Source organism: Heterodontus francisci, unplaced genomic scaffold, assembly GCF_036365525.1.
Source record: "Heterodontus francisci isolate sHetFra1 unplaced genomic scaffold, sHetFra1.hap1 HAP1_SCAFFOLD_578, whole genome shotgun sequence".
Lineage (NCBI taxonomy): Eukaryota > Metazoa > Chordata > Chondrichthyes > Heterodontiformes > Heterodontidae > Heterodontus > Heterodontus francisci.
Window position 1 is genome coordinate 113,946 of NW_027140548.1, and position 71,477 is coordinate 185,422.

At 46.7% G+C, this 71,477-nt stretch overlaps 1 protein-coding gene across 1 annotated transcript; it reads right to left on the reverse strand.

Moving 5' to 3' along the window:
• Positions 1 to 3,185: 3,185 nt before the first annotated feature.
• Positions 3,186 to 54,712, reverse strand: LOC137360110 (probable G-protein coupled receptor 139). Its single transcript, XM_068025682.1, has 2 exons — positions 54,532 to 54,712; positions 3,186 to 4,084 (listed from the first exon to the last, which is right to left on the reverse strand). The coding sequence occupies exons 1-2, from the start codon at positions 54,710 to 54,712 to the stop codon at positions 3,186 to 3,188; spliced, it is 1,080 nt and encodes a 359-aa protein (XP_067881783.1).
• Between the last annotated feature and the right edge of the window lie 16,765 nt (positions 54,713 to 71,477).

Sequence of the window (71,477 nt, forward strand, 5' to 3'; positions counted from 1 at the left end):
CAACTATTTTGAAGCAAATAGAGTTATGGTCACTGGTCCCAAAGTGTTCCACCACTGACACATCAACCACCTACCCAGCCTCATTTCCTAAGAGGAGGTCGAGTGTAGCCCCTTCTCTAGTAGGGCCATCCACATACTTCTTCAGAAAACTATCCTGGACACACTTAACACATTCTTCCCCATCTGTTCCCTTAGCACTAAGGCAGTCCCAGTCATGATTAGGGAAGTTAAATCACCTACTATTACTACACCTATCGGTGATTTCCCTACATATGCTCCTCCAATTCCATTCGAGTATTGGGGGTCCTATAGTATGATCCCATCAAAGTGATCACCCCTTTCCTATTTCTAAGTTCTACCAAAATGGCGTCGCTGGACGTCCCCCCACCCCCCCCCCCCACACACCTCGCCCCGGGATATCCTGTCTAAGTACTGCCGTGATGTCCTCCCTAATCAATAGTGCAACTCCCCTTCCTCTCTTACCTCCACCTCTGTCACACCAGAAGCATCAGTACCCCGGATCATTGAGCTGCCAGTCCTTCTCATCCCTCAACCACGTTTCCGTAATAGCTATAATACCACACTCCCATGTACCGATCCATGCTTTGAGTTCATCTGCCTTACGTGTAAGGCTTCTTGCATTAAAGTAAATGCAGTTTAGCCGACCAGACCTTCCACGCTCCCTGTCCTGCCCATGCCCGGCCTGCCTACTGGACTTGATTGCTTTAACCTCTACATTTGCCTCTGCTATCCCATCGAAGAGACTACTCCTGTGAGTGGGTGTCTGTACCACTTCAACTGGGATTAACAAAGGCCTGTTTTGATATGGCTCTTTTCTGGTGTTTGAGTGGGACTCAGTATCACTGCTGCTGGGGGTTACACTGTCCTGGTTTGAGTTGGCTGCTTCCTGGATTGTGAGTGGAACTTAGTACTATTCCAGCTGGGATTTACACTGGCCTGGTTGGAATTGACCCTTTCCTGGGGTGTGAATGGCTTTCAGTTGCACTCCATCTGGGATTAAAATAGACCCTGTTTTCTTTGGCTCTTGCCTGGTCCGTGAGTGGGACTCAGTATCAATCCAGCTGGGGTTAACAAGGGCCTGGTTAGAATGGGCTCTTTCCTGCGATGTCAGTGGAACGCAGTACCACAGCGACTGGTATTAACATGGGTCTAGTGTGAATTGGGCCTTTTCTAGATTGTGAGTGGGACTCAGTTCCACTCCAAGTGGGCGTAACACAGGTCTGGTTTGAATTGGCCCTTTGTTGGTGTGTGAGTTGGACACAGTACCACTCCAACTGGGATTAACACACTCCTGGTTTGAATTGGCTCTTTGTTGGTGTGTGAGTTGGAGTCGGTACCACTCCAGCTGGTATTAATTGTGACCTGGATTGAATTGGCTCTTTCCTGGTGTGTGAGTGGGATATAGTACCAGTCCAAGTAGGTTTATAACAGGCCTGGTATTTTTTGGCTCTCTCCAGGAGGGTAAGTGGGACTCAGTATCACTCCAACTGGGATTAACACAGGCTTAGTTTGAATTGACCCTTTGTTGGTTTGTGAGTGGGAGTCAGTACCGCTCTAATTGGGATTAATAAAGGCCTGGTTTGACTAGCTCTAGCCTCTTATTAGTGTGGGACTCAGTACCACTGCCCTTGAGATTAACAGAAGCCTGGTTCGCAAAGTCCCTTACTTTCACTCTGAGTGGGACTCAGTGCCACTCCAGATGGGGTTAACAGAGTGCCTGGTTTGAATTGGCACTTTCCTCGTGTGTGAGTGGGGCTCAGTATCATTCAAGCTGGGGTTACCACAGGCCTCGTTCCAATTGGCCCCATCCTGATGTGTGAGTGAGGCTCAGTTCCATTGCAGCTTGTTTTATAAAAGGCTTGGTTTGAATTGGCCATTACCTGGTGTGTGATTGAGTCTCAGTACCACTCCAAATGCGATTATCACAGGCCTGCTTCGAACTGTCCCCTGCACAGCCGGAATTTTAAGTGACATATATTGTGTCCATTTTAAGTGACATGCACTGCATCCATTTTAAGTGCTATGCACTGCGAACATTTTAAATGACAGTCTGTGTGACTGTTTGATGTCACCTGCACTGCGGCCATTTTAAGTTACATGTGCTGCTGCCATTTTAACTGATATGCACTGTGGTCTGTTTGGAATGAGACCAGGCGACGGCAATCATTTTCAATGTTTTCGGTCAACGGCAGTGAATGTAACAGGTCATAAATGAGAATAAAGACTGATAGAGAAGAATAAATTATAAACAATCATAAAGGATTATAAAGATTTACAAAGTGTTAGGAAAAACTATAAACAGTTTATAAAGGTTATAAAGTTCTGTAAATGCCTATAATGAATATAAACGGTTATAAATAATTATCAGGATTATTTTTATTATAATGTGATTATAAAGATTCAGAAAGATTCTGACTGAAGTATCCCATCACCGTGGAATGAGGCCCTGCCAACGCTCCCCGTTACCCTAGAAACACGCACCGCCCCCACTCTTCCATCACCCTGGAAACAGGCCCCTCCCGCACACCTGTCACCCTAGATGAGGCCCCGCCCCCACTCATCCTTCGCAATGGAAACAGCACCCCCCACATCTGTCATCTGGAAGCAGGCCCCGCCCCGACCCCACCGTCAACCTGGAAACACACCACGCCTCCACTCCTCATCCGCGGGGCAAAAGGCCCCGCCCTAGCCCCCATCACCAGGGAAACAGACCGCGGCCCCACTCCCCATCACCAGGAAAACAGGTCCCGCCCCCACTCCGCCGTCACCGGGGAAACAGAACATGCCCGCACTCCCAGTGGCCGGGTAACAGGCCCCGACCCCGTTCACCTCCAGCCTGGAAACAGAACACGCCCCCATTGTTCTGTCCAATGGAAAACTGCCCCGCCCCTCTCCCCGTCACCCTGGAAACAGGCCCCGCCCCCGTTCTGCCTCCATCGCGACAGGCCCCGACCCCGTTCCCCTTCACCGGGAACACAGGCCTCGCCCCAACTCCTCATCACCGGGTAAACAGGCCACGCCCCATCTCTGCTGTCACTGGGTGAAGCGACCCGCCCCACTCCTCTGACCAATGGGAACAGGCCCCGCCCCCATTCACTGTCATCGTGAACCAAGCCCCGCCCCCACCCCATCACCCTGCATACAGCCCCCGCCCCCTCCTGTGATCATTGAATGTATTTCACAATTGTAGTGAAGGGATATTTCAGCACATTCTTCAACTGCTCTCTGAACTGGGTCTGGGTCACGCCGTAAATTGCAGTGTTTGTGCAGCAACTCAGGAGCTGCAGCATGAAGCCCAATTCCCGCAGAAAATCAGGTAGATAAACAGACACAGATTCGGACATATACATTCGCCTCCACATCGACCACACCATTATCATCGCCCAAAACAGGATGAAATTACCCGAGATAACTAAGAGTAAAATGATGGATTTCCTTCGGCTCTCCATTTCTGGGTCTCTGTGCCTCTGTCCACTTCTGTGAGCCCGGAGTCTCCTGCGTCCTCTGTTGCTCATTAAAATGTGTCTGACGGTGAGAGCGTTGAGCAGCAGAATCAGCACAAATGGGATGGCCGGGGTTAGAATGTTGTGGAGGAACTCGATTGTTGTCCAGACTCGAGAGAAATAAACGTCGCTTGTTACACAACAAAACCAGGGGGTGTTGTACAGCGAATACCAACCCGTTAACATAAAAAACCAGAAGATGTTCTTTAAACAGCTCAGCACAGTCACTGTTCCCACAACCACAGCCGACGTTTTCTCACTGCAGTAGTTATTTTTCAGATTCTGACAACAAATGGCCACAAATCGATCAAAGGTGAAAGTGACGGTGAACCAGACAGAACAGTCTGTGGCTGCGTAAAGCAGGACGGCGTGGATATTACACAAGGGGATGCCATACAGGAACTGAAACTGTTCCTTATAAACAATGGGAATGTGTCTCAATATCAGGTCCAGGATAATGACCAGTAGATCCGCCGCTGACATGGCCACCAGGTACCGAGTGACACATTTGGAGAGACCGCACTTTTCCCGAGACAGTATCCCAATCGTCAGCACGTTAACTGTGAGGAAGGGATATCTTTTATTTGTTTTTGTTTTTTATTTTTTTATTCAGAGATACAGCAATGGAACAGGCCCTTCGGCCCATCGAGTCTGTGCCGACCATCAACCACCCATTTATACTAATCCTTCTAATCCTCATCCCATATTCCTGCCATATCCCCACCTGTCTCTATATTCCCCTACCACCTACCTATAATAGGGACAATTTATAATGGCCAATTTACCTATCAACCTGCAAGTCTTTGGTGGTGGGATGTAACTGGAGCACCCGGCGAAAACCCACGCAGACACAGGGAGAACTTGCAAACTCTGCACCACTGCGCCACTGTGCCGCCCTATATAAACAGGGGAATTATACATCAGGCTGTAGCAAAGTTACCAGATTGATTGAGGACTTATTGAGATTTATAAATGAGTTCCTGTATCCAGTGATGTATTAAAATGATTGGGCCTGAAAGAACAAATGGGAAGGTCTGTGATACCATGGAAGACAGGAGAGATTAAATAACAAAAGGATGATACTGAAATTGTTAAATTGAATGTTGATCATAATCCGCCCCCTCCCTACTTTCCCTGTCTGGTTAAAAACTGTTCCCTTTCTAATCTCTCCCAGTTCTGATGAAGGGTCACCGACCTGTGTGAGAGATAAAGTGTGCGTGTGTGTGTATGAGAGTGTGTGTGTATGTGTGTGTGAGAGAGAGAAGGCGCATGTGTGTGAGAGAGAGAGAAAGATAGCGTGTGTCTGTGTGTGAGAGAGAGAAAGAGCGTGTGTGTGTTCATTTCAATTTTCGATTGTGCACCCGGTACTGGGATATAAAATGGAATTATATTATTAAGTTAAAGCTTTATTTTTATTTTAAACGCTGGTTTTGCAACTGCTAAAAGGCAATGAACAATTTTCTGAGAGATAATCTTCAACCTTGAAGGTCTGACGATGTCTGGCAGAAATCCAATTTGAAGTTTAAAACATTGCTTTAATTGGATAATCTGTGATTGCTTTATTTTGCAGTCTAAACTTAAGACATGTTTTTTTGACTGTTTTTAAGTAGCAAATTTCACAATATTTACTCTTGTCTTAAGGGAGAGAAGGATAAGCAAAGGAGATATGGGAAAGATTAAAGTTTGTGTAAGGAGCTGGTGTTAAGTCTTTTGTTGTAAGAATATTAAATAACTATTTATTTAGTTTTTGGTTTTATTACAATCATTTGAAAAGGTGCCTGAAGAAAGAACAAGAAAATGGTGTAATTTACCTATCATAAAAAAAATGCACGTGCTGCTCTGTTCTGTGTGTAGTTAATAACTATTATAAGTTAATAAGTCTGAATTAAATTAATACTGTTAAGGTTAACTAACCTGTTAAGCTGAGGAAAACTTTTAAATGTTTATTGACGTGAGCGGAATTTGGAATCATCTTGGTCGTATACAATCCTTGGACTAGAAATCTCTTACAATAGATGCTAAAAGTTTGGAAAGAATTGGAGTTTAATCTAAAATTGTGTCTTTCCTGATGGAGATGGTTTCCTTTGAAATTGATAATGTTACTAAAGATTGTGTTGTTTTTAAATTCTAAGGATACTAAAAAACGCTTAAAATGAAGTTTAGTGCTTTTTGATAAGGAAAGAGAGGGTTACGTAAAGCGACACAGCTGAGAATGCTTTGCTCCACCCCCTTGAAGACAAGCAAATAAATTAACCTTGCTGCAGCTATCTTTATCAATGAGACAAAGTGCTTGAGAAGGAGAGATAGTTGCAAGCACTTCTGTCTTTAATGCAAAAAAAAAAATGCAACATCACCAAATCTGGGCGTAAGAAACTGGAATCGATAAACAAATGTAAATTGATATGAGTGGTTATTTAAAGCATTCAAAGGGAAAATTACTGTTATTTGAATTTGGAATAATCTGAGATTTCGAAAATCCAGTTCAATTTGGCAAGTTATTTAAGGAATTAAAATGACATCTAAGGTAAAAAAAAAACAATATATAGTAATGTCTGGAATCAAACGGAAATGTTTGACTTCTATTTTAAAGAATTATGAATATTGATTGTAAAAGTTATCCAGGGCTCAAATTGAAACAGAAATATAATTAATGGGAATCCGACAAGGGTTTCATGCCCCTACCACCCACAGAGTTCAGGAATGGTGAAGCGAATGAACCACACTCTAAAAACGGCTACAGCAAAGGCCATCTCTGAGACCAGAAACGGGTGGGTAGACGTCTTACCCTGTATATTATTGAGACTCAGAGCCACACCCAACCGAAAGACAGGCTTGACCCCCATCGAACTTATGACAGGGAGGGCTATGCAACTCACCAAAAACATCATAGTCGGCGGGGAGGATATGGCACCCCTACGTGACCGAATCAGGCAATACGTAAGGCAGTTAGATCAACAGCTGAAGGAGTTACGACAGGAGGTGAGGGATCAGCAGACCATACAAGACCTAGAAACACAAACCAAGGATAATGCCTACCAACCTATACCACAAATAGGGGAGAAAGGTTTGGTACGAGTTACCCCTGAACAGGCGGGCTTCGCCCCAAGATGGACCGAACCATATGATATTATCAGGACTAGTAACAGCTGTGCATGTGTTGACATGAAAGGGAAGGGCCAGTGGAAACACTGGTCCCAACTGAAAATATATAATCAAAGGAATGATGGCTGAGCACGAGATCGTGCCTATTATATAAACCAAATGCTATGCCATGCGATACCAGGAGTGGAATGTTCGGGGAACTGGGAGTGGTGATGATGTCAACCGGAGCCTGGATGGTATTCAAATGGATCACCACGCAGGTACGAGCCCAGCGTGCTCAGATGCAAATCCGACGGCAGCACAGACACGGACTTGACGAGATAAAGATGGTACGATTATAAAATGACACAGCTATTGACCCTTAAACAATAGAACGTTTTCGGCCCACACAGATGAGGAAATGAGTAGACCAGGAACTAACACCTGGTGACGACCAGGTCATTCTGTTTAAATCCCCAAATGAAGCATCCAAAGCATTGAAACAACAGTGGATACTTCGACTCTGGGGACTCATGATACTGGGAACTGTGAGACGAATACAAGCACAAGTGAAAGCTGATGAACCACTGGAGGAACGTAACTACATGAACTATAAGGCTTTGTATAATTTCACTGATGGAATATGTATCCCAGCAACCATGGACTGGAGTAGAGATAAATCTTATTTTAATGCTTGGTTACGAGTTCATTTGGGAAAAGATAAAGTATGCATACAGTGCTCTACTGATGCAACAAAGGTCAGCTACATCCGACGAAGAGAAATAAGAAAGCCTGATAGGTGTGCATTCGGAATAATCTGCACACCACCTGTCGGACCTCAGCCCACGGCTACCAAGAGAAAAGGGGTGGGGTTAAGTGGGTATCATGAGGAGGTGGGAGCAGCTGCGTTATCTTTGTATGTATGCTTTCCTCCGCCTCCGACACCACGCCCCAGAATAACCACCACACAATCCGAAGAATTGCCATGCTCCATAATCACTAAAGGACCAAAGAACGGAATTGTACCTTTTAACAAAGGAAAATATTGTATGACAATGTTAAACATGAGATAGCGCCTGTCCTGATCAATATCTCGGGAATACAAATGCCAGAGTATTGTACAGTGGAGGCGAAAAATATGTCCAGTGTATTAAGTAAGGTTGAAATGCAGCATGCTGCCGATGCCATGGGTGCGACTAGATTTCGAGGCCAGGATCAGCTTTATAGAACAAAAGGGGAATAGTTAATGATGTTGCTACCGGATTTAATACTGGTACTTCCGTCATAAACTCACTGGACATACAAGGTCTAAATGAAAAGGTGGAACAACTTAAAGGAGTAATGAAGGAACTCTTAGAGAGAGCAGACAAAAATCAGTCGAATCAGGCCAATCTGGGAGAGGAGGGCATGGGAATACAATTAGATGGAATTAGAAAGAATGAAGAAAAAAGAACAGCACAGCTCAGGAACAGGCCATTCATCCCTCCAAGACTGCGACGATCTTGATGCCTCTCTAAACTAAAATCTTCTGCACTTCCGGGACTGTATCCCTCTATTCCCATCCTATTCATGTACTTGTCAAGATGTCTCTTACACGTCGCTATCGTACCTGCGTCCACCACCTCCTCCAGCAGCAGGTTCCAGGCACTCACCACCCTCTGTGTAAAGAACTTGCCTCGCACATCACATCTAAACATTGCCACTCTCAACTTAAACCTCTGTCCCCTAGCAACTGACTCTTCCACCCTGGGAAAAATCTTCTGACTATCCACTCTGTCCATGCCACTCATAACTTTGTAAACCTCGATCATGTCGCCCCTGCACCTCTGTCATTCCAATGAAAACAATCCGAGTTTATCTATCCTCCCCTCATAGGTCATGCCCTCCAGACCAGGCAACTTCCTGGTTAACCTCTTCCGTACCTTCTCAGAAGCCTCCACGTCCTTCTGGTATTGTGGTGACCAGAGTTGCACGCAATATTCTAAGTGTGGCCTAACTAAAATTCTGTACAGCATGACTCACAATTTGTAAACTCTATGCCCCTACCGATGAAGGCAATCATTCCATATGCCTTCTTGACTACCTTATCCACATGTGTTGACACTTTCAGTGACCTGTGGACCTGTACGCCCAGATCTCTCTGCCTGTCAATACTCCGAAGGGCTCTGCCATTTACTGTACACTTCCCACCTGCATCTGATCTTCCAAAATGCATTACCTCACATTTGTCCGGATTAAACTCCATCTGCCATTTCTCCAACCAAGTCTCCAACCGATGTATATCCTGCTGTATCGTCCGACAATCCTCATCACTATCCGCAACTCCACCAACCTTTGTGTCGTCCGCAAACTTACTAATCAGACCAGCTACATTTTCCTCCAAATCATTTATATATATACCACAAACAGCAAAGCTCCCAGCATTGATCCATGTGGAATACCACTAGTCAAATTCCTCCATTCAGAAAAGCACCCTTCCACTGCTACCCTCTGTCTTCTCGGACCGAGCCAGTTCTGTATCCATCTTGCCAGCTCACCTCTGATGCTCTGTTACTTTACCTTTTGTACCAGTCTGCCATGAGGGACCTTGTCAAAGGCTTCAGTGAAGTCCTTGTAGACAACATCCACTGCCCTTCCTTCATCAATCATCTTCGTCACTTCCTCAAAAGACTCAATCAAGTTAGTGAGACACGACCTCCCCTTCACAAAACCATGCTGCCTTTCGCTAATAGGTTCAATTGTTTTCAATTGTGAGTAAATCCTCTCCCGAAGAATCCTCTCTAATAATTTCACTGCCACTGACGTAAGGCTCACCGGCCTATAATTTCCTGGAGTATCCTTGCTATGCTTCTTAAACAAAGGAACAACATTGGCTGTTCTCCAGTCCTCTGGAACCTCGCCTGTCGCCAATGTGGATGCAAAGATTTCTGTCAAGGCCCCAGCAATTTCTTCCCTTGCCTCCCTCTGTATTCTGGGGTAGATCCCATCAGGCCCTGGGGACTTATCTACCTGAATGCTTTGCAAGACACCCAACACCTCCTCTTTTTTGATAACTCCATGACCCAGACCATCTACACTCCCTTCCCCAGAGTCATAATCCACCAAGTCCTTCTCTTTGCTGAATGCAGGTGCAAATTACGATATTAGAAGCCCATGCTGAAACCATCAATCACCTCATAGATAGAGAAAAGGAAGATGCCTAAAAGCTAAGGCACAGACAACTCTGTCACGCTTATGGCTTATGGATGTTGGGACAGATATGCCTCCACCTCGATCAGATCCAATGGGGGGGAGGTGCCCAATTGGAATGACAGCCCCCATCTGGCTGGGCTAGCCGGGAGAAAAGAGACACTGGACATTTGTACTCTGAAGGGACTCACCAGATTATACCTCGTGATCCCAGATTGCAAAATAGGCGAAACTACTGCAGTGGGAATAGTCCTGATGATCCCTCTCGTCACACGGCACTCAGGGCCATTTCCCCACTACCAATTGGAAAACATTGCAGTCGTGCAGGGTAAGCCCCTCCCCCACCCCCGCTGCCTCCGCTACTACTTAACTGAACCCTACGCCATACTCAAAAACAATACACTATATGGAATCTCCGTTATGGGATGCAAGCAAAAGGGGGGATATTACAATATGTCCTCACCCAGTGGGACAGGGAGAATTGGATGCATGTGGCTTCACTGGAACCGATGGTTGTGTCAGAGAAATCATACCCGCCCCCATATATTTTGCCAGAACAGGCGACGGAGGCAAAGGAAAATTTTGCGTCTTCTCCACAGAATGTTCCTCCAGTTACAATGATCTACAATGTCCTATCCCACATCCACACTTTTGCTTTACACCTTTACGACCCTCACTATAGGACAAGCTCGAACCATTCAGGTTCAGCGCAGAGGTACCGAAATCTTTCACATCACCGATCATGACCACCTACAGGATTATTAGGAGCCAGAACACGCCCCCATCCCGCACTTTGCAGAACTATTAAGGGAATTAAGCCTCAGAGTGGGTCAATCCGTTAAGCTTTACCACCAACTGCAGACAAAAAAATCAAAAATCTGGAGACAAATACTGATGCAGAATTGCAGAATCAGAGTTGGTGGAAGAAGATTTTGGATTTTTGGATGAATGTGAACATCCACTCCTGGATTCGGATGGTATCACACATGCTGGTCGGGATACAGTTGATCCTGGCCATAACATGGGGCATACTGGCCTGCCGATCATGCAGGAAATATGTATGACGACAGCGGATAAAAACCAGTGTGAAAGCAATAGACATGATTTGGCTGTCCGGGGTCAGAATCATTTGAATCATATCAATTTGTTCCAGAACGACCGGAATTCCTGAAATCACGTGACTGGCTTGGACGTCTGAGGCAGGGAATACCGGGCAGTTTAAATAAAAGGCAATGAATAGTGTCGGTTAGGGGGACTCGGCCTAGTCTCCTACCAAAAGGGGGGATTGTTGAAGTGTACTCACAGGGAAGAGGCACCTGCAATAAATATTATACGAATAACTAATAACATATAATTCCAGTTCGCAATGAAATGTTTGCAAGGCACCATGGGACTCAGCTAACTTGACCACATTCCTTACAAGGGATGATTCACACAGATTCAGCAGAGTCTAATCAAGTGGCCTCCAGCAGATGCCCTTATGGAATGCTGACAAGGACACCAGCCTGTAATAAGGTTAAGATAAGATGTTATGTATACATACGGCCCAAGAACGGTGAATAAGGGGATCTGGAAGACATCATGGACGCATGAGTAACCCCCCAGCTGTCCATGAACTGACCACGCAGCTCCCCAGTGCCTAGTAACCAACTTCATTGTTTCCACTAATCAATGTATACAATCTATAACCACTACGATTGGACCCTGTCCAGCCCGGATGGGCTGAGTAACTGTTTGAAACTGTATACAAGTTGGTGATTTTCCTTTGTTCGGTGGAGAGGAATCTGGATTGCTCAGAGACCTGCTCCCCGTCGGCATAACCCGTGGGAAACTGTTTGACCTTTGGAACAGATCCGAGTGGGAGATTCACTCCCACTAACATGTGTGTGAGAGATAGTGTGCTTGAGAGTGTTTGTGTGTGAGTGAGTGTGTGTGTGTGTGTGTGTGCGTGTGAGAGAGAGAGAGCGAGAGAGAGTGTGTGTGAGAGAGAGCGTGTGTGTGTGTCAGAGATTATGTGTGTGTGTGAGAAAGAGATCGTGAGTGTTTGTGTGTGTTTGCGAGAATGAGAGTGTGTGTGTGAGAGAGAGAGAGCGTGCCTGTGTGCGAGAGAGAGAGAGCGTGTGTGCTTGTCTGTGAGGTTGACAGCGTGTGGGTGGGTGTGTCTTTGTGAGAGAGACTGCGCTTGTGTGTGTGTGTGTGCGCGAGAGAGAGAGTGAGAGAGACAGCATGTCTTGGTGTGTGTGTGAGAGAGAGCGTGTGGATGTGAGAGAGAGAGTGTGTGCATGTGTGTGAGGGTGAGCGAGAGAGAGATTGCGTGTGTGCGTGTATGTGAGATAGAGAACGTGGGTGGGCCTGAAAGAGAGAGAGATAGTGCGTGTGTGAGCGAGACAGCGTGTGTGTGTGAATGTTTGTGTGTGTCTTTGAGAGAGAGTGTGTGTGCGTGTTTGAGAGACAGTGCGTCCGTGTGTGCGTGACAGAGAGAACGTGTGTGTGTTTGTGTGTGTGTGTTTGAGAGAAACCGTGCATGTGTGAGAGGGAAATTGTGTGTGTGGTGTGTGTGTGAGAGAGAGAGAGAGCGGGTCTGTGTGCGTGTGAGAGAGAGAGAGTGTGCGGATGAGAGAGTGTGTGTGTGTGAGAGAGAGTCTGTGTATGAGAGAAACTGCATGTGTGTGAGGGAGTGTGTGTGTGTGTGTGTGTGTGTGTGTGAGAGAGAGTGTGTGTGTATGAATGTGTGTGAGAGGCAGAAAGCGTGTGTGTGTGAGACAGGGAGAGAGACAGAGGGTCTGTGCGCATGTGTGATGGAGAGAGAGTGTGTGTGTGAGAGTGAAACTGTGCATGTGCGTGAGCGAGAGTGTGTGTGTTTGTGTGCGTGCGAGTGAAAGAGAGAGATAGTGTGTGTGTGTGAGAGAGAGCGTGTGTTTGAGTGTGTTTGTGTCTGTGTGTGAGAGAGAGTGTGTGAGTATGTGGGAGAGAGTTAGCGGTTGTGTGAGAGAGGGAGAGAGAGTTTGTGTGTGTGCGTGTCTGGGAGAAAGCGTGTTTGTGAGTGAGAGAGTGTCTGTGTGTTTTGGAGAGATAGCGTTTGTGTGTCCGAGTGAGAGTGTTTGTGTGTGTGAGAGCGGGAGAGCCTGTGTGGGTGTATGTATGTGAGAGAGAGAGCGTGTGTGTGCATGAGAGAGCGAGCGTGTGTGTGTTTGAGATAGAGAGAGTGAGTGTATGTGTGTGTCTGAAGGAGAGCGTGTGTGATGTGTGAGAGAGTGTGTGTATGCGTAAGAGAGTGCCTATGTATTTCTGCAAGAGAGCATGTGTGTGAGAGAGAATGTGTGTGTGTATATGTGAGAGTGAGAGTGTGTGTGCATGTTTGTGCGAGAGAGCATGTGTGTGAGTGCGCATGTGAGAGACAGAGAGTGCGGGTGTGTGGGAGAGAGAGCGTGTGTGTTTTTGCGTGTGTGTGTGTGCGTGTGTGTGTGGGAGAGGGTGTCTGTGCGTGTGTGTGTCCGAGAGAGAGGGTTTGTGTGTGAGTATGTGTGTGAGACAGAGAGAGAGTATGTGTGTGCGTTGTATTTGTGTGCATGTGTGTGTGAGCGCGAGTGTGTATGTCTGAGAGAAAGCATGTGTGTGTTTGTGTGTTAGAGAAAGAGGTTGAATGTCTGTGAGAGAGAGTCTGTAGGTGTGTGAGAGAGTGAGAGCGTGTGTGTGTGTATGTGAGCGCGAGTGTGTGTGTCTGAGAGAAAGAATGTGTTTGTTTGTGTGTTAGAGAGAGAGGTTGAGTGTCTGTGAGAGAGAGTCTGTAGGTGTGTGAGGGAGTGAGAGCGTGTGTGTGTGTATGTGAGCGCGAGTGTGTGTGTCTGAGAGAAAGAATGTGTGTGTTTGTGTGTTAGAGAGAGAGGTTGAGTGTCTGTGAGAGAGAGTCTGTAGGTGTGTGAGAGAGTGAGAGCGTGTGTGTGTGTATGTGAGCGCGAGTGTGTGTGTCTGAGAGAAAGAATGTGTTTGTTTGTGTGTGAGAGAGATAGTTTGGGGGTCTGTGAAAGAGAGTTTGTGTGTGTGAGAGTGAGAACGTGTGTACATGTGTGCCAGAGAGCGTATGTGTGTGTGTGTGTGTATGTGTGAGTGAGTCAGAGAGAGTGAGAAAACACGTGTGTGTGTGCGTGTGTGAGAGAGAGTGTGCTTGTGTGTGTGTTTGAGAGGGAGAGTGTGTGCGTGTTTGAGAGACAGCACATTCGTGTGTGTGTGTGAGAGAGAGAGGGTCTGTGTGCGTGTGAGAGAGAGAGAGTGCGTGTATGACGGTGAGTGTGTGTGTGTGAGAGAAACTGTGCATGTGTGTGAGGGAGAGAGTGTGTGAGTGTGTGTGTGTGTGTCTGTGTTTCTGTGTGTGTGCGGGTGACAGAGAGAGAAAGTGTGTCTGTGAGAGATTGTGCGTGTTCGTGTGTGTTTGTCTGTGCGTGAGACAGAGAGTGTGTGTGCGTGTCAGAGAGAGTGTGGGTGTCTGTGTATAAGGGAGAGAGTGTGTGTATGTTGGAGAGAGAGAGCGTTTGTGTGAGAGAGAGAGAGAGAGTTTGTGTGTTTGTGTCTGGGAGAAAGTGCGTGTGCGTGTGTGTTTGTGAGACAGAGTGCCTGTGTGTTTTGGAGAGAGAGCGTTTGTGTGTGTGAGTGAGAGTGCATGTGTGTGTGAGAGCGAGAGAGCCTGTGTGGTTGTATGTGTATGAGAGGGAGAGTGTCTGTGTGTATGAGAAAGCGAGCGAGTGAGTGTTTGAGAGATAGAGAGAGTGTCTGTGTGTGTCTGACGGAGTGCGTGTCTGATGCGTGAGAGAGAGTCTGTATGCGAAAGAGAGGGTTTGTGTGCATGTGTGAGAGAGAGAGAATGTGTGTGTGTGTGTGTGTGTGTGAATGGATGTGAGTGAGAGAGTGTGTGTGTGGGAGAGAGTGTTTGTCTGTGTCTGAGAGAGAGCGTGTGTGTGTGTGTGTGAGAGAGAGAGAGAGACAGAGAGAGTGTTTCTGTGTGACAGAGAGAGCATGTGTGTGAGAGAGAGTGTGTGTGTGAGAGAGAGTGGAAGAGAGAGTGTATGTGCTTGTTGATATGAGAGTGATAGCGTGTGTGCGTGAGAGCGCATGTGTGTGTGCGCGTGCGAGTTAGTGAGATTGAGTGTGTGTTTGTGTATTTGTGCGTGAGGGAGCGACCGTGTGGCTGGGTGTGTCTTTGCGAGATAGACAGTGTGTGTGTGTGTGTGTGTGTGTGAGAGAGAGGGAGAGAGAGCGTCTTTGTGTCTGTCTGTGTGTTTGAGCGAGAGAGTGTGCCTGTGTGTGCCTGAGAGAGAGCGTGTTTGAGAGAGATTCTGTGTGTGTGGGAGAGATAGAGAGCGAGTGTGTGTGTGAGAGCGAGAGAGAGATAGCGTGTGTGCGCGTGTGTGAGAGAGACAGCGTGGGTGTGCGTGTGAGAGAGAGAGATAGTGCGTGTGTGAGAGAGACTGTGTGTGTGTGTGTCTTTGAGGTAGAGAGTGTGTGCGTGTTTGAGAGACAGCGCATCCGTGTGTGTGTGACAGAGAGAACGTGTGTGTGTTTGTGTGTGTGTGTGTTTGAGACAGAGTGTGTGTGTGAGAGAAACCGTGCATGTGTGGGAGGGAGATTGTGTGTGTGTGTGTGTGTGTGTGTGTGCGCGTGTGTGTGTGTGAGAGAGAGAGCGAGAAAGCGGGTCTGTGTGCCTATGGGAGAGTGTGTGTGTGAGAGAAAGTGTGCCTATGGGAGAGTGTGTGTGTGAGAGAAACTGTGCATGTGTGTGAGGGAGTGTTTGCGTGTGTGAGAGAGAGAGAGTGTGTATGAATGTGTGTGAGAGGCAGAGAGTGTGTGTGTGTGGGAGAGAGAGCGAGAGAGACAGAGGGTCTGTGCGCATGTGTGATGGAGAGAGTGAGTTTGTGTGAGAGTGAAACTGTGCATGTGCGTGAGCGAAAGTGTGTGTGTTTGTGTGCGTGCGAGTGAAAGAGAGAGAGTGTGTGTGTGTGAGAGAGAGAGCACGTGTTTGAGTGTCTTTGTGTCTGTGTGTGAGAGAGAGTGTGTGAGTATGTGGGAGAGAGAGAGAGCGTTCGTGTGAGAGAGGGAGAGAGAGTTTGTGTGTATGTGTGTCTGGGAGAAAGCGTGTTTGTGAGTGGGAGAGTGTCTGTGTGTTTTGGAGAGACCGCGTTTGTGTGTCTGAGTGAGAGTGTTTGTGTGTGTGAGAGCGAGAGAGCCTGTGTGGGTGTATGTATGTGAGAGAGAGAGCGTGTTTTTTTTTTAGTCATTCACGGGATGTGGGCGTCGCTGGATGGGCGAGCATTTATTGGCCATCCCTAATTGCCCTTGAGAAGGTGATGGTGAGCTGCCATCTTGAACCGCTGCAGTACATGTGGGGTAGGTACACCCACAGTGCTGTTAGGAAGGGAGTTCCAGGATTTTGACCCAGCGACAGTGAAGGAACGGCGATATAGTTCCAAGTCAGGATAATGTGTTACTTGGAGGGGAACTTGCAGGTGGCAATGTTACCATGCATTTGCTGCCCTTGTCCTTCTAGTTGGTAGAGGTCACGGGTTTGGAAGGTGCTGTCGACGGAGCCTTTGTGCATTGCTGCAGTGCATCTTGTAGATGGTACACACTGCTGCCACTGTGCGTCGGTGGTGGAGGGAGTGAATGCTTGTAAATGGGGTACCAATCAAGCGGGACGCTTTGTCCCGGATGGTGTCGAGCTTCAAAAGTGTTGTTGGAGCTGCACCCATCCGGGCAAGTGGAGAGTATTCCATCACACTCCTGACTTGTGCCTTGGAGATGATGGACTGGCTGTCGGGAGTCAGGAGGTGAGTTACTCGCCTCAGGATTCCTAGCCTCTGACCTGCTCTTGTAGCCACGGTATTTATATGACTACTCCAGTTCAGTTTTCGGTCAATGGTAACCCCTAGGATGTTGATAGTGGGGGATTCAGCGATGGTCATGCCGTTGAATGTCAAGGGGAGATGGTTAGATTCTCTCTTGTTGGATATGGTCATTGCCTGGCACTTGTGTGGCGCGAATGTTACTTGCCACTTATCAGCCCAAGCCTGGATATTTTCCAGGTCTTGCTGCATTTCTACACAGACTGCTTCAGTATCTGAGGAGTTGCAAATGGTGCTGATCATTGTGCAATCATCAGCGCACATCCCCACTTCTGACCTTATGATTGAAGGAAGGTCATTGATGAAGCAGCTGAAGATGATTGGGCCGAGGACACTACCCTGAGGTGCTCCTGCAGTGATGTCCTGGAGCTCAGATAATTGACCTCCAACAACCACAACCATCTTCCTTTGCGCTAGGTATGATTCCAGCCAATGAAGGGTTTTCCCCCTGATTCCCATTGACCTCAGTTTTGCTAGGGCTCTATGATGCCATACTCGGTCAAATGCTGCCTTGATGGCAAGGGCAGTCAGTCTCACCTCACCTCCTGAGTTCAGCTCTTTTATCCATGTTTGAACCAAGGCTTTAATGAGTTCAGGAGCTGAGTGGCCCTGGCGGAACCCAAACTGAGCGTCACTGAGCAGGTTGTTGCGAAGCAAGTGCTGCATGATGGCACTGTTGATGACACCTTCCATCACTTTACTGATGATTGAGAGGAGGCTAATGGTGCGGTAGTTGGCCGGGTTGGATTTGTCCTGCTTTTTGTGTACAGGACATGCCTGGGCAATTTTCCACATTGCAGTGTAGATGCCTGTGTTGTAGCTGTACTGGAACAGTTGGCTAGGGGCGCGGCAAGTTCTGGAGCACAGGTCTTCAGTACTATTGCCGGAATATTGTCAGGGCCCATAGCCTTTGCAGTATCCAGTGCCTTCAGTCGTTTCTTGATATCACGTGCAGTGAATCGAATTGGCTGCAGTCTGGCATCTGTGATGCTGGGGACTTCAGGAGGAGGCCGAGATGGATCATCAACTTGGCACTTCTGACGGAAGATTGTTGCAAATGCTTCAGCCTTATCTTTTACACTGATGTGCTGGGCTCCCCCATCATTGAGGATGGGGATATTTGTGGAGCCACCTCCTCAAGTTAGTTGTTTAATTGTCCACCACCATTCATGGCTGGATGTGGCAGGACTGCAGAGCCGAGATCTGATCCATTGGTCATGGGATCGCTTAGCTCCGTCTATCGCATGCTGCTTACGCAGTTTGGCATGCAAGTGGTTCTGGGTTGTAGCTTCACCAGGTTCACACCTCATTTTGAGGTATGCCTGGTGCTGCTCCTGGCATGCCCTCCTGCACTCGTCATTGAACCAGGGTTGGTGTCCTGGTTTGATGGTAATGGTAGAGTGGGGGATATGCCGGGCCATGAGGTTACAGATTGTGGTTGAGTAAAATTCTGCTGCTGCTGATGGCCCACAGCGCCTCATGGATGCCCAGTTTTGCATTGCTAGATCTGTTCGAATTCTATCCAATTCAGCAGGGTGATTGTGCCACAGAACACGACGGACGGTATCCTCAATGTGAAGGTGGGACTTCGTCTCCACAAGGACTGTGCGGTGGTCACTCCTACCAATACTGTCATGGACAGATGCATCCGCAGCAGGCAGATTGGTGAGGACGGGGTCGAGTATGTTCTTCCCTCGTGTTAGATCCCCCACCACCTGCCGCAGACCCAATCTAGCAGCCATGTCCTTCAGGACTCGGCCAGCTCGGTCAGTAGTGGTGCTACCGAGCCACTCATGGTGATGGACATTGAAGTCCCCCACCCAGAGTACATTGTGTGCCCTTTCCACCCTCAGTGCTTCCTCCAAGTGCTGTTCAACATGGAGGAGTACTGAGTCATTAGCTGAGGGAGGGCGGTAGGTGGTAATCAGTAGGAGGTTACCTTGCCCATATTTAACCTGATGCCATGAGACTCCATGAGGTCCGGAGTCGATGTTGAGGACTCCCAGGGCAACTCCCTCCCTACTGTATGCCACTGTGCCACCACCTCTGCTGGGTCTGTCTTGCCGGAGGGGCAGGACATACCCGGGGATGGTGATGGCAGTGTCTGGGACATTGTCTGTTAGGAATGATTCCGCGAGTATGACTATGTCAGGCTGTTGCTTGACTCGTCTGTGGGATAGCTCTCCCAACTTTGGCACAAGCCCCCAGATGTTCGTAAGGACGACTTTGCAGGGTCGACAGGGCTGGGTTTGCCGTTGTCGTTTCCGGAGCCTAGGTCGATGCCGGGTGGTCCGTCCGGTTTCATTCCTTTGTGTGTGCATGAGAGAGCGAGCATGTGTGTGTTTGAGAGAGAGAGAGTGAGTGTATGTGTGTGTCTGAGAGAGAGAGAGCGTGTGTGATGTGTGAGAGAGTGTGTGTATGTGTAAGAGAATGTTTGTGTGTTTCAGAGAGAGAGCATGTGTGTTTGAGAGAATGTGTGTGTGTGTGAGAGAGAGTGGGAGAGTGAGTGTATGTGTTTGTTGATATGAGAGAGAGAGCGTGTGTGTATGTATGTGTGAGAGTGAAAGCGTGTGTGCATGTTTATGAGAGAGAGCATGTGTGTGAGTGCGCATGTGAGAGAGAGAGAGTGCGGGCGTGTGGGAGAGAGAGCGTGTGTGTGTTTGTGTGAGCGCGAGTGAGTGTATCTGAGAGAAAGAATGTGTTTGTTTATGTGTGGGAGAGAGAGGTTGGGTGTCTGTGAAAGAGAGTTTGCGTGTGTGAGAGTGATAACGTGTGTACATGTGTGCCAGAGAGCGCGTGTGTGTGTGTGTGTGTGTGTGTGAGTGTGTGTGTGTGTGTGAGTCAGAGAGAGCGAGAAAGCGCGCGTGTGTGTGTGTGAGAGAGAGAGAGTGCGTGTGTGAGAGAGAGTGTGCGCGTGTGTGTGTTTGAGAGAGAGAGTGTGTGCGTGTTTGAGAGACAGTGAGTTCGTGTGTGTGTGTGAGAGAGCGCATGTGTATCTGTGTGTGCGTGTGTGCGAGCGAGAGAGAGGGTCTGTGTGCATGTGTGAGAGAGAGAGTGTGTGTGTGTGAGAGAGAGAGAGTGCGTGTGTGAGAGAGAGTGTGCGTGTGTGTGAGGGAGAGAGTGTGTGAGTGCGTGTGTGTCTGCGTGTGTGCGGGTGAGAGAGAGAGAAAGTGTGTCTGTGAGAGAGAGCGCGTGTTCGAGTGTGTTTGTGTGTGCATGTGAGAGAGAGAGTGTGTGTGCGTGTCAGAGAGAAAGTGGGTGTCTGTGTGTGAGGGAGATAGTGTGCGTATGTCAGAGAGAGAGAGATCGTTTGTGAGAGAGAGAGAGAGGGAATTTGTGTTTGTGTGTGTGTGTGTGTGCATGTGTGTGCCTTGGAGAAAGCGTTTGTGCGTGTGCATGTCTGTTTGTGTGTAAGAGAGTGTCTGTGTCTTTTGGAGAGAGAGCGTTTGTGTATGTGAGTGAGAGTGCATGTGTGTGTGAGAGAGAGAGTCTGTGTGGGTGTATTTTTGTGAGAGAGAGAGCTTGTCTGTGTACAAGAGCATGAGCGTGTGAGTGTTTGAGAGATTGAGAGAGTGTATGTGTGTGTCTGAGAGAGAGCGGGTGTGATGTGTGTGAGAGAGAGACCGTGTGTGTGTGAGAGAGAGTGTGTGTGTGTGTGTATGTTTGTGAGAGAGAGCGTATGTGTGTGCGTATGCGTGTGTCAGAGAGAGCGGGTGTGATGTGTTTGAGAGAGAGAGCGTGTGTGTGTGTGAGAGACAGTGTGCGCTTTTGAGAGAGAGAGCATGTGTGTGTATGTGCGTGTGTGTGAGTGTGTGTGTGTGTGTGTCAGAGAGAAAGTGGGTGTCTGTGTGTGTGGTAGAGAGTGTATGTATGTTGGAGAGAGACACAGTGTGTGCGTGTGAGCGGGAGCGTATGTGCGCGTGTGCCTGAGAGAGAGCATGTGTGAGTGTGTGTGCGTGTGTGAGATTGTGCGCAAGTGTGTGACAGAGCGTGTGCGTGTTTCTGTGTGCGTGTGAGAGAGAGCGCGCCTGTCTGTGTGAGAGAGAGTGTGTGTGTGCATGTGAGAGAGACAGAGAGTTTGTGTGTTTGTGTGTGTGTGTGTTTGGGGCAGGGAGAGAGAGAAAGAGTTAGTGTGTGTCAAAAAGAGAGCGTGTGTGTGTGTGTGAGAGAGACAGCGTATTTGAGTGTGTTTGTGTGTGTGTGAGAGAGAGAGCGAGAGTGTACGTGTGTCAGAGAGAGAGTGGGTGGCTGTGTGTGAGAGAGAGTGTGCGTGAGTGTGAGACAAAGGGAGCTTTTGTATGTGTGAAAGGGAGTGTTCGTTTGTGTGAGAGTGAGATTGTGTATGTGTGTGAGATCGTGTGTGTGTGTGTGTGTGTGAGAGAGAGAGTGTGTGTGTGGGTGTGCGAGTGAGAGAGTGTGCGTGTGTGTGAGACCGTATGTGTGTGTGTATGTGAGAGAGAGCATGTGTGTGTGTGTGTTAGTGTGTATGAGAGAGAGAGCGTGTGTGCGTGTGTGTCAGAGAGTGTGTGTGTGAGTGCGTATGTGTGTGCATGTGTGTGTGAGCGTGCGTGTGTGTGTATGAGAGAAAGAATGTGTTTGTTTGTGTGTGAGAGAGAAAGAGTTTGTGCATCATGTGAAGGAGAGTCTGTGTGTGTGAGAGAGTGAGAGTGTGTGTGCGTGTGTGTCAGAGAGCGCGTGCGTGTGTGTGTCTTTGTGTGTGTGTGTGAGTGTGTGTGTGTGTGTGAGTGTGACAGAGCGAGAAAGCGTGTGAGTGTGAGAGAGAGAGAGAGAGAGTGTGTGTGTGTGAGTGTGTGTGTGTTTGAGAGAGGGAGTGTGTGCGTGTTTGAGAGACAGCGCATTCGTGAGCGTGTGAGAGGGAGAGCATGTGTGTGTTTGTGTGTGTGCGTGTGTGTGAGAGAGAGAGGGTTTGTGTGCGTGTGTGAGAGAGGCACAGTGTGTGTATGAGGGAAAGTGTGTGTGTGAGTGCGTATGTGTGTGCATGAGTGTGTGAGCGTGCGTGTGTGTGTCTGAGAGAAATAATGTGTTTGTTTGTGTGTGAGAGAGAGAGAGGGTTTGTGTGCATGTGTGAGAGATGGACAGTGTGTGTATGAGAGAGAGTGTGTGTGTGAGAGAAACTGTGCACGGGTGTGAGGGAGAGAGTGTGTGTGTGTGTGTCTGTGTGTGTCTGAGTGTGTGTGGATGAGAAAGAGAGAAAGACTGTGTGAGAGAGAGAGGGCGTGTTTGAGTGTGTTTGTGTGTGCGTCTGAGAGGGAGAGTGTGTGTGCGTGTCAGAAAGAGAGTGGGTGTCTGTATGTGAGGGAGAGAGTGTGTGTATGTCGGAGAGAGAGAGCGTTTGTGTGAGAGAGGAAGGGCGTTTGTGTGTGTGTGTGTGTCTTTGGGAAAGCGTGTGTGTGTGTGTGTTTGTGAGTGAGATAGTGTCTGTCATGTTTTGGAGAGAGAGCGTTTGTTTGTGTGAGTGAGAGTGCATGTGGGTGTGAGAGCGAGCGAGCCTGCGTGGGTGTATGTGTGTGAGAGAGAGAGCGAGTGTGTGTATGAGAGCGCGAGATTGTGTGTGGTGTTTGAGAGATTGAGAGAGTGTATGTGTGTGTCTGAGAGAGAGCGGGTGTGATGTGTGAGAGAGAGATAGCGTGTGTTTGTGAGAGAGTGTGTTTGTGTGCATGTTTGTGAGAGAGAGCGTGTGTGTGAGAGAGAGAGAGAGCGTGTCATTGTGTGTGTGTGTGTGTGAGAGAGACAGTGTGTGTGTGTGTGTGTTTGAGAGAGAGCATGTGTGTGTGTGTGTGCGTGTGAGAGAGTATGTGTGTGCGTGCCTGAGAGAGAGCACGTGTGAGTGTGTATGTGTGTGCTGTGTGGGCGAGAGAGAGAGGGTGTGTGTCAGAGAGAGTGTGTGTGCGTGTGTGAGATTGTGCACGTGTGTGACAGAGCGTGTGTGTGTTTCTGTGTGTGTGTGAGAGAGAGAGCGTGAGTGTATCTGTGAGAGAGAGTGTGCGCGTGCATGTGAGAGAGAGAGAGTTTGTGTGTTTGTGTGAGTCTGTGTTTGGGACAGAGAGAGAGAAAGAGTTAGTGTGTGTGTCAGAGCGAGAGCGTGTCTGTGAGAGAGAGAGTGTGTGTGTGAGAGAGAGAGCGTGTGTGCGTGTCAGAGAGAAAGTGGATGTCTGCTTGTGAGGGGGAGACTGTGTGCATGTCGGAGAGAGAGAGGATTTGTGTGAGAGAGAGAGTGTTTGTGTGTCTGTGTGTGTGTCTTGGGGAAAGCGTGTGTGCGTGTGTGTTTGTGTGTAAAAGAGTGTCTGCGTGTTTTGGAGAGAGTGCGTTTGTGTGTGTGAGAGAGAGTGCATGTGTGTGTGTGAGAGAGAGAGCCCGTGTGGGTGTATTTTTGTGAGAGAGAGCGGGAGCGTGTGTGTATGAGAGCGCGAGCGTGTGTGTGTCTGAGAGAGCGCGGGTGTGATGTGTGTGAGAGAGAGCGTGTGTGCGTGAGACAGAGTGTGTGTGTGTACGTGTGTGTCAGAGAGCGTGTGTGTGCATGTGAGAGAGAGAGAGAGTTTGTGTGTTTGTGTGCGTCTGTGTTTGCGACAGAGAGAGAGAGAGAAAGAGTTAGAGTGTGTGTCAGAGCGAGAGCGTGTGTGTGTGAGAGAGAGTGTGTGTGAGAGAGAGAGCGTGTTAGAGTGTGTTTGTGTGTTTGAGTGTGTGACAGAGAGAGTGTGCGTGTGTCAGAGAGATAGAGAGGGAGCCTTTGTGTGAGGGAGAGTGTGCGTGAGTGTGAGAGAAAGAGAGCTTTTGTATGTGTGAAAGAGAGAGTTCGTGTGTGTGAGAGAGAGAGCGTGTGTATTTGTGTTTGTGTGAGAAAGAAACAGTGTGCGTGTGTGTCTGAGAGTTTGCGTGTGAGTGTGAGATGGAAATAGTGTGTTTGTGTGTGCAAGAGAGAGAGCGTGTGTGCGTGTGTGTGTGTGGGAGAGTGTGTTTGTGTCTGGCAGAGAGCATGTGTGTGTGTGCGTGAGAGAGAGAAAGAGAGAGCGTTTGTGCGTGGGAGAGAGAGAGTTTGTGTGCGTCTGAGAGAATGTGCGTGTGTCTGTGTGTCTGAGTGATAGGGTGTGCATGTGTGCGGGAGCATATGTGTGTGTTTATGTGAGAGAGAGCGTGTGTGTGTGTGTTAGAGAACATGCGTGAGTGCGTGTGTGCGTGTGTGGGAGAGAGGGAGTGCGTTTGTGTGTGTGAGAGAGAGAGAGGGAGTGTGGGTGTGACAGAGAGAAATAGTGCATCTGTGTGTGAGAGAGAGATTGTGTGTGTGTGTGTGAGAGAGTGATTGTCTGTGCATGTGTGTGTGAGGGAGAGTGTGCGTGTGTGTGTGTGTGTGTGAGAGAGAGAGATTGTGTGTGTGAGAGAGAGTGTGCGTGTGAGGGAGTGTGTTAGTGTGTATGAGAGAGAGAGAGATTGTGTGTGTGAGAGAAAGAACGTGTGTGTGTGTGTGTGTGTGTGTGTGTGTGTGTGAGAGAGAGAGAGAGTGGAGATAGAGCGTGTGTGTGTGTGTGTGTGTATTTGTGAGTGGGATAGCGTGTGTGCATGTCTGAGAGAGAGCACGCGTGTGTGTGAGAGAGAGGCAGAGAGCGTGTGTGTTTGTTTGTGAGGGAAAGAGAGTGTGGGTGGTTGTTTCTTTGTGAGGAAGACTGTTTGTGTGAGAGACAGAAAGAGAGAGAGCGCGTCATTGTGTCTGTGTGTGCGTTTGAGAGAGAGTGTGTGCGTGTGTGTCTGTCTGAGAGAGAGTGCGTGTGTCTGTGAGTGCGTGAAAAAGAATTTGTGCATGGCGTGTGAAATAGCGTGTGTGTGTGTATGTATGTGTGTGAGAGAGAGTATTTGAGCGTGTTTGTGTATGTGTGTGTGAGCGCGTGTGTATGTGTCAGAGACAGAGGGGGTGTCTTTGTGTGAGAGAGAGAGTGTGTGTAAGTGTGAGAGAGAGAGCGTTTGTGTGTGTGAGAGAGAGAGTTTGTGTATGTGAGCAAGAGAGCGTGTGTGGTTGTGTGTCTGAGAGAAAGCGCATGTGTGTGTGTGCATGAGTGAGAGTGTGTGCTTGTGTGTTGGAGAGCATGTGCGTGTGTGTGACAGCGTGTGTGCGTGTTTATGTGAGAGAGAGCGTGTGTGTTTATATGTTTGCGGGAGAGATAGCGTGAGTGCGTGTGTGTGAGAGACAGAGCGTGTGTGTGTGAGAGAGAGAGAGTCTCTGCGCGATGGAGATGGAGCTTATGTATGTGTATGAGAGAGAGATTGTGTGTGTGTGAGTGATAGCCTGTGTGCATGTGTGTGAGAGGGACAGTGCGTGTGTGTGTGTGTGCGTGTGTGAGAGAGAGATTGTGTGTGTGAGAGAGACAATGTCTGTGTGTGTGTGTGTGTGTGTGTGTATGAGTGGAGAGAGAGCGTGTGTGTGTCTGTGTATGTGTGAGTGTGATAGCATGTATGCATGTGTGTGTGAGAGAGAGAGCGTGTGTGTGTGTGTGTGTGAGAGAGAGAGAGAGCATGTGTGGTTGTGTGTGTGGGAGAGAGTGCGTGGGTGGTTGTTTCTTTGTGAGACAGACTGTGTGTGTGAGAGACAGAAAGAGAGAGAGCGCGTCTTAGTGGCTGTGTGAGTGTTTGAGAGAGAGAGTGTGCGCATGTGTGTGTCTGAGAGAGAGGGCGCGTGTCTGTGAGTGTGAGAGAGAGAGAGAGAGTCAGCGTGTGTCTGTAGTGTGTGCGTGAGAGAGAGAGTGTGTGCGTGTCTGTGAGAGAGCGTGTATGTGTATGTGTGTGTGTGCGAGAGAAAGAGAGTGTGCATGTGTGTGCGAGAGAGCGTGTGTGTGTGTATGTGTGTGTGTGAATTCGTGTGTGTGTGTCAGAAACAGAGGTGGTGTCTTTGTGTTAGAGAGACAGAGTGCATGTAAGTGAGAGAGCGAGCGAGCGTTTGTGTGTGTGAAAGAGAGAGTTTGTGTGTGCGTGCGCGAGTCAGCGTGTGTGCTTGTGTGTGTGAGAGAGAGAGCGTGTGTGTGTGTGTGTGTGTGTCTGAGAGCAAGCGCGTGTGTGTTTGTATGAGTGAGTCTGTGCATGTGCGTGAGAGAGTGCGTGTGTGTGAGAGCGTGAGTGCATGTGTATGTGACAGAGAGCGTGTGTGTTTATATGTGCGTGCGCGAGACAGCGTGTGTGCTTGTGTGTGTGAGAGAGAGAGCGTGTGTGTGTGTGTGTGTGTCTGAGAGCAAGCGCGTGTGTGTTTGTATGAGTGAGTCTGTGCATGTGCGTGAGAGAGTGCGTGTTTGTGAGAGCGTGAGTGCATGTGTATGTGACAGAGAGCCTGTGTGTTTGTATGTGTGTGGGAGAGATAGCGTGAGTGCGTGTGTGTGAGAGAGAGAGCGTGTGTGTGTGTGAGAGAGTGAGTCTCTGCGCGACTGAGATAGAGCGTATGTATGTGTTTGAGAGAGAGTGTGTGTGTAAGAGAGAGTTTGTGTGCGTGTGTGAGAGAGATTGTGTATCTTTGACAAAGAGCATGTGTGTGTCTGAGAAAGCGTATGTGTGTGTGTGTGTGTGTGTGAGAGAGAGAGAGAGAGAGAGAGAAAGAGGGAGGGAGAGAGTGAGAGTGAGTCTGTGTGAGAGACAGTGCGTGTTTGTGTGAGAGAGTATGTGTTAGAGAGAGAAAAATGGAGCATTTGTGGGTGTGAGAGGGAGCGTGTTTGAGTGTCTTTGTGTGTGAGTGTATGGGAGTCTTTCAAACGTCAGATGATTACAATCCAGGACCAGCATGTTCCTGTGACGAAGAAAGACAAGTTTGGCAACTTTCGGGAAGCTTGGATAACACGGGATATTGTGAGCCTAGTCAAAAAGAAAAAAGATGCATTTGCAAGGGCTGGAAGGCGAGGAACAGATGAAGCACTTGAGGAATATAAAGACAGTAGGAAGGAACTTAAGCAAGGAGTTAGGAGGGCTAAAAGGGGTCATGAAAAGTCATTGGCAAACAGGATTAAGGAAAATCCCAAGGCTTTTTATACATATATAAAGAGCAAGAGGGTAATCAGAGAAAGGGTTGGCCCACTCAAGGACAGAGATGGGAATCTATACGTGGAACCAGAGGAAATGGGTGAGGTGCTAAATGAGTACTTTGCATCAGTATTCACCAAGGAGAAGGACTTGGTGGATGATGAGCCTAGGGAAGGGAGTGCAGATAGTCTCAGTCATCTCATGATCAAAAAGGAGGAGGTGTTGGGTGTCTTTCAAAGCATTAAGGTAGATAAGACCCCACGGCCTGATGGGATTTACCCTAGAATACTGAGGGAGGCAAGGGAAGAAATTGCTGGGGCCTTCACAGAAATCTTTGCATCCTCATTGGCTGCAGGTGAGGTCCCAGAGGACTGGCGAATAGCCAATGCTGTTCCTTTGCTTAAGAAGGGTGGGAAGGATAATCCAGGAAATTATAGGCCGGTGAGCCTTACGTCAGTGGTAGGGAAATTATTAGAGCAGATTCTTCGGGACAAGATTTACTCCCATTTGGAAACAAACGAACTGATTAGCGAGAGACAGCATGGTTTTGTGAAGGGGAGGTCGTGTCTTAGTAATTTGATTGAGTATTTTGAGGAAGTGACAAAGATGATTGATGAGGGAAGGGCGGTAGATGTTGTCTATATGGACTTTAGTAAAGCCTTTGACAAGGTTCCGCATGGCAGACTGGTGCAAAAAGTGAAGTCACACGGGGTCAGAGGAGAGCTGGCAAGATGGATACAGAACTGGCTCAGTCACAGAAGACAGAGGGTAACAGTGGATGGGTGTTTTTCTGAATGGAGAGATGTGACGAGTGGTGTTCCGCAGGGATCAGTGCTGAGACCTTTGCTGTTTGTAGTATATATAAATGATTTGGAGGAAAATGTAGCAGGTCTGATTAGTAAGTTTGCGGACGACACAAAGGTTGGTGGAGTTGCGGATAGTGATGAGGATTGTGAAAGGATACAGCAGGATATACATCGGTTGGAGACTTGGTTGGAGAAATGGCAGATGGAGTTTAATCCGGACAAATGTGAGGTAATGCATTTTGGAAGATCAGATGCAGGTGGGAAGTGTACAGTAAATGGCAGAGCCCTTCGGAGTATTGACAGGCAGAGAGATCTGGGCGTACAGGACCACAGGTCACTGAAAGTGTCAACACATGTGGATAAGGTAGTCAAGAAGGCATATGGCATGATTGCCTTCATCGGTAGGGGCATAGAGTTTACAAATTGTGAGACATGCTGTACAGAATTTTAGTTAGGCCACACTTAGAATATTGCGTGCAACTCTGGTCACCACAATACCAGAAGGACGTGGAGGCTTCTGAGAAGGTACGGAAGAGGTTAACCAGGAAGTTGCCTGGTCTGGAGGGCATTACCTATGAGGGGAGGATAGATAAACTCGGATTGTTTTCATTGGAATGACAGAGGTGCAGGGGCGACATGATCGAGGTTTACAAAGTTATGAGTGGCATGGACAGAGTGGATAGTCAGAAGTTTTTTCCCAGGGTGGAAGAGTCAGTTGCTAGGGGACAGAGGTTTAAGGTGCGAGGGGCAATGTTTAGATGGGATGTGCGAGGCAAGTTCTTTACACAGAGGTTGGTGAGTGCCTGGAACTTGCTGCCAGGGGAGGTGGCGGAAGCAGATACGATAGCGACGTTTAAGAGACATCTTGACAAATGGGAAGGGAATAGAGGGATATGGGCCCCGGAAGTGCAGAAGGTGTTAGTTTCGGCAGGCATCAAGATAGGCGCAGGCTTGGAGGGCCGAATGGCCTGCTCGTTTGCTCTACTGTACTTGTTCTTTTTGTTCTCTGTGTCTGAGAGAGAGTTTGCGTGGCTGTGAATGTATGTGAGAGAGAGACAGAGTGCGTGTGTGTGTGTGAGAGAGCGTGTTTTAGCGTGTTTGTGTGTGAGTGTCTGTGTGTGAGAGAGATTGAGTGTGTGAGAGAGAGAGTGTCTGTGTTTGTGTGTGAGAGTGTGTGTTTGAGTGTGAGAGAAAGAGAGCGTTATTGTGTGTGAAAGATGTTTGTGTGTGTGTGTGATAAAGAGAGAGCATGTGTGTGTGAGAGAGGGTTTCTGAGCGTGTGTGGGTCCGACCGTGAGGGTTTTGTGTGAGTGTGTGTGTGTCTGTGTGTCTGTGTGTGTGTGCGTGTGTGCGTGAGAGAGAGAGTGTGAGAGCGCGCGTGTGTTTGTGTGTATGTGTATGAGTTGAAGATAGTGTGTATGCATGTGCTGGAGAGAGAGCGTGTCTCTGTGTATCTGTGAGAGTGATAGCGTCTGTGCCTGTGTGTGAGCGAGAGATTGCGTATCAGAGAGAGGATGTGTGTTTGTTTGTGAGGGAGATAGCGTGTGGGTGGTTTTGTCTTTGTGAGAGAGACTGTGTGTGTGTGTGTTTGTGTGTGTGTGGGAGAGAGAGAGAGTGAGAGAGAGAGAGAGAGAGACCATCTTTGTGTCTGTGTGTGAGTTTGAGAGAGTGTGCGTGTGTGTGCGAGAGAGAAAGCGTTTTTGTGTGTGTGACAGAAAAAGTGTTTGAGTGTGCTTGTGTGTGAAACTGCATGTGTGTGTGTTGCAGAGAGAGAGTGTGAGTCTGTGTGTGTGAGAGAGAGTGTGTGTATGTGAGAGAGAGAGAGAGAGCGTTTGTGTGTGTATGTGTGAGAGTGTGTGGGCGTGTGGGAGAGAGAGAGTGTGTGAATGAGAGAGAAGGAGCCTGTGCGTGAGAGAGAGAGCAAATGTGTGTGTGTGTTTGTCTGAGAGAGAAAGAGTGTGTTTGTGTGAATGTGAGAGAGAGCGTGTGTGTGTGTGTTAGACAGCATGCGTGAGAGCATGTGTGGGAGAGCGGGAGCGTTCGTGTATGTGTATGTGTGAGAGTGATTGCGTTTGTGCATGTGTGAGAGAGAGAACATGTGTGTGTGTGCGCGTGTGAGAGAGAGAGAGTGCATGTGTGTGAGAGAGAGAGAGCGTGTGTTTTTGTGTATTTGTGTGTGAGGGAGCGAGCGTGTGGGTGGGTGTGTCTTTGCGAGAGAGACAGTTTGTGTGTGTGTGTGTGTATGCGAGAGAGGGAGAGAGAGAGAGAGTGAGAGAGGGAGCATCTTTGTGTCTGTCTGTGTGTGTGAGAGAGAGTGTGCGCCTGAGTATGTCTGAGAGAGAGCGTTTGCGTGTGTGTGTGAGAGAGAGAGTGGGTGTGCACGTGAGAGAGACAGCATGCGTATGTGTGAAAGAGAGTATGCGTGTTGGAGAGAGTGAGAGCGAGCGAGAGAGAGAGCGTGTGCGTGTTTGAGATAGAGTCTGTATGTGTGGGAGAGATAGAGAGCGTGTGTGTGTGTGGGAGAGAGAGCGTGTGTGTGTTTGTGTGTGAGAGAGAGCGCGTGTGTGTGTGTGTGTGAGAGAGAGTGTGTGTGTGTCAGAGAGAGAGCGTGCATGCGTCAGAGAGAGAGCATGTGCATGTCCGAGAGAGTGCGCGCATGTGTGAGCGAGAGAGAGCGTGTGAGCGTGTGAAAGAGGGACAGCATGTGTGTGTGTGAGAGAGAGAGCATGTGTGTGAGATATAGAGCGTATGCGTATGTGGGAGACAGAGAGTGTGTGTGTGTTAGAGAGAATGCGTTTGTGTGTGTGTGAGAGAGAGAGAGGCCATGTTTGTTTGTGTCTGTTTGTATGTGTGTTCGTGTGTGTGCATGTGTGTGTGTGTGTGCGCGTGAGTGTGTGTGAGGGGGAGAGCGTACATGTGTGTGTATGAGAGAGAGAGCTTGTGTGTGTGTGCGTGTGAAAGAGAGAATGTGTGTTTGTGTGAGAGAGAGAGCGTGTGTGCTAGTGTGAGTGCGTGTGTATGTGTGTGTGTGTGTGAGTGTGCACGTGTGTGTGTGAGAGAGAGAGAGGGATAATGTGTGTGTGAGAGAGATAGAGAGAGTGTGTGTGTGTGTATGTGTGTGTATGTGAGAGAGAGAGAGTACGGTTGTATGTGAGAGAGTGAGTGATTGTGAGAGATAAAGCGTGTTTGTGTGTGCGACAGAGAGTTTCTGTGCGTGAGAAAGAGGGAGAGCGTGTGTGTGACAGAGTGTGTGTGTCTGAGAGAGAGAGAAAAACGTGTATTAGAGAGCGAGAGAACACGTGTGTGTGAGACAGAGAGAGAGAGAGAGCCTGTGAGTGCCTGTGTGAGAGAGAGCGTCTTTGTTTGAGGGTGTGCTTGTGTGTGTGTTTGTGTGTGTGTGTGCGTGTGTGTGTGAGTGAGTGACTGAGTGAGTGCGTGCAAGTGTTTGTGAGAGACAGAGAGAGAGTGTGTGTGTATGAGTGTGTGAGAGAGAGTTTCTGTGCGAGAGAGAGGGAGAGTGTGTGTGAGATAGACAGAATGCATGTGGTGTGAGAGAGAGAGAGAGAGTGTGTGTGTGTGTTACAGAGCGAGAGAACGCGTGTGTGTGTGAGAGAGAGAGAAATAGAGAGAGCGTGTGAGTGTGTGTGAGAGAGAGAGCGTTTGTGTCTGTGTATGAGTGTGTGTGCATGTGTGTGTTTCTGTGAGATGAGAGAGAGCGTGGGTGAGAGATTGTGTGTGTGCGCTTGTGAGAGAGAGAGTGTGTGAGAGAGAGAGAGAATGTGCATGTGTGAACGAGGAAGTGTGTGTGTGTCTGTGACAGAGTGTGTGTGAGAGAGAGAGAGAGAGAGAGAAAACGTGTGTGTGTGTGAGAGACAGAGCGCGTGTGTGGGAGAGAGTGACTATATGTGTGAGAGAGCGAGAGAACGCGTGTGTGTCAGAGAGAAAGCGTGTCTGTTTGAGTGTGTGCGCACGTGTGTTTGTGTGTATGTGTGTTTTTGTGTGTGAGTGCATGCGTGTGTTGGTGCGTGAGAGAGTGTGTTTGGGAGTTTGTGTGTGCGTGTGTGTGCGTGTGAAAGAGAGTGTGTGTGTGCGAGAGAGAGAGTGGGCGAGTCTGTGCCTGAAGATAGAGTGTATGTGTCTGAAAGTACAAGTGTGTGTGTGTGAGAGGTGGAGAGGCTGTTTGTGTGTGAGAGAGAGAGAGAGCATGTGTGTGTGTGAGTGAGAGGGTTTGTGCGTGAGAGAGAGTGTGTGTGCGCACGCGAGAGGCTGTCTGTGTGTGAGAGAGAGCGTGTGTGTGTGTCTAAGTGGGTGTGTGCGTGTGTGTGACAGGGAGAGTGTGTGTGTGAGTGTATATGTGCGTGCGAGAGAGAGAGAGAGGGAGAGTGTGTGTGTATGTGTGTGAGAGAGAGAGTTTCTGTGCGTGGGCAAGAGGGACAGAGTGCGTGTGAGAGAGACAGTGCACATGTGGTGAGAGAGAGAGAGTTGTGTGGGTGCGTGTGTTACAGAGTGAGAGAATGCGCGTGTGTGAGAGAGAGAGAGAGCGTGTGTGTCTGTGTCTGAGTGTGAGTGCGTGTGAGTGTTTATGTGAGAGAGAGAGCGTGGGTGCGAAATTGTGTATGTGTGCGTGTGAGAGAGGGAGTGGGTGTGTGTGAGAGAGAGAGAGTGTGTATGTGTGAAAAAGGCAGCGTGTGTGTGTGAGAATGTCTGAGAAAGAGAGTGTGTGCGTGTGAGAGAGAGTGTGTGTGTGAGAGAGAGAGTGCGTGACTATGTGTCTGAAACATAGAGTGTGTGTGTCAGAGAGTACAAGTGTGTGTGAGACGTGGAGAGTGAATTTGTGTGGGTGAGAGAGAGATAGAGCGAGGATGGGTGTTTGTGTGCGAGTGAGAGGTGTGTGTGTGAGAGAGAGTGTGTGTGTGTGTGTGTGTGCGTGTGTCTGAGGGAGAGAATGTGTGTGCGTGCACGAGAGAGTGTCTGTGTGTGAGAGAGAGAGTGTGTGTGAGTGTCTGAGTGGGCGTGTGTGTGTGTGTGAGAGAGAGAGTGTGTGTGTGAGTATGTGCGTGTGTGAGATAAAGAGAGGGTGTGTGTTGGCCTAAAAGAGAGAATGTATGTTTCTGAGTGAGTGTGTCTGTGCATGTGAGGTTGAGAGTGTGTGTGCGTGTCTGTGTGTGTGAGTACGAGTGAGCGCGAGAGAGAAGAGAGAGAGAGAGATCATGTGTGTGTGTGAATGAGAGACTGTGTGTGTGAGAGAGCGTTTGTGTGATTCTTTGGGAGAGAGCGTATGTGTGTGTGAGAGAGTGAGTGTGTGTGCGTTTGAGAGACAGTGTGTGCGTGTGTGTGCGTGAAAGAGTGTGTGTGTGTGCGAGAGTGTTTGTGTGTGTGAGAGAGTGTGTGTGAGAGAGAGTGCGTGTGTGCGCGCGTGAGAGAGACAAAGAGAGCTAGAGTGCGTGTCAGACAGTGTGCTCTTTACGTGCGTGTGAGAGAGAATGTTAGTGTGTGTGTGAGAGAGAGTGCGTGTGTGTGTGTGTGTGTGTGTGCGTGTTTGTATGTGTGCGTGCGTGAGAGAGAGAAAATGTGAGTGTGTGTGTGCCTGAAAGAGAGAATGTATGTGTCTGAGACAGTGTGTGTGAGAGAGGCTGAGAGTGTGAGAGAGAGAGAGAGAGGGAGAGCATGTGCGTGTGTGTGTGTGAGAGAGTGTGTGTGAGAGAGAGAGTGTGTGTGAGAAAGAGAGTGTGTGTGTTTATGTGTGTGATAGTGTGTGTTTGTGCGCGCATGTGAGAGTGACAGAGAGCTGGAGAGTGTGTGAGACAGTTTGCTGTGTACGTGTGTGAGAGTGAGAGAGAGAGAGAGCGTGTGTGTGAGTGAGAGAGAGAGTGTGTGGGTGTGTGTGCGTGAGTCTGTGTGTGTGTGTGAGTGAGTGTGTGTGTGTGTGTGCAAGTGTATGTGTGTGAGAGAGAGAGAGAGCGTCTGCGTGTGAGTGAGGGTGTGTGTGTGTGAGGGAGCCATGTGTGTGTGTGTGTGTGTGCGTGCGAGCGAGTGTGGCTGTGTGTTTTCGTGTGAAAGGGAGAGTGTGTGTGAGGGAGAGAGCGTGTGTGTGTGCGACAGTGTGTGTGAGAGTGTGTGTGTGTGTCAGAGAGAGAGCGTGCTTGCGTGAGACAGGGAGCATGTGCGTGTGAGAGAGAGAGAGCGAGTGTGTGTGTGATAGAGAGAGAGAGAGTGAGTGCGTGTCTCAGAGAGAGCGTGTGTGTGACAGATAGAGCGTATGCGTGTGTGGGAGACAGAGATTGTGTGTGTGTTAGAGAGAGAGAATGTGTGTGTGTGAGAGAGAGAGAGGCCGTGTTTGTTCGTGTCTGTGTGTGTGTGTGTGTGAGTGAGTGTGTGTGCGGGGAGAGTGTGTATGTGTGTGAGAGACGGAGTGAGATCGTGTGTGTGTTTTCCTGCTAGCGGACTTTAACACCAGGGTTGGGCACTCCTGCCTTGGGCTCTATGGCATTGGAAGGATGAATGAGAATGGACAGAGACTGCTTCAGTTGTGCAACTATCATAACGTTTGCATCACAACTCGTTCTTTCATACTAAACCCTGTCAACAGGTTTCTTGGAGGCAGCCAAGATCACGTCGCTGGCACCAGCTGGACCTCATCGTCACAAGGTGAGCCTCTTTAAACAGCGTTCAAATCACACGCAGCTTCCACAGTGCGGATTGCGACACCTACCACTCCCTGGTGTGCAGCAAGGTTATACTCAAACCAAAGCAGCTGCCTCACTCCAAGCAGAATGGTCGCCCGCGCATCAACAATAGCAGAATTTCTCATCCACAGTTGTTACATAAGTTTCTGAATTCACTTGAAAAAAGCCCTTCAAACACTCTTACAGGGGATGCAGAGATCAAGTGTGCCAACTTCAGAGATGCCATCTATGACTCATCTATGACCACCTATGACAAATGTGTGAAGCGAAATGCAGACTTGTTTCAATCTCACTTTGAAGAGCTGGAACCTGTTATAGACGCTAAGCGCATTGCACTACTGAACTACAAGAAATCCCCCAGCGAGGTAACATCTATAGCACTTAAAGCAGCTCGAAGCAGGGCACAAAGAACAGCCAGGCGCTGCGCAAGTAACTGCTGGCAACACCTATGCAGTTATATTCAGCTAGCCTCCGACACCGGAATCATCAGAGGAATGTATGATGGCATTAAGAGAGCTTTTGGGCCAACCATCAAGAAGAACGCCCCCCTCAAATCTAAATCAGGGGACACAATCACTAACCAACGCAGGCAAATGAACCGCTGTGTGGAGCACTAACTAGAACTGTACTCCAGGGAAAATGTTGTCACTGAGACCGCCCTCAATGCAGCCCAGTCTCTGCCAGTCATGGATGAGCTGTAAGCAAAGCAAACAAAATCGGAACTCAGTGATGTCATTGATTCTCTAGCCAGCGCAAAAACCCCTGGGAAGGACAGCATTACCTTGAAATAATAAAGAGTTCCAAGCCTGCTATACTTTCAGCACTCTACGAACCGGTTTGCCTGTGCTGGGACGAGGGAGCAGTCGCACAGGACATGCGGGATGCCAATATCATCACCCTCTATAAAAACAAGGGTGACCACGGTGACTGCAACAATTACCATGGAATCTCACTGCTCAGCATAGTGGGGAAAGTCTTTGCTTGAGTCACTTTAAACAGGCTCCAGAAGCTGGCTGAGCATGTCAACCTATGGCACCATGTGGATTTCGAGCAGAGAGATCCACCATTGACATGCTGTTTTCCCTTCGCCAGCTACAGGAGAAATGCTGCAAACAACAGATGCCCCTCTACGTTGCTTTCATAGATCTCACCAAAGCCTTTGACCTCGTCAGCAGACGTGGTCCCTTCAGACTACTAGAAAAGATTGGATGTCCACCAAAGCTGCTAAGTATCATCACCTCATTCCATGACAATATGGAAGGCACAATTCAGCATAGTGGCGCCTCATCAGGCCCCTTTTCAATCATGAGTGGCGTGAAACAGGGATGTGTTCTCGCACCTACACTGTTTGGGATTTTCTTATCCCTGCTGCTCTCACATGCGTTCAAGTCTTCAGAAGAAGGAATTTTCCTCCACACAAGATCAGGTGTCAGATTGCTCATCCTTGCCCGTCTAAGAGCGAAGACCAAAGTATCGAAAGTCCTCATCAGGGAACTCCTCTTTGCTGACAATGCTGCATTAACATCCCACACTGAAGAGTGTCTGCAGAAACTTATCGACAGGATTGCGGCAGCCTGCAACGAATTTGGCCGAACCATCATCATCAATAAAACGAACATCATGGAACAGGACGTCAGAAATGCTCCATCCATCAATATCAGCGACCACGTTCTGGAAGTCGTTCAAGAGTTCATCTACCTAGGCTCAACTATTACCAGTAACCTGTCTCTCGATGCAGAAATCAACAAGCGCAAGGGAAAGTCTTCCACTGATACGTCCAGAGTGGCCAAGAGAGTGTGGGAAAATGGCGTACTGACACAGAACACAAAAGTCCGAGTGTATCAAGCCTGTGTCCTCAGTACTTTGCTCTACGGCGGCAAGGCCTAGACAATGTATGCCAGCCAAGAGCGACGTCTCAATTCATTCCGTCTTTGCGGCCTCTGGAGAATACATGGCATCAGGTGGCAGGACCGTATCTCCAACACAGAAGTCCTTGAGGTGGCCAACATCCCCAGCATATACACACTACTGAGTCAGCGGTGCTTGAGATGGCTTGGCTATGGGAGCCGCAAGGAAGATGGCAGGATCCCCAAGGACACATTGTACAGCGAGCTCGTCACTAGTATCAGACCCATCGGCCGTCCTTGTCTCCGCTTTAAAGACGACTGCAAACGCGACATGAAATCCTGTGACATTGATCACAAGTCGTGGGAGTCAGTTGCCAGCGATCGCCAGAGCTGGCGGGCAGCCATAAAGGCGGGGCTAAAGTGTGGCGAGACGAAGAGACTTAGCAGTTGGCAGGATAAAATTCAGAAGAGCAAGGGGAGAGACAACTGTGAAACAGCCCCGACCACTAATTTTATCTTCAGCACCTGTAGAAGTGTCTGTCACTCTAGAATTGGCCTGTATAGCCACTCCAGGCGCTGCTTCACAAACCACTGACCAACTCCAGGCGCTTACCCATTGTCTCTCGAGACAAGGAGGCCAAAAAAGAAGTGTGAGAGGGACAGAGCGTGTGTGTGCGTGTGCATGTGTAAGAGTTAGTGTGCAAGTGTGAGAGTGTGTCCGTGTGTGTGTGAGAGAGAGCTTGTGTGTGAGAGAGGGCGTGTGTGTGTGAGGGAGAGAGAGTGTTTGTGTGTGCGTGTTTGTTGAGAGAGAGCGTATGTGTGCGAGAGAAACCGTGTTTGTGTGTCTGTGTGTGACTGTGAGAGTGTGTGTGTGTGTGTGAGTGTGTGTGTGTGTGTGTGAGTGTGTTTGTATGTATGTGAGAGAGACAGTGTGTGTGAGAGAGAGGCAGAGTGTGTGCCTGAGAGAGAACGTCTGTGTGTGTGAGATTGAGGGTGTGCATGTGTGAGAAAGAGAGCGTGTGTGTGAGAGAGAGAAAGAGCATATCTGTGAGAGGGATCGTGTGTGTTTGTGTGTGAGAGTGAGACAGAGCGTGTGTGTGTGTCAGAGACAGCGTGTGTGTGTGTCTGTTTGAGAGCGAGAGCCTGTGTGCGTGAAAGAGAGAGACCATGTGTTTGTGTGTGACAGCTTGAGTGTGCGTGTGTGTGTGTGAGAGTGAGAGGGTCTATGTGAGACAGAGAGAGTGTGCGGGTGAGAGAGAGTTTGTATGTGAGAAAGAATGCGTGTGTGTGCGTGAGGGTGTTTGTGTGTATGTGAGAGAGACAGTCTGTGTGAGAGAGAGGCAGAGTGTGTGTCTTACTGAGAAAGTGTGTGTGAGAGAAAGAGGGTGTGCATGTGGGAGAGAGAGAACGTGTGTGTGAGAGAGAGCATGTGTGTGTGTGTATGTGTGTGTGTGTCTGAGAAAGTGTGTGTGTGTGTGGATGAGCGAGAGAGCGTGTGTATGTATGTGTGTCTGAGAGATATAATGTGTGTGCTTGTGAGACAGAGTGTGTGTGTGAGAGAATGAGTGTGTGAGAGAGTGATAGAGTGTGTGTGTGAGAGAGAGACATAGAGAGAGAGTGTGTGTGTGAAAGAGTGTTGTGTGTGTGCATGTGCATGTGTGTGAGAGAGAGAGCGTTTGTGTGTTGGTGAGAGAGAGTGCCTTTGTGTGAGAGAGAGATTGAGTGTGTGTGAGAGCGTGTGTATGTTACAGATAGTGCACGTGTGTGTGAGAGAGAGAACTTGTGCGTGTGTGTTTCAGATAAAACTCGTGTATGAGAGTGTGTGTGAGAGAAAGAGAGAGAGTATGTGTTTGTGTGTGTGAGAGAGAGAGACAGAGCACGCGCACGCGCTTGTTTGTGTGAGAGAGTCAGCGTGTGTGTATGTGCGAGGGAGAACACGTGTGTGTGAGAGAGAGAGAGAAAGAGAGAGAGAGACAGTCTGTGTTTTTGCGTGTATGTATCTCTATGACAGAGAGCGAATGATGTGTGTGCCTGAGACTCTTAGACTGGCTGTTACACTGTGAATCAGCCCAGGATGCAGATCAACATGCCGAACTGGTACAGTGTGAATATGGGTCAATCAGGACAGGATACTGATCGCAATTCCGATCTGGTACAGTCCGAATATGGGTCAAGCAGCCCAGGATGAACAAACGCACGCATGAAGTTTATGCAGCAGCGGCAGAGGCGGAGACGGGTGATATTGTACATGTGTTAGTGGGCAAGGTTTGAGATGGAGAGAATGTGGAGATGAACTCAGCTCAGGTATAAATAGAACGCAGAGGTTGTAAACAGGCCAATTGAGCCTCAGACTTGGGCCAGGATGGGAATGTTTTTTCACAGATAGTTGATGGAGTTTGTGATGTAATCAGTGATACTGGCTTCAGTCTTCCCAAAATTTCCATTACAGAACAGCCTTTCAGTGAAACATGGTTAAAAGATCTCCTAGCTGGAAACAGAGACAACTGCAGCACAGATGATAGTGTAAATGGCAAGAACTGGAATACCATCAGAAATGGTTTTCGAGCTACAAGCTGGAGATAGAGATTCACCAGGAATGGTATCAATAGCAAGGGAACAGATTTGGAGTGGGGAGTGAAACCAATGGCTTCAGTCTTCCCAACATTTAATTGGAGGAAATTTCTGCTCATCCAGTACTGGACGACGGATAAGCGGTCTGATATTTTGACAACAGTGGAGGAGTGGAGAGAGGTGGTGGTGAGGTAAACTTGATGGAATTATTTGATAAAACAATGGAGAGTGTTGAAGAGGGTGATGTGATCAAAGTTATATAAATGGAATTTCCTGACCACCTCCAGGCGCGTATCCATTGTCTCTCGAGATAAGGAGGCCCAAAAGAAAGAAAAAGAAAAGAAAATTGAATTTCAAAAGGTGTTTAATCAAGTGACATTCAATAGACAGGTTAGGAAAACTGAACCCTATGGATTAAAGGGACAGTGACAGTGTGGATATAACAATGGCTAAGGAATAGTAAACAGAGAGAAGTGGTGAAAGGTTGTTGTTCAGACTCGATGGGAGTATACAATGGTGTTCCCCAAGGCTCAGTATTAGGATCGCTGCTCTTTTTGCTTTCAGAAAACCCGGGGTGGGTAGGGCAAAGCCCCCTCTTCCTCCCTCTTTACAGATCTTCCCCTCCCTGCAACCTCTGCTCCATTTGTTGGTCATGTTACAGACTCAGAGACACTGTAACTACAGTCCGCATACCTCGACAAGAGTTGTGTCACCAAATCCTCTGTCCTCCCTGAATGTCTGCAGCAGCTCACAACACAACCTCCAGAAAACCATCCACAGCACCTCCACTAACCTTACAACAGCAGAGGTAAGTCAAATGCCCCTCACCTGTAAGTTGGATGTCTGGTCCTTATAGATAACACTAAAGGGGGTTCCTCGTGCTGCTAAATGTATGTTCAGCTGAGAGTGACTAGCACAGGCGGTCAGTGGACATCCACAGACCTAGATTCAAAAACGTGCATCAATTCTGCTGGAATAGCAGTATGACGTGACAATCTACGACTCGTCATGCTACTGGTGCACACAATGTACACCTGGGCTAGAGTGCTGAACAGCATGGGGCCGTGTGCAGGTCACGGCGGAAGTGGCTGGTAGCTCAACTCACACCTTTTTTGGATCCTGGTTTCCATAATGTGGGCAGCAGTGGTGATGTAGAGCTGAATATTACCATCAGGATGAGATAGACAGAGAAGGACATTCACTTTAAAAGGGGACATGGAAATAGATTTGAAGGCAAATGATTTTGTGGAATATGGAAATGACAGGGGAATGGGACTAATTGGAGGGGTGAGGCCATAGAGGGGGTTCAAATACAAGAATGAGAATATTAAAATTAAGGTGCTGTCATACCAGGAGCCAATGTAGATCAGCGAGCACAGGGATGATGGGTGATCGGGATTTGTTGTGAGTTAGGGTACAGGCTGCAGAGGTCTGGATGAGCTGTGGTTTATGGTGGTTTATTACTGGGAGGGTGACCAGGATAGAATTGGAGCAGTCAAGTGTGGATTTAACAGATGAGGGTTTATGCAACAGATGGACTGAGGCAGAGGTAGAGAAGGGTAATATTACAGAGGTGGTAGTAGGCAGGGTTGGAGATGGAGAGAATATGGAGATGAACTCAGCTCAGGTATAAATAGAACACAGACTGGTACAGCCTCAGACACTGGGCGGGTAGGCTTTGTGGTTCACAGATAGGGGACAGCATTTCTTATGGAGACCAATTACACTGGCTTTAGTCTTTGAAAGATAAAATAAATTACTATTATGTATTCATTCATGGGATGTGGGCGCCACTGGCCAGGCCAGCATTTATTGCCCATCCCTAATTGTCCTTGAGAAGGTGGTGGTGAGATGTCTTCTTGAACCGCTGCAATCAACGTGGGGTAGTTAGTGCTGTTAGGAAGGGAGTTCCAGGATTTTGACCCAGCGACAGTGAAGGAACAGCGATATAGCTCCAAGTCAAGATGGTGTGTGACTTGGAGGGGAACTTGCAGGTGGTGGTGTTCCGATGTATTTGCTGCCCTTGTCCTTCTAGTTGGTAGAGGTCGCGAGTTTGAATGGTGCTGTCTAAGGAGCGTTTGTGCATTGCTGCCGTGCATCTTGTAGATGGTACACACTGCTGCCACTGTGCGTCGGTCGTTGAGGAAGTGAATGTTTGTAGATGGGGTTCCAATCAAGCTGGCTGCTTTGTCCTGGATGGTGTCGAGCTTCTTGAGTGTTGTTGGAGCTGCACCCATCCAGGAAAGTGGAGAGTATTCCATCACACTCCTAACTTGTGCCTTGTAGATGGGCTACAGGCTTTGGGGAGTCAGGCGGTGAGTTACTCGCCGCAGGATTCCTAGCCTCTGATCTGCTCTTGCAGCCATGGTATTTATATGGCTACTCCAGTTCAGTTTCTGGTCAATAGTAGCCCCTAGGATGTTGATAGTGGGGGATTCAGCGATGGTAATGCCGTTGAATGTCAAGGGGAGATGGTTAGATTCTTTCTTGCTGGAGATGGTCATTGCCTGGCACTTGTGTAGTGCAAATGTTACCTGCCACTTATCAGCCAAAGCCTGGATATTGTCCAGGTGTTGCTGCATTTCTACACGGACTGCTTCAGCATCTGAGGAGTCACGAATGGTGCTCAACATTGTGCAATCATAAGAGAACATCCCCACCTCTGACCTTATGTTTGAAGGAAGGTCATTGATGAAGCAGCTGAAGATGGTTGGGCCTAGGACACTACCCTGAGGAACTCCTGCAGTGATGTCCTGCAGCTCAGATGATTGACCTCCAACAACCACAACCATCTTCTATGCGCTAGATATGATTCCAGCCAGCGGAGTGTTTCCCCCCTATTCCCATTGACCTCAGTTTAGCTCGGGCTCCTTGATGCCATACTCGGTCAAATGCTGCCTTGATTTCAAGGGCAGTCACTCTCACCTCACCGTGAACAGCGTTTCAGAGAACCAGGGCTTACAGATCTTATATGTAACAGCAGGGAAGTTTAGCGTAAATTACAAGAGCTATAATACAGTTAGCAATGGTTTGAAGAGCTAACAGCTGGAGATAGAGATTCACCAGGAATAACAACAGCAGCAAGGAGGGTGGAATAAATTCCAGGAGCAGTAATGCAGTTATGCTTGGTTAATAGAATTAATAGTAGTACAGAGAAACTTAACAGGAACACCAACAATAGCGAGGATAGGAGAGTAAATGTGTTGAATAATGAGCAGTGCGTAATAGATCCGAGATGTTAAAGACAGCGAATCATATGTAGAAAGTATGTGAATAGGCCACGATAAACTTCTACCCATTGCTGTAACATTCCAGTATATTGTGCTCAGATTCTGACCCATTGTTCTAACATTCCAATCTATTTTTCTCAGCTTGTGACCAATCCTATCCTTATCTCTGGAGCCACTGATGCCTGTCAGTGTTGAGGTTGCTGCTGCCACCAACACTATGGGATAACAGAAAGGAGCCCCTTATTAATAGAAGATGGAAAACCTGCAGGGTCACAATTAGGGTCCATGGATACTGACATTAATTACAGTCAGAACAAACAGGTTCAGTTAACCACTTTCCATCCAACACTTTTTGTACCTAATAAAGTAGAACCTTTATCCAGTCTGGATGGGATGTATGAGGGAAGGAAATGTGGAAATAGCAGAGGCACTGGCCAGAAACTTCCAATCCTCCTTGGATATGGGAGTGATGACAGAGGACTGGAGGGTTGTCAATGTTGCACCTGTTTAAAAAAGGAGAGCTGGGGTAAACCCTGTATTTACTGACCAGTCAGCGCAATGTCGGTGGTTGGAAATTTCAAAAGGTCACAACTAAGAGATAAGTATTCCTTGTTCAAATAAAATGCGATAATAATTGACAAGTAGCATGGAAATGCGAATTCCAAATGATGTTTGGCAAACTTCAACAACAACAACTTATTTTATATGGTGCCTTTAATGTAAAAGAAACATCCCAGGATGCTTCACAGGAGCATTACAAAGCAAAATATGACACCGAGACATATTAAAAAATATTAGGTCAGAGGAAAAAAAGCGTGTACAAAGTGGCATGTTTTAATGGGTGCCTTAAAAGAGGAAAGTGTGGTGAAGAGGTGGAGAGATGGAGAGGTGAAAGGAGGCTATTCCAGAGATTGGGGCCGAGGCAACTGAAGGTGTGACCACAAATAGTGGAACACTTAATATCAGGGACGTAGAAGAGTCCTGAATTGGAGGAGCACAGATACAATGAAGGGTTGTGGGGCTGTAGGAGGTTACAGATGAAGGACGAGGCCGAGGTCATGGAGGGAAAACAAGGTGCAGAATTGAAATAAAGACATTGCTTGATCAGGAGTCAATGTCGGTCAGTGATATGTGAACGGGAGTTGGTGCGAGTTAGGACATGGACAGCAGAGTTCAGAAGGACCTCATGTTTACAGAGAGTAGCATGTGGGAGACCAGACAGGAGTGTGCAGGAATAGTCATGCCAAGTGCTAATGAAGGCATGAATGAGTTTCAGCAGCAGATGGGCTGAGACAGGGATGAAGTCGGGCGCTGTTACTCAGGTGGAAATAGGCAATCGTAGTGGTAGCATGAATATTACGTTAAAAGCTCATTTTGTGGACAAAAGTGAAACAGAAGTTGCAAATAGACTGTTCGAATCTCAGACTGTTACCAGGGAGAGAGACGGCATCAGTGGCAAGGGAACACACTTGGAGTGCGGAGTGAAAACAATGGCTTCAGTCTTCCCAACATTTAATTGGAGGAAATTTCTGCTCATCCAGTACTGGATGTCGGAAAAGCAGACTGATAATTTAACAACAGTTGAGGAGTGGAGAGAGGTGGTGCTGAGGTACACTTGATGGAGTTCTTTGATAAAACAATGGAGAGGGTTGATGAGGGTGGTGTGATTGAAGTTATATATATGGACTTTCAGAAGGTGTTTGATCAAGTGACATTCAATAGACAGGTTAGGAAAACTGAACCCTTTGGATTAAAGGGATAGTGACAGTTTGGATATAACATTGGCTAAGGAACAGTAAACAGAGAGAAGTGGTGAAAGGTTGTTGTTCAGACTCGATGGGAGAATACAGTGGTGTTCCCCAGGGCTCGGTATTAGGACCACTGCTCTTTTTGCTCTCAGAAAACCAGGGGTGGGTCGGGCAGAGGCCCCTCCTCCTCCCTCTTTGCTCTCTGCCCCATTTGTTTGTCATGTTACAGACCCAGAAATACTGTAACTACAGTCCGCATACCTCGTCCAGTGTTGGGTCACCAGATCCTCTGTTCTCCCTGAGTCTCTGCAGCAGCTCACAACACAACCTCCAAAAAATCATCCACAGCACCTCCACTAACTTTACAACAGCTGAAGTAAGTCAAAAGCCCCTCACTTGTAAGTTGGATGCCTGGTCCTTTTAAATAAGACTAGAGGGGATTACTCGTGCTGCTGAATATATGTTTAGCTGAGAGTGACTAACACAGTGGACATGCACATACCGAGTTTCATAGATGTGCATCAAAGCTGCTGGAATGTTTGATTGACACCATAATTCGGACCCCTGCTCACACTTCAGACACACACACGTTACACCAACTCTAGCACCCCGGCCAGCCTGGGTGTCCTGCTCAATGTGCTGGAAGTGACCGGCAGTGCAGCTCACACTATTTTATGGATCCAAACTTCCACAGCACCAGTGGAGCTGGAGAGATGAAATGTGTGATCAGGGAGAGAGACAGAGGGAAATAAACTCACTTTAAAAAGGGAATTAGAAAAATACTTTCAGATGAACAAGTTTCAGGAAATTTGGAAATGGACAGGGGTTTGGGATAATCAGAGGGGTGAGGACATGGAGGGATTCGATCACACTAGTGAGAATATTAAAATTGAGGTGTTGCTGTCCAAGAGCCAATGTAGGTCAGTGAGCACAGGGATGTTGGGTGAACAGAATTTGGTGTAAATGAGAAGATGACAGCTGAGCTTTGGATGACCACAAGGTTACAGAGAATAGAATGTGGGAGATCAGCCAGGAGTATGTTAGAATAGTCAATCTCGAGGTAACAAAGGCATGGATGATGATTTCAGCAGCAGATGAGCGGAGCTGTCTCTCTCTCTCTATTGCACATTCTCTCCCTCTGTTTCTCACTCTGTTTCTCACTCTGCCTCCCTCACTCGCTCTCTCCGACACTCAGAATCATATATGATTCAATCAAGTCGCCTTTCACTCTTCTAAACTCCAGCTGATACAAGACTAGCCGGTCCAGCCTTTCCTCAGAAGACAGACCGCCCATTCCAGGTATTAGTCTAGTCAACCTTCTCTGAACTGCTTGCAATGCTTTTACATCATCCTTTAAATAAGGAGACGAATACTGCGCACAGTACTCCAGATGTAGTCTCATCAATGTCCTGTATAACTGAAACATGTCCTCCCTACTTTTGTATTCAATTGCCCTCGCAATAAATGATTACATTATTTAGCATCAGTAATTACTTGCTGAACCTGCAAACTAACCTTATGTAATTCATGAACCAGGATACACAGATCCCTGTTGGGGGGCGGGGGGGCGGTGGAATTTAACAGAATTTTGAATTAGGAAAGCCAGAAATACAATGTCATTAGCATATCACAGGAAATAATCAATTGATAACCTGGCAGAGAAAAAAAATATATACCTGGGGAGACGGACATCCGAAGGATTTGCGAGGAATGTAATGGGGATTACGATTTCTTTCTCAATAGAATAGCTGAGGATGTCCAGAAATGAAAATTTACGCTAAAAAAAGGGCTGAGATAAGTTAGTCAATGGGTCACATCTGTGTACCTGACAGTTAAATAAAAGACACAAAAAATTGTAGGAAGAGATGGACAATTTACAGAAGGAAAATGAAGGTTGGCAGGAGAACATTGGAATCCTGTACAATCAGTTACTCTGGGATCAGGAGCCACATTTTCTCCACAGAGAAAATTAGAACAAATGCTGGACCAAAACACTGAGTTACAGGCAGAAACTCCCAGACTAGGTGAGGAGTTAGAAGATATGAGGAGGGGTTTTGAGGAAATTAGACCCGTGTTAAAGGTCAGCCTCCCCGGAAGCTGACCATACAGTGTGTTTAGATAAAATCCGACAGCTTCAGAAACAATCAGTCAACAGTGGGCAATAGTGGCTGCTGTCTCCAAACACAAAGCCAGATATCCCTGTTCTTTTTGGGACTACATATTTGTGAGCCTCACAGCCTCTGCTCCACCTCCTCCATACACATTAACTGGAAAATACCAGAGTGTGTGGTAACCTAGGACTAAGCTGCAGGCCAGCCTAAGAACAAGACTGGCAGAGATGGGGTCAGTGAACAACCATCCATCGTCACTGACAATGAGGGCGATGTCACCACCACAACCTCACAGTGGTCCCTTACCCCCGCTGAGGCCGGAATTCTAAAGCAGGAACTGGGAATGGTGGATATGAGCAGCAGATACCTCCATCTCATTGCTCTGTATTCCAATCTCCAAATTATTTATACATATCAGGAAAAAAACAGTGGTCCCAGCTCTGACCCTTGGGGAACACCACTGTCTACCCTCCTCCAGACTGAAAAACAACTATTTACCACAACTCACTGTTTTCTGTCATTAAGCCAGTTATTTTTTTCCCAAGATGACACTGCCCATCCTATTCCATGAGCATCAATTAACTGTCCAGTTGTGACAAACATACTGTGAAAGAAACTACAAGTTCAACTTAAAATTAAGTGAAGTGCTAAATGCAATAGTTAACTAACTTTTGGAAAGCGATCAACTCTTAGATCTCTTAAAATTCAGTCACTCTTAACTTCACTGTATTTAGTACTCTGTACAAACAGTACTCCCTAAAACTGGACTCTGTGCAACTTACACTATTTAGGGTTTAGGGAGAGAATTGCAACGTTTAGGGTGAGAACAGAAAGTGCTGGAAATATTGAGCAGGTCTGGCAGCATCTGTGTAGAGAGAAACAGAGTTAATGTTTCAGATCTGTGACCCTTCATCAGAACTGGTAAACGTTAGAAATGTAACAGTCTTTGAGCAAGTGAAAGAGGGGAAGGAGAAAGAAGAACACGAAGGAAGGACTGTGATGGGACGGAGAGGGGAGAGTTTAAATGACAGACTGTTACATTTCTAACGTTTGCCAGTTCTGATGAAGGGTCACAGATCTGAAACCGTATTTCTGTTTATCTCGACACAGATGCTGCCAAACCTGCTGACTATTTCCGGCACGTTCTGTTCTCTTTTCAGAGTTCCAGTATCCGCAGTATTTTGCGTTTATTTTAGTGTTTAATTCACTGCCACTTCTCTTCCAGAAATGCCTAACTTGTAGAAGTTCTGCTCTTTTCTTCCAGAGCCTAGGGCCTCGGCAGCTGAAGGCACGGCCACCAATCGTCGAGAAGGAACTTCGAAAGATAGGAGCAGGAGTAGGCCATTCAGCCCATCAAGCCTCCCCCGTAATTCAATGTGGTCATGGCTGATCATCCTCTTCAATGCTTTTTTTCCCCCACACTATCCTCATATCCCTTTATGTCATTGGTATTTAGAAATCTGTCAATCTCTACTTTAAACATACTCATTAACTGAGCTTCCACAGCCCTCTGGGGTAGAGAATTTCAAAGATTCACAAACCTCTGAGTACAGAAATTGCTCCTCATCTCTGCCCGATGTGGCTTCCCCCTTATTTTGAAATTGTGTCTGCTGGTTCTAGACTGACCAACCTGGGTAAACATCTGAGCTGCATCTACCATGTCAATCCCTTTAAGTGTTTTGTATATTTCAATGAGATCACCTCTCATTCTTGAAAACTCTAGAGAATACAGGCCCAGTTTCTCCAATCTCTCTTCATAGGGCAGTCCCGCCATCCCAGGAACAAGTCTGATGAACCTTCGTTGCACCCCTTCTATGGCAATAATATCCTTCCCAAGGTAAGAGGAGCAAAACTGCGCACAATATTCCAAGTATGGTCTAATCAAGGTTCTATACAATTGAAATAAAGCCTGGAACGCGTTGCCAGCGAGGTGGTAGATGCGGGCACGATGGCGTCTTTTAATATGTATCTAGACAGGTACATGAATGGGCAGGAAGAAAAGAGATACAGAACCTTAGAAAATAGGCGACATGTTTAGATAGAGGATCTGGATCGGCGCAGGCTTGGAGGGCCGAAGGGCCTGTTCCTGTGCTGTAATTATCTTTGTTCTTTGTTCTTTGTTCTCTTTGTACTACTCCTGTACTCAAACCCTCTTGCAAGAAAGCCTAACACACCTTTAGCCTTCTTAGTTACTTGCTGCGCCTGCTTGTTATCTTTCAGTGACTTATTGACAAGGACACCCTTTGTACAGCTACACTTCCTAATCTCCTATCATTTAAGAAATACTCTGCACATCTATTCCTCGTACTAAAGTGGATAACCTCACATTTTTCCACATTATATTCCATCTGTCACGTTCTTGCCCACTCACTAAGTCTGTCCAAATCCTCTCGAAGCTGCATTGCATCTTCGTCAAAACACACATTCCCACCCAGTTTTGTGTCATCTGCGAACTTGGAAGTATTACATTTGGTCCCCACGTCCAGATTATTGATATATATATATTGTGAACAGCCGTGGCCAAGTACTAATCCCTGCGATATCCAACTAGTCACAGCTTACCAACGGAAGAATGACCCTTTTATTTCTACTCCCTGTTTTCTGATTGTTAACCAATACTTAATCAATACCAGTATTTTACCTCCTATCCCATGGACTTTAATTTTCCTAACCAACCTCCTGTGGGGGACATTATCAAATGCCTTCTGCAAATCCAAGGAGACCACTGCCACCAACTCCCCTACATCAATTCTGTTCGTAAATTTCTCAACAAACTCCAACAGGTTCGTCAAACATGATTTCCCATTCATCAATCCATGTTTACTATGCCCAATCTGATCTTTATTATCCAAGTGTTCATTTATTAACTCCTTTAGAATAGATTCCAGCATTTTTCCAATGACTGATGGAAGGCTAGCAGGTCTCTAACTCCCTCCCTTCTTAAATATTGGGGTGACATTTGTGACCTTTCAATCTGCAGGCACTGCTCCAGAATCTATGGAATTTTGGAAGATGATCACCAATGCATCCACTATTTATATAGCTACTACTTTCAACACTCTGGGATGTACAATATCAGGTCCTGAGAACGTATCAACCTTCAGGACCATTAATCTCTCCAATACAACCTTCTTACTCATATTAATTTCCTTCAATTCCTCATTCCCCCAATCCCTTGGATCTTTAATTCCGTGAGATTTCTAGTATATTCCTCAGTGAGGACAGACACAAAGTAATTATTTCGCTTCTCTGCCATTTCTCTATTTCCTATTACAAATTCTCCTGACTCTGCCTGTAATGGACCCACATTCGTTTTAGCCAAACGTTTCCTTTGTACCTGCGTATAGAAGCTTTTACAAATCGCTTTTATATTTTCTGCTAGCTAACATTTACATTCTATTCCCCCTTTTCTGATCAGTTTCTTCTTCCTCCTTTGCTGTATTCCAAAATCATCCCATTCCATAGATTTATTACTACTTCTGGCAACTTTATAGGCCTTTTATTTTAATCTGACGCAATCCTTAAGCTCCTTTGTTAGCCACGGTTGACTGCCTTTACTTTTGGGGTTTTTGTGCCTTGGAGGAATGTGTAGTTGCTGTAAGTTACATAATATTTCTTTAAAGACTATTCATTGCCTATGTCTGGTCATACCTTTTAATGTATTTTGCCAATCCACCTCGGCCAAATTGCCCCTCATACCTTCAGAATTTTCTTTGTTCAAATTTAACACTCTGGCTTCAGATTAAACTACCTCACTTTTAAACAATGTAAAATTTTATAATATTATAAAAGCCCTAAAGGTTCTTTTACAATTAGATCATTAATTAGCCCTGTCTCATACATAATTCTGGAACGAAAATATACTGTTCTGTAGTCGGTTCCTCAAAATACTGATTTAAAAACCATGCCTAACACACTCCAGAAACTCGTCCTCCATAGCATTAATTCTCATTAGGTTTACCTACTCTATATGAAGATTGACGTCACCCATGGTTGCTGCAATACTCATGCTATATGGTTCTCTCATCTCCTGATTAATGACATGTCCCACACTACCACTACTTGTTGGTGGCCTATAAACAACTCCCACCAATGCTTGCTGCCCATTGCTGTTTCTTAGCTCCACCCAAACAGATTCCACATTTTTGTTCTGAGACCTGAGATCCTCCCTTACTAATGTACTGATCCCATCCCTTGTTAAGAGTGCAATACCACTTCCTTTTCCCTTTTGCCTGCCCTTCGTAAATGTCGAAAATGCTTGCATATTCAGTTCTCCGTCTTGGTCACCCTGCAGCCACGTTTCTGTTATGACAATTAGATCATGCCCATTTATCTATATTTGGGCCTTTAAATCATCTACCCTGTTCCGAAAACTGCATGCATTCAGGTACAGTGCCCTAAACCGTGTATTCTTGACATTCTGCATTCTAGTTGATGTCTCCTTTGTTTCACCTGCTTCTAACGTCACTTTGTACCTTTCTACCGCTTTGCTTCCTTCCAATTTGAACCTTCTTTCCAATTTCTAAAGGAAACTTGTTGGGCGCTTGAAGGACGTAAACTCATTCCAATCTATTGTTCTCAGATTCTGATCCATTGTTGTAACATTCCAATCTATTGTTCTCAGATTCTGATCTATTGTTATCACATTCCAAACGCTGGAGCTGTAAGGCTGCGGTGCTAATATCTGTGCCACTGACCAGCTGGATCCAAAATTGGCTTAATGGAAGGAGGCAGAGGGTGATGGTCGAGGGTTGTTTCTGTGAGTGGAAGCCTGTGACCAATAATGAACCACACGGATCGGTGCTGGGACACTTGCTGTTTGTAGTGCGCAGTAATGATTTAGATGTAAATATAGGAGGTGTGGCCAGTACGTTCGCGGATGACACGAAAATTATTGGTGTTGTAAATAGTGAGGAGGAAAGACTTAGATTACAGGACGATATAGATGGGCTGCGAAGATGGACAGAGCAGTGGCAAATGGAATTTAATCCTGAGAGATTGTGGGGTGATACATTTTGGGAGGTATATAAGGCAAGGGAGTAAACAATGGAGTGTAGGAACCTAGGAAGTAGAGAAGGTCAAAGGGACCTTGGTGTACTTGTCCATAGATCACTGAAAGCATCAGCATAGGTATCTACGTTGGTTACGAAGGTATACGGGATACTTGCCTTTATTAGCTGAGGCATAGAATATAAGAGCAGGGAGGTTATGACGGAGCTGTATAAAACGCTAGTTAGGTCACAGTTGGAGTACCTTGTACAGTTCTGGGCACCACACTGTAGGAAGGATGCGATTGCACCGGAGAGGATGCATTGGCGATTCACCAGCATGTTGCCTGGGCTGGAGCGTTTCAGCTGTGAAGAGAGACTGAAAAGGCTAGGGTTGTTTTCCATAGAGCAGAAAAGGCTACCGGAGGGGCGGTGGGGTGGGGGGGGGGGGTGGGCGTGGGGACATGATTGAGGTATACAAAATTATGAGGGGCATTGATAGATTACATAGGAAGAAACGTTTTCTTTTAGTGCAGTGGTCAATAACCAGGAGGTATAGATTTAAGGTAAGGCACAGGAGGTTTAGAGGGGAATTGAGGAAAAAGTATTTCACCCAGAGGGTGGTTTGAATCTGGAACACACTGCCTGAAGAGGTGGTGGAGGCAGGAACCATCACAACATTTAAGAAGTATTTAGATGAGCGCTTGACATGCCACAGCATACAAGGCTATGGGTCAAGTGCTGGAAAATGGGATGAGAATTGGTAGGTGCTTGATGGCCAGCAGAGACATGATGGGTCGAAGGGCCTTTTTTCAGCGCTGTATGACTCCATAATATTAAAACTAAGGTGCTGCCAGATCGGGAGCCAATATATTTCCCTGAGCACAGGCATGAAAGGTGATCGGGATTTGGTGTGACCTGGATACAGGCAGCGGTTTTCTGGGTGGGCTGTGGTTTATGGAGGTTTATAACTGGAAGGTTGACCGATATAGAACTGAAATGGTCAAGTGTGGCACAGATGAGGGTTTATGCAGAAGATGGGCTGAAGCAGAGGTTGAGATGGTTGATTAGATTAGATTAGAGATACAGCACTGAAACAGGCCCTTCGGCCCACCGAGTCTGTGCTGAACATCAACCACCCATTTATACTTATCCTACACCAATCCCATATTCCTACCAAACATCCCCACCTGTCCCTATATTTCCCTACCACCTACCTACACTAGTGACAATTTATAATGGCCAATTTACCTATCAACCTGCAAGTCTTTTGGCTTGTGGGAGGAAATCGGTGCACCCGGAGAAAACCCACGCAGATACAGGGAGAACTTGCAAACTCCACACAGGAAGTACCTGGAATCGAAGCCGGGTCCCTGGAGCTGTGAGGCTGCGGTGCTAACCACTGCGCCACTGTGCCGCCCTCAGAGGTGATCATAGGCAGGGTCGGTGATGGAAAGAATGTGGAGTTGAACTCAGCTCAGGTATAAATAGAACACAGACATTGTAAATAGTCTGGTTTAACCTCAGACATTGACCAGGGAGGGTATGTGTTTCACAGATAGCGGATGGAGTTTGTGATGGGGACCAATGAAACTGGCTTCAGTCTTCCCAAAATTTACATTGCAGAACAGTATTTCAGTGAAACAGGGTTTACAGATCTCCTAGCTGGAAATAGAGACAGCAGCAGCAGCAAAGATGAAAGAGTAAATTACAAGAACTGTAATAACATTAGCAATGGTTTATAGAGCTAATAGCTGTAGATATGCACCAGGAATAACAACAGCAGCAAAGCGGGCAAAATAAATTACAGGAGCAGTTAAGCACTTAAACATGGCGTATCGCATTAATTCCTGGATAGAGAGACTTACCAGGGACACCAACAATAGCGATGATGGGATAGCGAATGTATTGAACAATTGGAAGTGAGAGATAGATCCGATAGCCTCAAGGGTACCGATCATAATATGCAGAAAGATAGTAAAGTTCTGGGGATAAACTCCAGCCCATTGTTGCAACATTCCAATCTATTTTTCTCAGATTCTGACCCATTGTTGCAACATTCCAATCTATTGTTCTCAGATTCTGACCCATTGTTGTAACATTCCAATCTATTGTTCTCAGATTCTGATCTATCCTCTCCATCTCTCTGGAGCTGCTCATCCCTGTTATTGCCGGGGATGGTGCTCCCGTTGACACTATGTGATAACACATTGATAAGATTCCCATATTAGTAGAAGAGGTAAAACCCCCAATGACAGAATTAGGGTCCATGGAGACTGCCATTAATTGCAGTCAATGAACAAACAGGTTCAGATAACCCCTTTCAATCCAATACCTTTTGTACCACAATAAATTGGAACATTTACCCTGCCTGGATGGGATGTGTGTGGGTGACGGAGGGAAGGAATGGTGGAAATAGCAGATGCACTGGCCAGAATCTTTCAATCCTCCTTGGATAGGGGAGTAATGATAGATGACTGGAGGAAGGTAAATGTTACACCCTGTTTAAAAAAAGGAAAGATGGGGTAAGCTATGTAAATACTGACCAGTCAGCCTAATGTCACTGCCAGGGACATTTCGAGAGGTGATAACCCAGGATAAAAGTCTTCTTTGCTTGGAAAAACAGTGGTTAGTAACTGGCTAGCAGCATGGATATGCTGATAACAAATGACGTCTGGCGAACTTCAACAACAAGATAATTCGAGTACAGGAGCAGAGATGCCTTGCTGCAGTTATACAGGACCTTGATGAGGCCACACCCGGAATATTGTGTGCAGTTTTGGTCTCCTTATCTAAGCAAGGATTTTCTTGCTATGGAGGGAGTGCAGCGAAGGTTTACCGGACTGAAGGCTAGGATGGAGGGATTGACGGAAGAGGAGAGATTGAGTTGGTTATGTCTTTATTGGCTGGAGTAATGAAGATTGAGGAGAGATCTCATAGAAACCTACAAATTTCTAACAGGACTTCACAGAGTAGATGCAGGAAGGATGTTCCCGATGGCAGTGGAGTCCAGAACCAAGGATCATAGTCTTAGGATACGGGCAAACCTTTACAGACTGAGGTGAGGAGAAATTACTTCACCCAGAACGTGCTGAGCCTGTGGAATTGGCTACCACAGAAAGCCGTTGAGGCTAAAACATTGTATGTTTTCAAGAAGGAGTTAGATATAGCTCTTGGGTCTAAAGGTATCAAAATAAAAGGGGCGGCGGCGTGGGGTGCGGAAGCGGGAACAAGTTACTGAGTTGGATGATCTGCCATGGTCATAATGAATGTCGGAGCAGGCTCGAAGGGCCGAATGGTCTTCTCCTGCTCCTATATTCTATGTTAACAAAGGCACAGATGAAGGTTTATGTAGCAGATGAGCTGAGGCAGATGGGTGATTTTACAGAGCTGGTAGTAGGCACTGTTGGTGATGGAGAGAATAAGGGGTCAGAACTCAGCTCAGGGTTAAATCGAACGCAGAGGATGCAAACTGTCTGGTTCAACCTCCGACATTAGCCAGTGAGGGGTACATGGTTCATGGATAGGAGACAAACATTCCTATGGAGACTAATGGCACGAGCTCCACTCTTCCCAAAATTAAAATTGCAAGAACATTATTTCAGTTAAACAGGGTTGACAGATCACATCGTGGGAAATAGGAACTTACCAGGCGCAGCAACAGCTGCAAAGATGGTCGAGTAAATTATATGAACTCTAATTCAAGTAGCAATGGTTTATAGAGCTCATAGCTGGGGATAAAGTTTTGCCAGGGATAACAAAAGCAGCAAGGAGGGCAGAGTAAATGACAAGAAAGGTAATCTTGTTAAACTTGGTTTATACCATTAATAGCTGGATAGAGAGACTTACCAGGGACACTGATAACAGCAAGGATGGGATAGTAAATGTGTTGAATAATCTTCAGTGCGAGATAGGTCCGATAGTCTAATGAGAACCAATCATTATTTTCAGAAAGACGGTCAATCTCCCAGATGAAAGTCCTGCCCTTTGTTGCAGCATTCAGGTCTATTGTTCTCAGATTCTGATCCATTGTAGTAACATTCCAATTTACTGTTCTCAGATTCTGATCTATCCTCTCCCTCTCTCTGGAGCTGCTGATCCCTGTTACTACCCGGGAATGAAACTTCCACTGACACTATGGGATAACAGATTTAAAGGAGTCCCTTATTAATAGAAGATGCAAATCCTCCAGTGATACAATTGACTCCTTGGAGACTGACATTAACTGCAGTCACTGAACAAACAAGTTTAGTTAACCCTTTACATAGAGTCATACAGCACCGAAGCAGACCCTTTGGCCCATCGATTCTACAGCGACCATCAACCACCCATTTTTAGTAATCCTACATTAGTGCCATTTTCCCCCCTCACATCCCCACCTTCCCTCAATTCTCCTACCACCTACCTACCAAGGGCAATGTTTACAATGGCCAATCTATCAGTCATCCTGCAAGTCGTTGGAATATTGGAGGAAACCAGAGCACCCAGAGAAAACCCATGCAGTAACAGGGAGAACATGCAAACGCCACACAGGCAGTACCCAGAACCAAACCCGGGTCGCTGAACCTACGAAGCTGTGGTGCTAGGCACTGCGCCACTATGCCACCCTTTCAAACCAACACTTTTTGGAGCACAATAAAGTAGAACATTTACCCAGTCTGGATGGGAATTATGAGGGTTACTGAGGGAAGGAGTGATGAAAATAGCAGACGCACTCGTCAGAATCTTTCAATTCTCCTTGGCTATGGGAGTGATACAGAGGAAGGAAGGTCTGTAAATATTACACCTTGTTTACAAAATGGAGAGATGGGGTAAACCATGTACTGTCCAGTCAACCTGACGTCAGTGGTGGGGAAATTTCACAACCCAGGATGGAAATATTCATTGCTTGGAGAAGCATAGCATAACAAATTTCAAGCAGCACCAATATGCTAATGACAAATCATACCTGGCAAACCTCAACAAGAACTTATCCCAAGGTGCTTCACAGCACCATTATGAAACAACGTATAACCCCGAACCTCCAAGGGAGATATTAGATTAGGTGACCAAAAGTTTTGACAAAGAGGCAGGTTTTAAAGGAGTGTCTTAAAGGATAAAAGCGAGGTGGAGAGGTGGAGCTGTTTAGGGAGGATATTCCAGAGCTTGGGGCCGAGGCAACTGAAGGTGTGGCCACCAATGTGGAGCAATTAAAATCAGGGATGCACAAGAGGCCGTAATTAGAGGAGAAGAGATATCTCGGAGGGTTGTGGGTCTGGAGGAGATTACGGAGATAGGGATGGGTGAGACCATGGTGGGATGTGAAAACATGGTTGCGAATTTCAAATCAAGACATTGCTTGACAGTACGCTGATGAAGGTCAGTGATCGGGGAATGGGACTTGTTGTGAGGTAAGACACAGGCAGCAGTGTTTCAGATGATCTCAGGTTTACAGATAGTAGAATGTGGGAGAAAGAGCTGTAATAGTTTCGTCTACAGGTAATGAAAGAATGAATGTGAGCTTCAGCAGCAGGTAAGTTGAGACGGGGTGAAGTTGGACGATGTTATTGAGGTGAAAATGGGTGGTGATAGTGATGGCACGAATATAAGGTTGGAAGCTCATTTTGTGGTCAAATGTCACAGAATCACAGAATTGTTACAGCACCGAGGTGGCCATTCAGTCCATCGTGTCTGCATTGGCTCTCCAAAAGAGCAATTCATCTAGTGCCACTATCCTGCCTTCTCCTTGTATCTCTCTACAATCTTCCTTTTGAGACAGCTATCCAATTTCCCCCTGAATGCCTTGATTGAATCTGCCTCCACCATACTCTCAGGAAGTGCATTCCAGACCTTAACCACTCGCTGTGTGGAAACGTTTTCCTCATGTCACTGCTGCTTCTATTACCAATTACTTTAATTCTTTGCCCTCTCATTTTCGATCCTTTCAGGAGTGGGAACAGTTTGTCCCTATCCACTCTGTCCAAACACCTCATAATTTTGAATACCTTCTTTTCACATCTGCTCTCAGCCTTCTCTTCCCTAAGGAAAATGATCCAACTTCTCGAGTATATCTTCATAACTGATATTCTTCATCCTTGGATAAAAGCAAAATACTGCAGATGCTGGTAATCAGAAATAAAAACATGAAATGCTGGAAATACTCAGCAGGTCTGGCAGCATCTGTGCAGAGAGAAGCAGAATTAACGTTTCAGGTCAGTGACCCTTGTTCTGAACTGGCAAATATTAGAAATGTGAAAGGCTTTAAGCAAGAAGCGGGGGCGGGGCAAGTGATAACAAAGGAGAAGGTGTAGATAGGACAAGGTCACAGAATAGCTGAGTATCCATAGTCATGGCAAACAATATGTTAATGGTGTGTTGAAAGACAAATCATTATTGCAGATAGGGTGTTAGCGACTGAAAACTGAACAGTCACAAGCACACACATTAAAAAAGACAGTGGGTTGAAAAACTGAATAAACTAACACAAAAAAAATAAAGTAAAAATACAAAAAAAGAAAGAAAAAATGGCTCAAAATAAAAGTAAAATGGGGGGCCCATAATGCTCTGAAATTATTGAACTCAATGTTCATGCCGGCAGGCTGTAGTGTGCCTAATCGGTAAATGAGATTATTTTCCTCGAGCTTGCGTTGATGTTCACTGGAACACTGCAGCAATCCCAGGACAGAGATGTGAGTATGAGAGCAGGGGGGAGTGTTGAAATGGCGACCAACCGGAAGTTTGGGGTCAAATCTCTCTACACCTCCATCCCCCAACAGGACGGTTTGAGGGCTTTCCACTTCTTCCTTGAGAAGAGACTCAACCAGTGCCCATCGACCAACACCCTCCTCCGCCTGGCTGAACTTGTTCTCACATTGAACAACTTCTTCTTCAACTCCACTCACTTCCTTCAAGTAAAAGTTGTTGCTATGGGTACCCGCATGGGTCCTAGTTATGCCTGTCTTTTTGTGGGATATGTCGAACATTTCTTCTTCCAGTCCTACTCAGGCCCCTCCCCCAATTCTTTTTCTGATACATTGATGACTGTATCGGTGCCGTTTCCTGCTCCTGCCCCGAACCGGAAAACTTTATCTGCTTTGCTTCTAATTTCCACCATTCTCTCACATTTACATGGTCCATCTCCAACACTTCCCTTCCCTTCCTCGACTTCTCTGTCTCCATCTCTGGGGATAGGTTGTCAACTAATATCCATTATAAGCCCACCGACTCCCACAGCTACCTCGACTACAGTTCTTCACACCCGGCCTCCTGTAAGGACTCCATTTCATTCACCCAGTTTCTCCGTCTCCGACGCATCTGCTTTGATGATGCTACCTTCCATGAAAGCGCTTCTGATATGTCTTCCTTTTGCCTAAACTGAGGATTCCCAACCACTATGGTTGACAGGGCCCTCAACCATGTCTGACCCATTTCCTGCACCTCTACCATCACCCTTTCTGCTCCCTCCCAGAACAGTGACAGGGTTTCCCTTGTCCTCACTTTCCACCGGCCTCCACATCCAAAGGATCAGCCTCCACCATTTGCGCCTCATGTAGCGTGATGCCACTACCAAACGCATCTTCCCCTCACTTCCCCTGTAAACATTCCAAAGGGATCGCTCCCGCTGCGACACCCTGGTCAACTCCTCCATTACCCCCACCACCTCGACCCCTTCCCACAGCATCTTCCCCTGAAATCGCAGGAAGTGTAATACCTGCCCATTTACCTCCTCTCCCCTCACGATCCCAGGCCTCAAACACTTATTTCAGATGAAGCAGCGATTTACTTGTACTTCTTTCAAAGTAGTGTACTGTTTTCGCTGCTCACAATGTAGTCTCCTCTACATTGGCGGGACCAAATGCAGACTGGGTGACTGCATAGCGGAGCACCTTTGCTCAGTCGGAAAGCATGACCCCAAGCTTCCTGTTGATTGCCATTTGAACTCATCCCCCTCTTCCCATGCTCACGTCTCTGTCCTGGGATTGCTGTAGTGTTCCAGTGAACATCAACGTAAGCTCCAGGAACAGAATCTCATTTATAGATTAGGCACACTGCAGCCTGCCGGACTGAACATTGAATTCAAAAACTTCAGAGCATTACGGGCCCCCCATTTTATTTTGATCTTTAGGTTTTTTTTTTCCTTTTTTTATATTTTGTGTGTTTATTTTATTTTATTTTACCTTAGATTGTTCAGTTTGCCCACCCACTGTTTTTTTCATGCTTGTACTTGTGACTGTTCAGTTTTCAGTCCCATAACACCCTGTCTTTCAACACACCATGAACCCATTGTTTGCCTTTACTCCATGACCTTATGGTCGGTTATTCTCTGTGACCTTGCCCTATCAAACCTTCTCCTTTGTTATCTCTTGCCCCACCCCCGCTCTACTTGCTTAAAACCTTTCACATTTCTAATGTTTGCCAGTTCAGAAGGTTAACTGACCTGAAACGTAACACTGCTTCTCTCTCCACAGATGCTGCCAGACCTGCTGAGTATTTCCAGCATTTCTTGTTGCTTCCGCCTTGGAACCATCCTTGTGAATGTTTTGTACACTCTCCAGTGTCTGCACATTACCTAAAGTGTGGCTCCCAGAACTGGATGTAACACTGCAGCTGAGGCCGAACTAGTGTCTTATACAAGTTCCAAATAACCTTCTTGCTCTTGTATTCCATGCCGCTGTTAATAAAGCCCAGGATACTGTATGCTTCATTAACCACTCTCAACCTGTCCTGCCACCTCCAATGACCTATGCACATATACACCCAGGTCCCTCTACTCCTGCACCCCCTTTAGAATTGTACCCTTCTCATCGATATTGTCTCTCCATTTTCTTCCTGCCAAAATATATCACTTTACATTTCTCCACATTGAACTTCATCTGCCACCTGTCTGCCCATTCCATCAACTTGACTATGTCCTTTGGAGGGTCTAGATTCTGCTCCTCACACTTCATAATGCCTCCAAGTTTTGTGTCATCCATAAACGTTGAAATTGTTACATTTGCACCAAGGTCTAGGCCAATAATATACGTCAGGAAGAAAAAGGGTCCCAACACTGATCACCGGGGAACTCGACTACAAATTTTAAATAAAAACAAAACGTGCTGGAAATACTCAGCAGGTCAGGGAGCACCTATGGAGACAGAAGCAGGGTTAACGTTTCAGGTCTGTGACCTTTCATCAGAACTGGCAAAGGTTAGAAATGTAATAGGTTTTAAGCAGGTAAAGCAGGGGTGGGGCAAAAGAGAACAAAGGGCAGGTTTTGATCAGACAGATGATCAGTGAAATTAATTGACAAGGAGGTCATGGTGCAAAGTCAAAGAGAGTGTGATTGTGGTGTGGTGAAAGACAAAGCGTTAGCTTTGTTAGCAGAGAGGGTGTTAGGGAACAACAAAGAACAAAGAGCAGTACAGCACAGGAACAGGCCATTCGGCCCTCCAAACCTGCGCCTATCTTGATGCCGGCCTAAACGAAAACCGTCTGCACTTCCGGGGTCCGCATCCCTCTATTCCCATCCTATTAATGTATTTGTCAAGATGCCTCTTGAACGTGCCTATGGTACCTGCTTCCAACACCTCCCCCGGCAACAAGTTCCAGGCAGTCACGACCCTCTGTGCAAAGAACTTACCTCGCACATCCCCTCTAAACTTTGCCCCTCTCACCTTAAACCTATGTCCCCTAGTAACTGACTCTTCCACCCTGGGAAAAAGCTTCTGACTATCCACTCTGTCCATGCCGCTCATAACTTTGTAAACCTCTATCAATACGCCCCTCCACCTCCGTCGTTCCAGTGAAAACAATCAGAGTTTATTAACCTCTCCTCATAGCTAATGCCCTCCAGACCAGGCAAAATCCTGGTAAACCTCTTCTGTACCATCTCCAAAGCCTCCACGTCCTTCTGGTAGTGTGGCAACCAGAATTGCACGCAATATTCTAAGTGCAGCCTAACTAAAGTTCTGTACAGCTGCAGCATGACTTGCCTATTTTTATACTCTATGCCCCGACCGATGAAGGCAAGCAATGCGTATGCCTTCTTGACTACCTTATCCACCTGCGTTGCCACTTTCAGTGACCTGTGGACCTGTACGCCCAGATCTCTCTGCCTACCAATAATCCTAAGGGTTCTGCCATTTACTGTATACTTCCCACCTGCATTCGACCTTCCAAAATGCATTACCTCACATTTGTTCGGATTAAACTCCATCTGCCATTTCTCCACCCAAGTCTCCAACTGATCTATATGCTGCTGTATCGTCTGACAATCCTCATCACTGTCCGCAACTCCACCAACCTTTGTGTTGTCCGCAAACTTACTAATCAGACCAGCTACATTTTCCTCCACGTCATTTATATATACTATAAACAGCAAAGGTCCCAACACTGATCTCTGCGGAACACCACTAATCACATCCCTCCATTCAGAAAAGCACCCTTCCACTGCTACCCTCTGTCTTCTTTGACCGAGCCAATTCTGTATCCATCTTGCCAGCTCACCTCTGATCCCATTTGACTTCACCTTTTGTATCAGTCTGCCATGAGGGAACTTGTCAAAGGCTTTACTGAAGTCCATATAGATAACATCCACTGCCCTTCCTTCATCAATCATCTTCGTCACTTCCTCAAAAAACTCAATTAAATTAGTGAGACATGACCTCCCCTTCTCAAAACCATGCTGCCTCTCGCTGAAAAGTCCATTTGTTTCCAAATGGCAGGAAATCCTGTCCCGAAGAATCCGCTCCAATAATTTCCCTTGCCACTGACGTAAGGCTCACCGGCCTATATTTTCCTGGATTATCCTCGCTACCCTTCTTAAACAAAGGAAAAACATTGGCTATTCTCCAGTCCTCTGAGACGACACCTGTAGCCAATGAGGATGCAAAGATTTCTGTCAAGGCTCCAGCAATTTCTTCCCTTGCCTCCCTCAGTATTCTGGGGTAGATGACTGAACAATGAACTGCCCTAACCAAAAGCACCAACATAAAAAATCCAGTTTAAGGCCGGCACACGCCAAAAAATGGATTTAAAAAAGTTATAATTAAAAGGGCCAGTCATGCTCTGAAATTATTGAACTCAATGTTCAGTCCAGAAGTCTGTAGAATGCCTAATCGGACAATGAGGAGCTGTTCCCCGAGCTGGCGTTGATGTTCACTGGAACACCGCGGCAGGTCAAACGCTGATTGGGTGACCACCTGGTAGAACACCTCTGCTCAGTCCAAAAGCATGACCCCGAGCTTCTGGTCGCTTGTCATTTCAACACCCCCTCCCCAATCCCTGTTCTAATGCTCACAATTCTGTCCTTTTGATACCACCTTACCCCCGCTTTATTTGCTTAAAACCTATTACATTTCTAACCTTTGCCAGTTCTGATGAAAAAATCACAGACCTGAAATGTTCACTCTTCTTCTCTCTCCACAGATGCTGCCGGACCTGCTGAATATTTCCTGCACTTTCTTTTTTTATTTCAGATTGACAGCATCTACAGTATTTTGCTTTGATTCAACTACATCTTTTCTTCAGCCCGAAAAGCATTCATTAATCACTACTCTCTGTTTCTTGTCACTTAACCAATTTGGTTTCATGTTGCTACTGTCCTTTTTAGTCGATGAGCTATAACTTTGCTCACAGATCTTTTGCGTGGCACTTCATCAAAGGCCTTTTGGAATTCCATTTCCACCACATCAACAGCATTGCCCTCATCAAGCTTCCGTTTTACCTCTCCAAAAAACTCCAGCAAGCTAGTTAGCCAGTTGCACAGTAGTGCAATGGTCAGTAACGCAGCCTTCCAGCTCCAGCAACCCAGGTTCAATTCTGGGTATCTGACAGTGCAGAGTTTGCAAGTTCTCCCTGTGACCGTGTGGATTTTCGCTGGATGCTCTGGTTTCCTCCCACAGCCAAAAACTTACAGGTTGACAGGTAAATTGGCCATTGTAAATTGCCCCTAGTGTAGATAGGTGGTAAGCAGTGTGGGATTACTGTCGGATTAGTGTAAATGGGTGGTTGTTGGTCGGCGCAGACTCGGTGGGCTGAAGGGCCTGTTTCAGTGCTGTGTCTCTAAATAAGTACATGCCATTTCCCCTGAACAAATACGTGCTAGATTTCCTCAGTCAACCCACAGTTTTTCATGTGCCTATTAATTTTGTCCCGAATGTGACACCAAGGATGCCAACAGACTGTCTGAATCTCAGACTGTTACCAGGCAGAAAGATGGAATCAATAGGAAGGGAACAGAGTTCGAGTGGGGAATGAAAACAATGGCTTCAGTCTTCCCAATATTTAATAGGAGGAAATTTCTGCTCATCCATTACTGGATGTTGGATAAGCAGTCTGATAATTTAACAACAGTGGAGGAGTGTAGAGAGCTGGTGGTGGTGAGATAAAGTTGATGGAGTTCTTTGATAAAACAATGGAGAGGGTTGATGCGGGTGATGTGATTGAAGTTAAATATATGGACTTTCAAAAGGTGTTTGATCAAGCGACATTCAATAGACAGGTGTGGAAAACTCAAGTGGGTGTCCTGCACAATGTGCTCGATGTGACCGGCAGTGCTGCTCACGCCATTTTATGGATCCAAACTTCCACAGCACCAGTGGAACTGGAGAGATAAACTGTGTGGTCAGGGAGAGAGACAGAGGGAAAGAAACTCACTTGAAAAAGGGGAATTAGAAAAAGCGTTTAAGATGAACAAGTTTCAGGAATATTGGAAATGGAAAGGAGATTGCGATAATCAAAGCGGGGAGGCCATGAAGAGATTTGATCACACAAGCGAGAATATTAAAAATGAGGTGTTACTGGACCAAGAGCCAATGTAGGTCAGTGAGCACAGGGATGTTTGGTGAAAATAATTTAGTGTTTATTAGAAGATGGCAGCAAAGTTTTGGATCATCACAAGGTTACAGAATGTGGTAGACCAGCCAGGAGTATGTTATAATAGTCAAGTCGCGAGGTAAGAGTCAGGTCCTATAGCCAAAATGGACAATTTCTCCTTTTGACACATTATACTCCATTTGCCAGATCATTGCCCACTCACTTAACCTATTTATATCCATTTGTAACCTCATTATGTCCTCTTCAGAACTTACCTTCTCACTATCTTTTAGTCATTAGCAAATTTAGCCAGCATACCTTCGGTCCATTCATCAAAATAATCTATATAAATTGTAAAACGTTGAGGCCCCAGCACTGATCCCTGTGGCACACCACTCGATACATCTTGCCAAAAAGAAAATTACCCATTTCTGCCTCCTTTCTGTTTCCTGTTATCCGACAAATCTTCTATCCATGCCCATATGTTAACACCTAAACCATGAACTTTTTATTTTCCGCAATGACCTTTGAAGTGGCACCTTATTAAATGTCTTCTGGAAATCTAAGTACTGTACATCCACCGTTTCCCCTTTATCCACAGTACATGCTACTTCTTCAAATGACTCCAATAAATTGGTTAAACATGATTTCCCTTCCACAAAAACATGCTGAATCTCTCTGTTCACCTTGATTTTTTCTAATACAACGTCTCTAATAATAGCTTCTAACATCTGATCCATAGCCAGAAATCCTTTCTCACCTGTCACAGGTCGTATGTCTATTACGTCTATCCTGATGTTGTGCTGTATTTGAATTGTCATTCCTCAATAAACTGCTGTTGACACTTCGGCCTCCTTTTGGTTAATCTGTGACCCTAGATCAGATCTTACAGTGGTATCGGAGACGGAACAGAGTTCATGTCAAAGTCCTGCCTACCTTTTACATGATCCTGCATAATGGATAGTGGTTACGGTGCAGTAAGTAATGTGCTCAAAGGTTATCAGCAGTAATTGATTATTCATATATTGTATATTGTTGAACATTAAAACATACCCCTACTCTGGTTTCCAGTGCACCCTCAATATTCATGATTAAAATATCAGAGGAGTGTGACCAGATACCTCTGATGACCCTGAGGTACAGGCGATACTCGGGTCGGTGCTGAGTGTATTCACAACCCATAAAGATAACTTAAAAGCATGAGCAGACCTGAAGAAATTAACTGACCATTGCATGCTCCTTGAAGCAGTATTCTTACCGAGCTGAGATTATATCATATATTCCAGATACCATCAGGTCATTGATATACCACGGTGTAGTTCACAAAGACACATTCACAACTAACTGCCCGATTTAGCCGGTTAGAAAACCGGATGGCAGCTGGTAACTGACTATTGACCACCACAAACTCAACTCAGTCACACATGTGTGGACCCGGTTGCCTGAGAGGCACCCACCCTACTCTGCCGGATTCCCAATTGCAGGGTCGTCTTCTCCACCTTGGATATCTCTAATGGTTATTGGAGTATCCCAGTTAAACTAGAGAAGCAATTTAAATTCACACTCACGTCTGAGGGCCAGAGATATCCCTGGACATGTCTGTCACAAGGGGTTGCACAATAACCCCACTATTTTCCACAAACGTATGGCCGGGGCCCTTATGAGCATTTCACTGTGTTCCTACTTTCTGCAATATGTCGATGATCTTGTCCTCATCACCACAGACCGTGTCCAGACATTTAACCCTTTTACAGGAACTACTGCAGTTACTTTGGGAGCTGGACTAAAAGACCATCCACGTAAGGCCCAGCTGGTGTTAGATCGTGTCACCTTTCTAGGTGCCCAGATTGGATCATCCAGCATCAGCCCAGAGCAACATCAGGTTGAGACCATCCAGTGTCTACCCCTGTCCACCTCAAAGACTGCCCTGTGTCCTATCCTCAGACTGGTGGCGTATTAGTGGATCTTCATGCTGTGTTTATCCCTGTCCACCTCAAAGACTGCCCTGTGTACCCTCCTCAGGCTGGTGGGGCACCAGCAGACCCTCATCCAGTGTCGACCCGTACACCTCAAAGACTGCCCTGTGTCCTATCCTCAGACTGGTGGGGTATCAGTGGACTCTCATCCAGTGTCTTACCCCTGTCCACCTCAAAGACCGCCTTGTGTCCTATCTTCAGGCTGGTGGCGTATTAGTGGATATTCATGCAGTGTTTATCCCTGTCCACCTCAAAGACTGCCCTATGTACCCTCCTCAGGCTGGTGGGGTACCAGCAGACCCTCATCCAGTGTCGACCCGTCCACCTCAAAGTCTGCCCTGTGTCCTATCCTCAGACTGGTGGGGTATCAGTGGACCCTCATCCAGTGTCTTACCCCTGTCCACCTCAAAGACTGCCCTGTGTTCTATCTTCAGGTTGGTTGGGTTTTAGCAGACCCTCATCCAGTACTACCCCTGTCCACATCAAAGGCTGCCCTGTGTCCCATCCTCAGGCTGGTGGGGTATCAGCGGGCCCTCATCCAGTGCCTATCCCTGTCCACCTCAAAGACTGCCCTGTGTCCTATCCTCAGACTGGTGGGGTATCAGTGGACCCTCATCCAGTGTCTACCCCTGTCCACCTCAAAGACTGCCCTGTGTCCTATCCTCAGACTTGTGGGGTATCAGTGGACCCTCATCCAGTGTCTATCCCTGTCCACCTCAAAGACTGCCCTGTGTCCTATCCTCAGGCTGGTGGGGTATCAGCGGGCCCTCATCCAGTGCCTATCCCTGTCCACCTCAAAGACTGCCCTGTGTCCTATCCTCAGACTGGTGGGGTATCAGTGGACCCTCATCCAGTGTCTACCCCTGTCCACCTCAAAGACTGCCCTGTGTCCTATCCTCAGACTTGTGGGGTATCAGTGGACCCTCATCCAGTGTCTATCCCTGTCCACCTCAAAGACTGCCCTGTGTCCTATCCTCAGACTGGTGGGGTATCAGCGGGCCCTCATCTAGTGTCTACCCCTGTCCACCACAAAGACTGCCCTGTGTACTATCATCAGGCTGGTGGGGTATCAGTGGACACCCATCCCTAGATTTTCAGAGACTGTGACTCCTCTTTATGAACCACCTAATGGTGAGGCTGACCAGGTTTAACCCAGACTGAAGAGAACACGGAAGCAGTAACACAATTGAGGACATCTGTCGCCCAGGCAACATGTCTTATCTCACCTAACCCTGACAAGACTTTCCACATGGAGGCGGGGGACACACATAAAAGCCTTGCTGCTATCTATGCAGAGAAAACCAGGAGAATCTAATCCCCATTGTGAATGACTCCAGAATTTTGAGTGGGTCTGAACTGATTTATTCTGTTTGTGAAGGAAATTTGTTAAACACGTTCTGGGGCATCAAACATTTCACTTACATTATGGGGTTCAACAGGGTGATACTGCCCAGTCCATTATAAACGTTCATGGAATATGAAAGCTATGATAATTGTATTCCCCTGTCATAGACCCATAAAGTCATAACGACACAGAAGGAGGCCATTCAGCCCATCGAGCCCATGCCAGCACTCTGTAGAGAAATCCAGTCAGTCTCATTCTCCTGCTCAACTCCTGTAGCCCTGCACAGATATTTCGCTCAAGTCTCACCCAATTTCCTTTGAAATCAGTGATCATTTCTGCTTGCACCACCCTCGTAGTCAGCGAGTTTCTGGTCATTACATACGAAGCTACATACAAACATTCGAATTTGGTGAGTTGTAGGCCATTTTCCCGCTCGAGCCTGCTCCACCATTTGAAAGGATCATGGCTGATCTGATTGTATCCTCAACTCGACTTGTCTGATCACTTACTCTAACCTTTGACTCCATTATCAATCATAAATCGATTGAACCCAGCCATAAAAATATTCAATGACCCATCCTCCACTACTGCCAGGGAAGAGAATTTTGCAGACTAAAGAGTCTCTGAGAGGAAAATAAATCTCCTCATCTTATTCTTAAATGTGAGACCCCCTAATTTTAACCCTATGCCCCCCACCCCCTAGTTCTAATCTCTGTCATAGGGGGAAGCATCCTCTCCACATCCACCCTGCCAAGTCCCCTAAGGAACTTACCTGTTTCAATGAGATTACCTCTCATTCTTCTGGACTCCAAGCGATACAGGCCCGACCTGTCCAACCTTTCATCATAACATATCCCATTGAGTCCTGGAATCAGTCGAGCAAACCTTCTCTGAACTGATTCTAATGCAATGTTTTACTTCCTTCAGTCAGGAAATCAAAACTGCAGCCAGACCTGCTGAGTATTTCCAGCACTGTGTTTTCATTTCAGATTTACAGGCTCTGCAGTATTTTGATTTAATTTCCCTTGAACGAAATCCTGTTGACGCTACCTGATCACATGAACAGTTTCTCAGTGCAGGACTGTAACCTCCTTCATAATAGATTCTTGCATTTTCCCTATGGCAGATGTTAGGCTAACTGGCGTGTAGTTTCCTGTTTTCTGTCTCCCCCCTTCCTTGAAAAAGACGTTACATTGCAATTTTACAAGCAATGCATTCACTATTTCAGCAGCTACTTCTTTCAAGACCCTAGGATGCAGCTTTTAGTTCTGATAGTTTGCTCTGTACCCTTTCCCTTGTGACTGTAACTGTTTTAAGTTTCTCCCTCCCTTTCACCTCCTGTATTTCTGGGATATTACCCGTGTCTTCTACAGTGAACCAGGCACAAAATATCTGTTTAACGCTTCCCTCATTTCCTTATTTCTTATTAATTCCCCGTATCCAATGTCTATAGGACCAATGCTAAATTTAGTTATTCTTTTATTTTAAATACCTGTAAAGATTCTTACTTTCCGTTTTTATATTTCCAGCTTGCTTTCTCTCATACTCTAATTTTTCCCTGTGTATTTTTTCTCGTCAATCTTTGCTGGTTTTTACATTATGTCCAATCCTCTGATGTAACAACAAACTCCCTAAAATGTTTTGGTTTTTTTCGTTAATTTGGTGCGATCCATAACTTTCTTAGTTTGCCCTGGATGGTGCCTGCTTCTCATTGAGTCTTTACTTCTCACTGGAATATATCTTTGCTGAGTGTTATGAAATATCTCTCGAAGTGTCTGTCACTGCATCTCCACACTCCTCCCCTTGAACCTAATTTCCTAGTTCATTTTAGTGAGCTCTGCCTTCGGACCTTTGCAATTTTCTTTATGTATATTTCAAAAAAATAGTCTTAGACGTAGATTTCTCACCCTCAAACTGAGTGAAAAATTCAATTATGTTATGAACGCTGCTACCTAGAAACTCCGTTACAAACTAATCTTCCAAGCTAACTTCGCTGATCGGATTCGTCCAATCGTGACGTAGAATGACATCACCCAAGATTATTGCAGTACATTTGGTCCTGTACACACTGACGTGCAGTGTAACAGCTGTTACGAGGCCTATTACCTGATCGCATAAGAGACTTCATAAGTTTTTTATTTCTTATCTCTCCCCAAACTGATTCTTTCCCTTGATCTTTAGTACTAAGATCATCTCTCACAATTGTACTAATGTCTTCCTTAATTAACAGAGCGAACTCACCATCTTTTCCTACTTCCTGTCCTTTCAAACTGTCAAGTACTCTTGGATATTGAGGTGCCAGCCTTGGGCACTCCGCAGCTTTGTCTCTTTAATGGTAATCAGATCATTTTTATTTCTTTTTTAGTTTGTACTGACAATCCATCCGTTTTGTTACAAATGCCAAAAGCGTTTAGGTATAAAGTCATTAGTTTGTCTTTTTACTCTTTATGCAAACTTTGGCGCTATCTGCTGGTGAACCCTTATGTTTGTACCCTCTGTCCCTTCGTGCTCCAATCTGATTATTATCCTTATTGCTACCTTGCTCCATTGCCTTCTCCTTTCCCTTTATTTTGCCACATCTTTCTTACATGACCTATCCTCCCACTGTTTATCTGAAACGCCCTCTCTTCTGCCTCGCTGTATGACTCACCAGAACGCTGGTCCCAGAACAATTCAGATGAAGACTGTCCTTACGGTGCAATACCCACTTTCCCCACTACTGCTGCCATTGCCCCAAGAATCGAAACCCGTTCTGCCCAATACAATCTTTGAGCCACGCCTTCAACTCCCTAATCTTATTTAACCCATGTCAAGGTGCTCGTGGCTTAGGAACCATTGTGGCTCTGTATTTTAATTTAGTCATTAGCTGTTCATGCACCCTATGCAGAAGCTCGTTCCTAGTTATATCTTTGTCGTTGGTACCTATGTGGACCACTACAACTGGATCCTCCCCTTCCCACTGCAATCTCCTCTCCATCCCTGAGCAGATATCCTAAAACCTGGCACCGGCCAGGAAACACAGCCTTCGGGACTCAACCGCTCATCTGCAGAGAGCTATGCCAATCCCCCTGACTACACTATTTCCTATTAACCCTACTTTCCTATTTATTCCCCTGCTTGAGTGTCTTCCTGCACCACGGTGCCATGGTACAGCAAACTGCTTTAAAAAAAAGTTCTTCCTCACATCCCCTTTCATTTCTTTCCCAAAAGCTAGTCTATGTCCCGAGTCCTTCTACTATCAGGTTATGTGAACAGATTTTCCGTGCTTCACTTATCGCAACCTGTCATAATTTTGTACTCCTCCAACAAATCTCCCCTTAATCTTCTTTCTCCCAAGGGGAACAAACTCAGCTTTTCCAACCTAACATTGGAGCTAAAATCCCCCATCCCTGGAATTATTTTGGTAAATCTCCTCTGCACCCTCTCAAGGACCCTCATATCCCCCCTAAAATGTGGTGAAATGAACAGGGCGCAATACTGTAGTGGTGGCCTAAGCAGACCTTTGAAATACGCAACACAGCATCGATGGTGGAGCCCATCTCTTGGTCTGATACTCACAGCCACCAGATCAAATACTTGCACTGTGTGTACCTTAGAGGCTGGGATAGAGTTGCAATCTGCAGGTGGCGAGTCACCGAGCATGAGTGAGCTGAAGCCAGGCCAGGGGAAAGGACAGTTCATGTGTCAGCTCACTGGAGGGCGAGGTCACAAACGAGTTGTAGTACACAGAACTCAGATGTGAACATTGCTGGAGCAGCATGCAGGAGAATGCTGATGAACATGTACACTGAGATACTTTGTCCATTCACAGGCCTGTCAGACAGTCTGTTGTCACTGTCAAGGGACATGGAGCAGTCTGGCTCCAACATGGCACAGGACATTGCACAGAGCTTGAAGCCCATTCTTTCCCCTGTGGAAGTGGTCACTAACTCCATGACATCACTAGTGGACCCAGCCGTGATAAAGTGTCTGGTGAACATTGTCTCAGTTTTCACTGCAGCACAGACAGCAGACACCCAACGTCTCAGTGCTGCAGTGGAAGCTCAGAATGAGTTCGCGATCCATGCTTGCTGCCATGCAGGATCAGACTGCTGTCATCATGGCTTAGGATCTCAGTGTTCAAAGGGGCTTTCAGGCTCTCACAGAAGTTCAGCAATCTGTGACCCGATAGATTACTGGGATTGCTGAGGAGTCGCCCCGTGCGAGTGGCAGTATCTCCGTGGAGCAGGAACACACTGTCCCTTCTCCCACTCCACCAGTGTTTGCTGTTACCCATCATCCAGCCCCGGCTGCTGCTGCCCATGTCGAGGTGGTGCAATCCGAATATGAGCCCTCAAGGCCCAGAGCTGCTCGAGGACGTCCTGCAAGGCCATCTACAGTCTCCCCCAGTGAAAGTCAGCAGCCTTCCGCCAGCCATGCTGCAGCCATTTGGGAAGCACTGTGTAAGAGCACGAGGCAAGTCGAGGGAACCCACAAGACAGGACCTAGTGGAATACACAAGGGCGAATAGTTCTGCTTTGTTTGTACAATTGTATGTGTTGCTGGATAAAAATGTTAATGGAAAGGTTTTTGTTGGTGTTTGTTATTGCGGGATGTCGACTAAGGGGACGCTGTGATGGGGCATTTTCGATGGGTGTAATCGTGGAGAATGGGGGATCCATGATGGGAAAGGGAAGTTGTCCCATGGGAACTGGAAT

Excerpts from the sequence above, each read along its gene's own strand:
- LOC137360110 (XM_068025682.1), bottom strand. The coding sequence starts at position 54,712 with ATGGATCAGAATCTGAGAACAATAGACCTGAATGCTGCAACAAAGGGC. Across the intron at positions 4,085-54,531 it reads TGCTGTTATCAGTGTCCCTG|TTAACGTGCTGACGATTGGG; the intron begins GTAAGTCTCTCT and ends CCTTCCTCACAG.